This window comes from Drosophila pseudoobscura, chromosome X, assembly GCF_009870125.1.
Source record: "Drosophila pseudoobscura strain MV-25-SWS-2005 chromosome X, UCI_Dpse_MV25, whole genome shotgun sequence".
NCBI classification, from domain to species: domain Eukaryota; kingdom Metazoa; phylum Arthropoda; class Insecta; order Diptera; family Drosophilidae; genus Drosophila; species Drosophila pseudoobscura.
The window spans coordinates 45,588,491-45,651,026 of NC_046683.1; the positions used below are offsets into that span (position 1 = coordinate 45,588,491).

At 45.8% G+C, this 62,536-nt stretch overlaps 5 protein-coding genes and 1 long non-coding RNA gene across 11 annotated transcripts; 4 read left to right on the forward strand and 2 right to left on the reverse strand.

Moving 5' to 3' along the window:
* The first annotated feature begins 1,087 nt into the window (after window positions 1-1,087).
* Window positions 1,088-1,543, forward strand: LOC117184709 (uncharacterized). The gene has a single exon (XM_033383400.1). The coding sequence runs from the start codon at window positions 1,114-1,116 to the stop codon at window positions 1,498-1,500; it is 387 nt and encodes a 128-aa protein (XP_033239291.1). The 5' UTR covers window positions 1,088-1,113; the 3' UTR covers window positions 1,501-1,543.
* Window positions 1,544-2,986: 1,443 nt separating this feature from the next.
* LOC117184710 (uncharacterized) lies at window positions 2,987-6,111 on the forward strand. 2 transcript variants are annotated; one of them, XR_004470138.1, is made up of 2 exons: window positions 2,987-3,821; window positions 5,164-6,111. It is a non-coding gene; the product is annotated as an uncharacterized lncRNA (long non-coding RNA). The 2 variants fall into 2 exon arrangements; XR_004470139.1 differs by having other exon boundaries at window positions 2,988-3,123.
* Window positions 6,112-6,335: 224 nt separating this feature from the next.
* Window positions 6,336-27,241, forward strand: jim (zinc finger protein jim). 5 transcript variants are annotated; one of them, XM_033385462.1, is made up of 6 exons: window positions 6,336-7,371; window positions 21,169-22,208; window positions 22,290-23,046; window positions 23,674-23,871; window positions 23,923-24,326; window positions 24,422-27,241. In XM_033385462.1, the coding sequence occupies exons 2-6, from the start codon at window positions 21,723-21,725 to the stop codon at window positions 25,007-25,009; spliced, it is 2,433 nt and encodes an 810-aa protein (XP_033241353.1). In that variant the 5' UTR covers window positions 6,336-7,371; window positions 21,169-21,722; the 3' UTR covers window positions 25,010-27,241. The 5 variants fall into 5 exon arrangements, with proteins under 5 accessions (XP_033241353.1, XP_033241355.1, XP_033241351.1 ...); XM_033385464.1 differs by having other exon boundaries at window positions 23,935-24,323; XM_033385460.1 differs by having other exon boundaries at window positions 6,337-7,371; window positions 22,290-23,130.
* Window positions 27,242-35,326: 8,085 nt separating this feature from the next.
* On the reverse strand, window positions 35,327-36,162 carry LOC4813659 (uncharacterized). Its single transcript, XM_001353349.4, has one exon. It carries the CDS (start codon window positions 36,058-36,060, stop codon window positions 35,434-35,436), a length of 627 nt encoding a protein of 208 aa, XP_001353385.2. The 5' UTR covers window positions 36,061-36,162; the 3' UTR covers window positions 35,327-35,433.
* Window positions 36,163-39,014: 2,852 nt separating this feature from the next.
* Window positions 39,015-39,785, forward strand: LOC4813061 (U6 snRNA-associated Sm-like protein LSm2). Its single transcript, XM_001353350.3, has 3 exons — window positions 39,015-39,166; window positions 39,228-39,295; window positions 39,385-39,785. The coding sequence occupies exons 1-3, from the start codon at window positions 39,164-39,166 to the stop codon at window positions 39,599-39,601; spliced, it is 288 nt and encodes a 95-aa protein (XP_001353386.1). The 5' UTR covers window positions 39,015-39,163; the 3' UTR covers window positions 39,602-39,785.
* Window positions 39,786-41,356: 1,571 nt separating this feature from the next.
* CrzR (corazonin receptor) lies at window positions 41,357-52,164 on the reverse strand. Its single transcript, XM_033385465.1, has 6 exons — window positions 51,981-52,164; window positions 48,444-49,399; window positions 44,535-44,718; window positions 44,265-44,470; window positions 43,224-43,372; window positions 41,357-43,121 (listed from the first exon to the last, which is right to left on the reverse strand). Exons 2-6 carry the CDS (start codon window positions 49,215-49,217, stop codon window positions 42,659-42,661), a joined length of 1,776 nt encoding a protein of 591 aa, XP_033241356.1. The 5' UTR covers window positions 49,218-49,399; window positions 51,981-52,164; the 3' UTR covers window positions 41,357-42,658.
* Window positions 52,165-62,536: the final 10,372 nt, after the last annotated feature.

Sequence of the window (62,536 nt, forward strand, 5' to 3'; positions counted from 1 at the left end):
TATTTGCATTATTCATGTACCATGTGTGATGCTGGTGTCTGCTGCGTGGGTGATGATGTACTATACTGGAGAGCGAGCGAGCGAGAGAGAGAGAGAAGGTCGCTCGCGCGCGTTGAGTTGGGTTTTGGGAGAGTGGAAGCTTTCAGAGGGGGCCGCTTGTCGTCTACTTTTTGCACCGGCAAAAAAACTAAACACCCGGCAAATGTTGTTGCTGTTGCTGTTGCTGTTGCTGCCAGTCAGTGCCTCTCCGATTCCGATTCCGATTTCGGTTCTCTCCTCTCTTTGTGAAGTGTGCTCTGGCGCTTTTTATACATTGTTGTGTTTTCGTGTTGGCGCCAAACGAGAGTTTCTATTGTTTTTGGAGCAACGTTGCCACGTTTCACGTTGCTTAGATTGTGCCGTTGTCACGTTGCACGTTGTTTAGATGGTGACATTGTGCTGTACAGTGTCTCCGGGATCGTCGTCGTATGGCACAGCATCAGTCTTCAGATCCTCTTTCAACAACTCCAGATCCTCCTTGAACTGCTCCAGATCGTAGTTGTCAGGTTTGTATAGGGCCTCTAGCGAGATATCCTCGTAAAAGAACTCCTCGTCGCTGTCGTTCTGCTCTTCCAAGCTCGTTGAAAAGCTATCTTCCCCCAGAAGGTCCAGCATCCGGATCTGGCGGATGACAGCCTTCAGGGCCGGGTCGGTGCGACCACGGATCGTCTGGCTTCTCTTCGAAAAGTAGTCCACCAACTTAGTCTGGCACAGCTTCATGTGCTTCATGGCCACCTCCAGGCTGGCGCTGATCTCCGTCTGGCGGTCTACAACGCCCATCAGTTTGGCCCGAATTTCGTGTATCTTCCGCACCTTCTCGAGGTTCAGGCGATCGGACATGGCGAAATTTTTATTAAATCGGAAAATTTATGTTTCGTTAAGCCGACAGAAATTTCCAAGGATAATTTGGCAATTCAGAAAATGGTTCAACACTCGTACCTTGTGTCTTGTAAACAGACCCGACCGATAGACAGGCCTAGCTGTCAAACCTAGCTGTCATTCAAATGAAATTTCAATTGTAAAATCCGTTCAGAAAACAGTTCCAGGAATATACAAAAATTATTGCTCTGCAAAATGGATCAGTCAAACATGGTGGAGAATTCTCTCTCGAAATCTCTGACAAAGATCTCAGGGCCAAAGGGGCAGTCAGGCGTTCCTGAGAAGGAGTCCCCGAAAGATCCGAAAGGAGATGCCTTCAGCCTCTGCGGAAAGCCCAGTTTCATCATTTGCAAGGGCAGGAGGATTCCAGATCTGATCGAAGTGCCCAGTCCCCCGGATCTCCGGCAGATGCAGGTCGGCGAGGGGGCCATACTGAAGATCCAAAGCATAGTGAAGCGTCAAAGTCGCATCATGTCATTGGTGGACTGGATACTCTTCCGCAAGAAGGAAGTCTCCCATGGCGAGGGGGAGGATCTGGAAACAGACGATTCCACTGGCAATGATGAGATCTCAAATTTGTAATGTTAAAGAAAGATCCCGAGTACACGAGAGCAATTCCTTAAAAGTCTCAAGATCTTTTGTACTTCTACGTCGGTTCATCTATGTATTTCCTAAAGACCTTAAGATCTTTCATACATACATACATATGTATGTATGTATGCATGTATGCATGTCTTCTATAGTCTTTCCCTTTTGTTTGAGTCAGCTGTTCAGTCAGCGTTCAGCGACTTTTGCTGTTTTGCTTCGATTCGATTCGCTTTATCATTTTGTTTTTCATAAATATTTATAAGTGAGCACTTTTGTTATTCTACTGATAGGAGGACGGATAGGAGGACGCAGCATATAGAATGGGTATGCCGCTGTCTTCCCCCTGGGACCCTATCCACCACAACAGCAACAACAGCAACAGAAACGGGGGGAACTGATTAAGGCTCTGAAGCTGATAGAGATAAGTCTATACATAGAAATGGGTTATACGATTCCATTGAGGAACAGAAGTACCCCTAGATACCCTTTAGATACGATTATGGGGGGAATTCCATGGAATCTAGCTAAATTTTCAGCGTTTTGGCGCGTGAAAAAGCTCGAATCTAAGCTCTCGTGCCTCCCCTTGGGGCAGGGACTGATTTACCTAGTTCTAAGCTCTGGCGGTTTCGAATCGTAACACTTTCACGCGCCGTCCGCCAAAAGGAACCACAGGGCCAGACACTGGGAAGGATGGCAGGAGGGGCTGGGTGCTGGCCAGACCTGTCGCAGCTCCTCCTCCTCTCTCCGTCACACACACAGAAAGACACTCATTCCCACAGAGATACAGAGAGCGTTGCATGCCAATGTTTAACCCTTCACTGCCTGATGGAGCCACCCAAAGCAGGCAACAAAACTTCAACTGCAAAGGCACGCGACGCTGATGGCTCTGTCGACGCACGCGTCGCAGCCGACTGCGGGCCCCATGTGAGTCGCGCGACAAGCACGCACAGATACACACTCAGGCACACACATGTAGCCTGTGCACAGATACACCGACACAGTAGATACACCACATGCTTGCACGCCTCCTCCGCCGCCGCCACCGCCTCCACTGTCAAGCTACTTTTTTTTGCAAACTTTTTGCCGACGCTTTTTGTTTGCTTTACTTGTCGTTGCTTGCTCTCTCTCTCTCTCTCTCTCTCTCTCTGTGTCTCTGTCTCTTTGCCACCAACTCTGTCGCTCTCGCACACAAACAAATTCTTGAGTGGCGGCCTCTCTCTTTCTCTCGCTGTGCTTGTGTTGGAGCTGCAGTGGGGGAACGGTTGGAGAGGGGAGCGAGCGGAGCGCATTCGTCGTGGTCGCCGTCGCCTTTTTGTGCTCGCTTCGTTTCATTTTCGCTTCGTTTTTGTTGTCTGAGCGCGAGCGTCTGTAAAAGCTTTGTGCACCCTCCCTCCCACACTCCCTCCGCCCACCAACCACTCATCACGACCACGACGACGACGACGACGACTTTTTTCAATTTCTTTTCTGTTCTCTCGCAGCGAAGAGTGCCGCTCCATTCTCCGCTGCCAAAGCCGGCCGCGACAGCGACGCGACTGCGAGCTCTGCCGCCTTCCATGGGGTTCTTGAGCGTATGCAAAAGATTTTTGCACATATTCATCTTTTTGGCCGTTTTCGGTGCGTTTCGTGGAGCTCGCTGGCTCCTGACGGGTTCCCGCAACAATTTTGTGCGGCATCTGAGTTTTGAGTTTTTTGCGCGCTCTAAAGAAATTCTGTTCCCGTGTTTTTGGAGTCTGGTTCTGGTTCCACGTCTCCGTCTTGCATCTTTCCAGCAGATTCCGATACTTCCTACATCTGCGTCACGATATTCTTGCTATTTTTCGATCCAGAGTGTATTTTTTTTCTCGAGACGAGTGTGTGTCTGTGCAAATGTATCTGTAACTGTAATTGTATCTGTGCGATGTCTTGGGGAATAAGTTCGCCCAAAAATTTCAGCATCATTCAGTTTCTGTCAAGACAGAAAAATATTTTTTATGTGTGCGTTTTTTTTCTGGAGAGTTGTGCGCCAAATGGCCTTGTGAATTGGGGGGTTTAAAGGGTATTTGCATGTGAAACAGATGTGCAGATTAGTTGGAGTCGAAACAGATGGATCCATCTATGAACAACACCATTTTTTTTTGGGATCAACGATCAACGGTTGCTCCATGTGAATACTGTGGAAATGTTGTGCGAATCCCGAGTGCAAAGAACAGACTTCCAAGACCGTGAGATGAACAGGAAGTGCAGGACTCACTACACCCCACACATCTGGTGAATGTGTGGCCGTCGCTGTAGACCCGTTACCATCGCCGTGTACCCATGGGGTACAGAGCGAGGTATCTGCGAGTACTATCTATTGACTCTCCCCGATGCGGTTCAACAATTTTTGCTCAACTAATCGGAACTTTGTGCTTTTGTGCCGGGTGGATGTGTCTCTGTCTGTCTGTCTGTCCGTCTGTCCGTCTATCTGTCTGTCTGTCTGTCTGTCTGTTGTTGCCCCTTTGTGCCATTGTGCCCCATGTGTCTGTGTCTGTGTCTGTGCCTGTGTCTGCCTCTGCTTCTGTCTGTATTAAGATCTGTCTAACTGTGTCTGTGTATCGCTATCCGGGAATCTGTGTACACCCTGCACCCCGCGCATAGTGCAGTCGCCGACGGTTAACTTTTATTTCGTTGACTTTGCCGCCGCGGCAGCTTTTTTCACCGTTGTTTTCTGCATTTGATCGTATCGCAGGGGGTTTGTTTTTACACTGTTCACCCCTCACACGTTGTTGTTTTCGTGCTTAGTTCTGGTTTTGTTGCGCCACACCCCTTCAATGCCACCCCCCACCCCCCAGTGACGCCCCCTTGCCCCCTTATCGAAAGCCTCGTTTTATCTTCTGGCGGCGTTTTGAACTTGAAAATTTTGTTGTTCGCTTAGTTTCCTCCCCTCCCATGCATGTCCATTGTCCTCTCGTCCTTCCTATACACACACACACTCACACACACACACACACAGTCTCTCGTTCCATGGCTCTCTTTGCGTGGCGCTTTTCCTCTCTCTGTTGTGAAGCGGGGGCTTTCGCTGCTGTTTAGACAATATGCGTGTCTCCATAGAGGAAAAGCACGCGTGTCTGGGGTTAGGAATAGAAGAGCGAAAGGGGTGTGTGTTCGATGTCGAGGTGTAGCGGGTGGGGGTTGGGGGTTGGGGGGTGTCTGTCTGCGGTTGTTTGTCTGCAGTATCTGTGCGTTTGCCGTGCGTGCGTGTGTTAGTGTGTGTGTGTGTGTGCGTTTGTGCCATGTGTTGAATTTATTTTGGCAACAGGAAGCCAGACAAGGCTGCCATGATAACGATGAGGCATGAACCCAGAATCGAAAACCCAGAACCGAGAAACACGTTGAACTCATTTCTCAAAAGCCCATCCACATCCTCCCATCCTATAACTGTCTTAACTTTTACCCCAATTCTTATGCGTCGGTAGCTTTTGGTGGCAAGGATAATCGGATCTTAAAATATACATAATATCTGTCCAAACATTAAATATTTGTATATTTTCTTGTCCTCGTTGTACCCTTCGGCTAAACTGATATCAAGAGCCAACTGGCGACGACGACCTTGCCCCTGCTACAAATGTTGCAACCAGCTTTGTGGAACCCAGATACTAATAATGATGATATCTTCTTTGTTTCTTCCATCTTTAGGTGCTTTTTGACTGTTTGGAACATTTTTAAAGATTACGTTAAAACGTTGTTGATACTTATTGAAATATTGTTTTATTTAATTGAATAATAATAATAATAATAATAATAATAATAATAATAACACATATAATACTATTTATATAATACCAAAACGAAAACGAAGACGATAGAAGATCCGTCAACATAATACAAATGTAATAATAATAGCAGCGATAACGATAACGATAACAACTTATGTGCAATCATTTAAACTTATTATTTTGAAACCTTCTTATCACTAAATAACTGAATAATTTGTATATAATTTCCATCAATCAATTCTACGACAAAACAAAAAAAACAACAACAACAAAGATCTAACAACAACAACATCAACAGCAACAACAACAACATCAAGAGGAAATAGTACAACAAATTAAAGTTAATCTTCAGTTGTATGGAAAAACAAAAAGTGATTTTCAGTTAGTTTCTCAAAATTTAACAAACAAAATTCACAACAAAATTTGGAATACAACAAACAACAACTACAACAAACACAGCAACAGCAACAACTACAACTACAACAACAGCAACTACAACTACAACAAACAACAACTACAACAACAGCAACAAGAAAATAATAACAAATAATAGAGTAGATAAAGGAATAATAAAAGAGAAAACTGTAACCATAATACGAGAACCCCAATAAAAGGACAACCACAGATATCGAAGGATAATAACAAATCAGAGCGCAACAAACCAAGAAACCAGCAAACAAACAGAAGAAACAGAAGAACAGAACACACAACCAAAAGCAAACAGCCAATAAACCAGACCACAAAGCAGACAGCAGATCAAACAAACCGGAAATAGAAACCAAACGAAGGAGCCAACACACAGCACACGAAAACGGAAATAGAAATAGCAACAGAAAACGAAATCGAAACAGAAACAGAAAACCGGAAAACCGGAAAGAGTAACAGAACAAAAATCAAAAGAAATAGCCCCACAGCCAGCCTCCAGCCCCCCCCCAAAAACCGCAGCCCAGAAAAGCGATAATCGTTAACAGGAAAAATAGAAAATATATCAACGAAACAGCCAACAGCAACAGAAAACAGAAAAGCAACAGCAAAACAGCAAAACAGCAGAAGTGAAAACTGAAATTCAAAAACAAAATCCAAAAAAAAAAAAACAAAAAAACGGAATACAAAAAAAAGGAAATAGCCAAAATTTGTTAAATTTTTTTTGTGTCTTTAAAACAAAAAAAAAACAAAAACAACAACGGAAAAACAGCCACGAAAAGCTTAACGGAAATCCATTGAAAAGCAGCAGCAGCACAATTTTGTCGTTTATAAAATTGAAAACTTTGTCTTAGGATTTGAATTTTCGTCTTAGTATTTTGAATTTTTACGTTCGTCAACGCGGTCGAGAAAATGTTCTGAAAAAGTCTTGAATGAAAAAACTTTGAGAGGTGAAGCCATCGACAAAAACAAGGGAGGAGAAAGGAGAAGAAACATTAAGCATTAAACATTAAACATTTCGCGAGTGAATACTAGGAAACGGGGGAGAAGGACAGTTTTGTGCCAAAGTTGCGCAACGAGAACTGTACATTTGTGTATGTGTGTGTGCGGTGCGTATCTGTGTGCGGCCATCGTTGGCTAAGCAGCACACAGGAGACCCGGAAACGCGGAGACCCGGAGACCCGGAGCAGAGAAGGAGTCTTCGCAGAAGCGAGAGATCGAAAGAGAGAGAGAACGATAGAGGATCAGATCGAAGAACATCACAATATCACAATATATATCCATATAAAAATTATCTCAAATTATTCATATCGTGGCAAAAGCAAAAGCAAACCAAAAGCAAAAGCAAAACTATGATCTAAAACATGTAAAAACAGTTTTCGAAAGCATTTCGTACGTATACAAAAACAAATTAAAGCTAATATTAGTAGTGTGAAAAAAAAATACAAAACAAAAACAAAAACCAAACAAAAATCCATTCAGATAAGCGGAGCGTTCTAAGCTAAACATCAAATTATATTAACATTTATGATAACACGAGTATTCGAGCATCTTAAAACTATACACAGGAGAGGAGAGGAGCAAACGAAATAGAGAGAGAAGGAGAAGGAGAGTTTTTCTGGCATAAATCAACATTCCCCGAAATCCCATTTGGTACACAACTTTGGCTAAGGAAAACAAGCCATCACTATTGGCTGCTGAATTGGTGAGTACTTTTGCTTATTGTCTGAGTATACGTAATCTTAATGGGCATAGACTTGGAGTAGATAGGGGGATACGGTGGGGTGGGATTGCTCCAAGTTCCAGGTGTTCGTATACGCAATGTTTGATCTGTGGCAGAGTACAGTGCAGAAAAAGAGTAAAGTCCGAGCGTAGATAAGCCCCATGCATGTGGGAAAGAGATAAGGACAGGAGGCGTGCGCGCCAAAAAGTATGCAACAAAAACGTATGCACTGTCAGAAGCCAGAATACAGAACACAGAACACAGAACACAGAAACCATTTACTTGCCCAAGCGAGAGAGACCGTGACCATCCGTCCATCCATCCATCCATATAGCCATACATTATATAACAGCCTCCCAGAGATACACACACGTATGTGCATGTGCATTTGTATATACTTGTATCCTCATCTACATGCAAATTTCATTTACGCGCAAAAAATTAATTATTGAAAAAATGCGCGACGGACACCCAAAGAGCGCGCGAACCACATATCCTTTAGCCTCCATTCTCCACATCCTTCTTCGACCCCTTTTGCTGGCCATTAAAACTGATGGTGTATGGTGGGTGGTGGGTAGTGGGTGGTGGGTGGTGGGTGGGTTGTGTGCTGTGTCCATCGACAATCGAAACACAAAAGTCGAAAGGATGAGCGCCGGCAGCAGAGCAGGGGAGACGGAGGAGAGTGTCAGAGCAGCGGCATCTATAGCCGCAGTGGCTGCGTCAGTGGCAGTGGCAGCGTGAGCGGCAGCGGCAGAAAAAAAAGGAAGCATTACACATATTTTTTAAATGAATTGAAATAAAATTCGTATATAAAAATGCCCCCTGTCTGTGTGAGTGTGTATGTGTGTGTGTGTGCATGCGTGAGTGTGTGAGCGTAAAAGTACAGTTGACTCCACACATTTTTAACGGCAAATGGCAGCAGTGGCAGTGGCAGCGACAGTGGCAGTGGCAGTGGCAGCGACTGCGGCAGCGGAAGAGGCGTGGGCAGTGGCGTAGTTGTCCAGGGAAAAGGGGTGGTCTCCCACCGAAGGGGCAGCTGCCGAGCACCCTGGTCAGCCAGGCCAGCAGAGGCTGTGCGGCGGCAGAGACTGTCTGCCCGCTCCACCCCCTGGCCAGAAAGTAGCTGCAATTTTTAATGGGTTTGAAGCCAGCGACGCGTTGCCCAAAAGAGCGCAATTATATGTTCTCTCTCCCTCTCACACACCCACACACACACCTATTCTCTTTCTCTCTCTCTCTGCATCTGTATCTACATCTGTAAATGTATCTGCATCTATGCGGGGCGTACGTGTGGGCCATGTCATTAATGACAACTTTAATTTACATTCGTTAAACTTTTTTCTCTCTTTTAATTTTTCGCTACGCTTGCACTTGGCAACAGTGGCAGCCGCAGAAGCCAACCCAACCACCCAACCACCCACTCAGCCGCCCAGCCCCAGCCCCACTCTACCGAGAATCTACTAAAAAACCCACCGAACCGCACGGAAATTGCATTTTTTCGGTCGCATTCCCTTTCCCCCATTGCCCCTCCATTTTGTCTCATTTTATTGCAGCTGCCGCGGAAAAAATTCTCATTCTTTGCTGATTTTTTCGCCCCGTCATTGAATGTGTAGTTTTTGTGGAGTCTAGAGCGAACGTGACATATGATGAGTAGAGGAGTAGAGGGGCAGAATGGGTCTCGTTTTGGGTGTAGAACATCGGAATTAATTGTAAGCTGGTGTTCTTTTGTGCCGCCCAAGGTTTGGCCTCTTTGCGGCGAGGTGACTACAGGTCTAGAGAGGATGAAGAGGGTGGATAGGGCTCCATGATGGATTCAATCCTAATCCTAAGAGCAAGCCCTTTGCAGAACTCTTGCATTGGTCTCCCCTTAATTATCCTCTCAAATTATTCAAAGCTCTATTTAGAAATATTCACAACATATTTGTAAACATTCCTCGCTGCTGCTGCTGCCGCTGCTGCTGCAAGTGAAAGTCCTGAGAGACAGCAGATGGCATGAGCGTGGCATGCCACGTGATAGAGAATGGAGAGCCCTCTGGCCTCAAGTGGATGGCTGGCCACCCAACAATTCTGGTGGATGGCTGCTTTCGCTGGCCTTGGTGGCATCGCTGGCTGTGGCTGCCACTTGACAACGTTGCGTATGGGCCAGATACGTGCTAGTTAGAGGGATGCTTGCCTAGATAGATGACAGATAAATAGTAGATGGCAAGATAGATGGATGGAAATATGAATACAGACTCGAGCCAGAGGCAGTGGCAGCGGCACCGGCACAGGCACAGGCATGCCGGAAGCTTAGGTTCAACATCAGGCATGGGAGGAGAGCCACGGAGGTGGGGCGGCAGGGACACGGCAGGGCCCGCACATGTGTGTTGGAAGGGCAGAAATGTTAGCTGAAATGCTTTTGAAGTTGTCAAAAGTCAGCGAAACGGGTTCACCCACATGCCGCAGGGCCACAAAAGTTGGGGCTCCGATGAAAAGGTTTTTTTTTAACGCTTGCCTGGTCTCGTAATTAGCCAGGATAGACATTAAAGGGACATAGAGGGAGGAGAGCAGGAGGGAAATGGGAGCCTGGAATGTGCTTTACCAAAAGTTCACCCATTGATTGCAGAGCACAGCTGCAGAGATCAGTCAACGGCGGAGCGTGAAGAGTGAGTGAAGGCTCGTATGTAGGGGCCTCCTCCTTTAGTCACGCCCACTTGCATCTGCAGATGTCAAAAATAAAAACAGAAGAAATGCCTGTATTTTATTTAAAATAAACAACAATCTACGGAGGGGTCCAGAAGGGTTGCAGGAGGGCTGGCCGATGCATGTCAACAGCCTATCGCGAGGCAGCACGGGGCGTATGCGTAACATTTTCATACGCCCCGTTCTGAGATCGCTCGCTCGTCTTGCCACCGAATGGTGGGTGGAAGGATTGTGCAGGATGGTGGCAGACCTGCAGGCGAGGGAGGGGGGGGGGAGTTGTTTTCCACATGACGACGACAACGTTACCATGCAATAAACATTTTACCGAGCCAAAAGGATGAATCGAGAAAGGGGGCTTGTGTGGCTGGGTGGCCGTACGGAAGGGTGGCTGGCTGGAGGGGTGAAGGGTGGAATAGGTAAACAGCAGACGAACAAATAAGGCCATTAAAATATTTCCAACTGTTTTTTTCGGCTGTAGCGGCAGCACCCCGCCCCGTTCTTTGATATCAGCCTGAAACGTGAAGCAAAAATTAGATCAAAGAGAAGAGGCTGCTGGGAAATCCGATTAGCCGACGGTACTCCGAGATGGTAGCGAGAGAAAAAAAGGTATAAATATTTAAAAGAAAAACAGCAGCAGCAGCATGGGGGCCGGGGCATGGGGCAGGAAACAATTGGGGAACCTTTTCATTAATGCATGCATATCCCTCATCCACAATACTCGCACTCGCACTCGGTCTCGTGCTCTTACGAGCTGGAACAAAAAGCCCACATTTATTTAGCATTTGCACACAGATGAATGTACAGTTCTCCACTTGCCACGTACCCCTACCGCCGCACCCCACCCCACCCCACCGCACTCTGTCTTTCCTTTCAGGCCACACTTTTGTTCTGCTGCGTTTTTCTGGCTCTAAAAACTGCGAATGTTCGTACAAGTGCACTTTTTGTCTGCAGCCAAATAGAAACAGCATAAAAATGCTCAGTGCTGGGGGCACAATGCAGCCAGACACACACACACACACATACGCATACACACAGAGCTTGCCACTAGCCTGCCACCAAACCCCCAACAGACTGCTTCACGAGGAGGGGTTCCCGGGGGCGTCTCGGGGGGCGTTGGCAAGGCAGCTATAAAATTGTAAACCTGCAACTGCATTTAACTGCAGTGGAAACTTTGTAAGCGCCCCATGGCCGATGGCCCATGCCCCATGCCCCATGCCTCATGTTCATGGCTCGTTCTCTCCTTTGTTGCCACAAATTTGCCTCATTTGATTTACGGCCTGTCAGGGGGGAGGGGACAAGTGAAAAAGGGGAGTGAGAAAGAGACAGCCTCATTACAATTGCTCAGCTGGTGTTCAAGCTGGGTTCCCCCCCTCCTCTCAGGGTGAACAGGGTAATCCGGGGTTCCGAGTTTCCGAGTTTCGACGGTTTCGGAGACCTTGCAGCGAAGGATCCGTCGTTAAGTTCACGTCAGTTAATTAAAGCACAAGTCCTCGCTCCTCGAATGTGGAACACCAAAGACTTTCACCCACATTCGGGTCTCCCGATGTTCTCCTGTTGTCCTCCTGTTGTTCTTCTGTTGTTGCATCTCAGATGTTTGCCCCCCTTTGCTGGTAACTATCTCTTTTCGTCTGGCGGCTGGCTGCTGTCTGATGTCTGATGTCTGCTGTCTGCGCTAAAACTTTTCTGCCCATAAAACTTGCTGTGAGCGAAGGGGGAAAATTAAACGAAGGAGAGCCTTCAACGACGCATCTCTCTGGGTTTTCACTTTCATGCAAAGCAAACAAAGCGAACAAAACGCGATAAAGTTTATTAGCGGCTCTGGCAAGACGACAAACGGAAGTGCCACCGACCAGAAGAAGCGGCAAATACTCGCACATGAAGCATAAAAATGTGTATGTACGAGTATTTTTCTTTTTGGGGAGAAGCGCTTTCACGTGCAAATAATAGGAATCCCCCTTCCGGGGAAACGCCACACCTTCTCGTCCCCAAACTATTTAACGAGTGCTGCCTGCCAATTTGAATTTGAATTTGAATTTGACACACTCCCCGGAGGGCCCTCGAAAAGTTGCTAGACGCAAAAACGCGCATACGCCTCGGTGGCCGGACCGGTGGCTGGAATGGGATGGGATGGGGATGGGGACGGGAGATTCGGTTCTCGGTTCGTTTCGGGTTCTCTTCTAGCCAACTCCTCGAGGGAAAACTATGTCAAAACTCATTTAGTTCTCGAGGAAATGTTTGGCAGAACATCTGCAAGTGCTTCCGGTGTCGGAGTGGGCCACAGAGTGCCGGAGTGGCAGAGTGGTAGAGTGGTGCGGAGTGCCAGAGTCTGCCATGTCTGGCAGCTACTTAGGTCGGTTCGGTGCAAAAGGTGTCCGACCCATGGTCCCCACTAATCCTATTACTTACATAAATGCCATTAAACGAAAAGACCCACGTGGTACTGGAGATGGGGCGGAGCGAGAGGTGGGTCTTTGTGCCACAAGCGACAAGGTTGGCCAATGCTATGTGCGTTGCGAGGCTTTCCCTGCAACATTCTCCCGTTTCCCGTTTCCCTCTCCCTCTCTCATCAGAGGGTTGGGTGCGTGCGGATTTTCACACTTAACGCATCGCCGGATTGGAAAACCCACAGACAACAAAGTAGCAAACGAAAGGGGGGTGGAGGGGGAGGGGGGAATATTACGCACGGCTGCATTTTTGTCACCTGAAAACGAGGCACTTGCCACTGTTGTCCGTTCTGTTGTTAAATACTTGTGGCACCTAAGCTGTTGGCCATTCCATTCCATGCCACTCTCAGACCCCAAAGATTTGAACATATTTCGCTAAATTGCATTTCTGCAGTCATTTAAGGTAATTGCATTAGACTCGTTCGACATGTTGCATTAGGTCGGGATGGAAGAGAGCGTACCCCTAGGTACGTGCCCCCAGGTCTTGCAAGCTCTTTTGTTATCAGGGAATAGGTTTGTTTTCTAAGAATATATTGAATCGAATCAATAAATCAGTGGAGTGGGTGAGTGCCTATTCTGTATGGCAATCTCCTCTACGGATATGGTTCCGTTCCCTATTCATTCATTCATTCATTCATACGAATGTCATGCATGTCATAATATTTGCGAATCGCTTTGCTTTGCTTTCTCCGACATTTCATTTTATCAAGTCGGGAAGGTAAACAAAATCAAATCGATAGGTTACTGAACCAAAAGCCAAGGCGCAATCACATCCACACACAAACACACACACACACACACACACAGGCGGATACGAGCACAGAGGTACAGATATACACGGAGATACACGGGGTGCAAAAACAGCTGAATGCATTGGTAAACAACACACAGGAACGGCTAGTAGAGGAGCAGCCAAGATTCTTGGCAACAATGCAATAAAAGAAATTCTAAAATTAAACTACAAACTGCACAAAAGATGCCCCAGAGAGGAGTTGAGGCAAAAGAGAGAGAGAGAGAGAGAGAGATACACACACTGCGAGATAGAATTGTATCTCTGAGTACTGCACCACCAAATGCCAATTCGTTTAATTTCAACTCAAGGGAAGATGTTCGTTTCGTTTTGGCCTCTCTTTCGAAATGGCATTTAAAATGCATTTTTATTTTTACCATAAAAAAATAACTTGTAATTTTTCGTGTTTTTCCGCCAGTTTTTGCAGCACTGCAGAAGCCCCAAAACAAAGCAGAATCCGTCGAAAGTAAAAATATCGGGCAAAAACGCCACAAAAGACACGATGTCAGCAAATGTACGATATATAGTCGTACAGCATGTGTAGCATTGTACTGTTGCACAGACAGATGTACGCTTGCGGGACGGGCTCGGGCGTTACGAGTATTTTTAGGTAGTACTACCCGTACGAGGGTCGCTTTTTGCATCTGCTGTTTATAAAGAAAATACAAATAGTGATAAAAAAAAGCGCCTTGTTTATTTATACAATAATGCTGCATACACATCATACAATGATTTACTTAATATTTGTACACGCTTTCGGCCCCCACTCGCTCCTCTGTCCGTCCCTCGGCACCTGTCAGTCCCACTGCCGGCCCTATCCGCCACCCCCCTCCCACTGCCCACTGCCCACTGTCCGCTGGCCACCCCTTCCAGCAATCAACCCGGAAAGCAACGAAATCAAATGAACAATTTGCAAATTTTCTGGCACGATAAAAGCAGAGCTCTTTGTGGGACGCTCGCTACAATCGTCAATGGGTGGGGGGACGGGGGGGAGCGGTCATGGCCGAGAGGGATGAGAGTGGGGGTGGGAGTGGCAAATCGTAATTGACTTAACGGTTTGGGTATTTGGTCAGCAGGTCCAAAGGTTGAGCTGATTAAGCGATGAGACGCTGTCGAGACACAGCTGAGCTGGCACTGATGTGGCATGGAGTAGATTCAGTTCAGGGCTCCATCGAGTCTCCCCCCTTTCCCGCCTCTTGCAATCTTTTTTGGCCCAATCTGCAAATTAAACCGAAATAAAAAACAGATTATACACAAAATAAAACGAAGCGAACGAAAGCGCTCCCGAAGTGCAGGCCGCGCCAAAAGCTGCGGGGCACAGGACAGAGCACAGCAGAGCAGAGCAGAGCAGAGCAGAGAGGAGCAAAGCAGAGAGCTGCTGCCCCAATATTAGAAGAGTCTGCTGCGAGCAGAGCGTCAGAGCGGCAGAGCGGGAGAGCGAGTGAGCTTTGAGAGCGCCACTGCACCACTACAGAGACGCTTGTGTAAGACGCAAGAGTGGCGCTCACACTCACACCAATGCAGGCTCCTCGCCGGCAAAAAGTGGAAAAAATTTTGCAAATGTTTTGACTAAAAAAGCTTAGAGGCTACGCTCTGTTCCGCGATGGGGCTCTCGCGCTCGCTCTCTCTCTGTGTGTCGCTCTGTGTCTCTCTGTTTCGAGAATCTGAGTTCAAGCAAAAGTTGGCGCGCTCCGCTCCCAGACACAGATACAGGCGCAGGCACAGATACAGATACAGATACAGACACTGGGACGGGGCAAAGGCAAAGGCAAAGGCAAGGCACCGACCGAAACAGAAGCAGAAGCAGAAACAGACGACGACGACATCGCTGAGTGTTGAGTTGAGTCTCGGTTCGGATTCGGATTCGGAATCTCTTTCGGTTTGTTATTTTTTGGCATTTTGTTCGATTTTTCATGCCCGACGACGTCGACGACATCTAATAAAAAAAGCTGCTGTACACAGTCCGCACACACATGTGTGGAGCGCTCTCCCATCGGGAACTTCTCGGGCAGGCAGGCAGTCAGGCAGGCAGGCAGCCATCAAAAATAACCAAAAATGTAGTGAACTGAAATAAAACGCAAAAAGTGCACCAAAAAAAGCAGTCGAGAATAGAGGAAAACGAGGCAAAAAGTGTCGCGAATCAACAATAGATAATTTACATGTGTGCCGCACGACGCGGCGTATACGCAACGCTGCCAAAACAGAAACAGAGGCAGCGGCAGAGGCAGAGTGGCAGTGGCAGTAGCAGAGACGGAGGAGGGGCTGAGGCAGGGCAGAGGCTGAAGGAAGGGAAGGAACCGCCAAATGAAAAGTGAACTTTTCCAAAACTTATGTATTGAAAATAATCAAAGACGGAAAACCGAAAATCGAAAACCGAAAACAGAAAACAACGAAAACAGTTTCTGTGATCGTCGACAGTTTTTCCCTTTTGCAACATTGCAACTGCAGACAGAGTTCGTGAATCTCGTCGTGTGTGTCTGTTTGTCTGTGTGTGTGTGTGTATCTGCCACTGCAACGTGCATTGGTAGAAGTATCTGTGCAGTCGCCAGCTACGAATTTCGGTTCATTTCGGGGGTGTCTGTGTGAGCACGTGTGCATCTGTGTGCGCGCAGCGCCTGTGTTCGTATTCGTGGCCGTTGCAATTTGCAATTTTTTTTGTATCTAAGAGTATGCACCACCACCACCCCCAACCTCTCACCCTCCCACCCGTCGCCGAGTCATGCCATCGCCTGCCGCAATCAACTTTTTGAGGTTAGTGTATTTTGCAGCATGTCAAAGAACTGCTCGGTGATGTCTTGGCTGAGATACAGATACAGAATCAGTGGGCTACCGCCTCAAGGAGGATCTCTTCTTTGCGAGCCAGCCCCCAAGAGTCAGTACTGCATGGATCAATATTATCATCTGAATCAAGGCCATTTCGAATGGAGGTGTCACCACAAAACACCGAGCCAATAACTGGGCGTGAGTGCCGCAAATTTCAGGGAAATCTGACATATTTCGAACCCAATCAATTGAACATTGAACGGTTCGAATTTATCCATTTGGAGACAGAGAGAGAAAGAGATAGAGAGAGAGCCAGGAAAATTGAATGTAAATCCACTAAAAATAAAAATAAAAAAATAAAAAGATACACAACTTGAAAATGTTTGCGCGTAAATCAAGTTGACAAAATGCAAAAGAGATTCGCCTCGGGGGCGATACAGCACACACACATGTGGAGGGGTGGTAGGGAGTGATGGATGGATGGACTGAGGGGCAGGGGGGCAGGGGGCAGGGGGGGCACGGCACTCCACACACACAAAACGGCACTAATGAGCAGAGAAGCAGAAGGGGCACACAAAAACTAAAAGCAAAAGCAAAAGCAGCAGCAACAACAGCAAAATTTCTGCCACAAATCATTTGCAATTTTTATTTGCTCTCCCAATTTTCTGCGATTTTTTCTGTTTTCTGTTTTTTTTTTTGCGAAATTCTCCCTGGGGCTAAATTCATTTATATTTTTGGGGTCTGAAAGAGTAGGGCACATCGGTGTGCGTGTGTGTGTGTGCGTCTGTGTGAGTGTGCGTTCGAGTATCTACGAATTTTGTGTGCGAATGTCAGCCCATAAAGGAATATGATGAATTATAAGCAAAAAAAAAAAAATGCTTTTTGCACAAAAAACTAAAATCCACAAAATGTTCAACAATAAAACAAGCGAAATCACTTAATTGTGTGTGCGTGTGTATCTGTGTGCTGTGGATCTCTGCCGTAGGTTAGCTGGCGTTTTCCGCTGATGTGGGTTTTTTTTTGTTTTGCTGCTGTTTTGGCGCTATGTATCTAACAGATACATCTCCAACTCCACTCCTAATGCATGTGTGGCGTGCTGGCGTCCGTCCGTCCACCCGTACATCTGCCTGCCTGCCTGCCCCACAGCACTGGGCAGGCAAAGGGGGAGGGGGTTCTTGTTGTTTTTTTGCCGGTAGAAAAATGTTGTTTGTCACACGACAGCGACGCCAGCGTCGAATGGAGCGTTAATTAAATGTACAGATATTTGCCAAAAAAAAACGAGGGAAGAAAAGAAATGAAAGAAAAGCCCAACACAGTCGAAGCGGGGAATACCCTTATCGAGTGGGGGTGTTTGTGGATGGGCGCAAAACTAATATATCCGGATTTTTCTCTATTCAATTACTGCCCTAAGTGATCCGAGTAATTGGGTTAAAAATCACTAATTTCTATGAGGATAAAGTGACAATGGTAGATGTTGGGCAGGCCCTATAGATAATCTGAAGGCTGTCCGGGTTGAACAACCCCCCACATAAGCGAGTAAAAATGTCAGGTACCACCCAAAGGGGGAGGGTAAGCAGTAGGGCAGGTGCTCCTACCTCCTCCGAACCGACAATGACAGCTATCTGAATTCCTTTATTCAATTACTGACGAAAAGCGCTCTGAAAAATCGCCTAAAAAGTGCCCAGCCCAGCCCTACAGATAAACCCTTTGGCTGCTCTCTGCCCCTCCCCCCGCCTCAACCCGATTAAATAGAAACCCAAAAGGTAACCAGATTTTGGGCAAAATACTCGTAAAATGCTGAAAAATTGCCCATTTGGCTCTTTTTTGTGAGTCACTTTTTGCCTTATTTTTGTATTTTTGTGGCGCAAATTGTTTTTATACGCTCGGAGCGCTCGCAGCACTCGCAGCTCTCGTGCGAGCGGGAGCGGGAGTACGAGTATCTCTATCTATCGGTACACCCGTACCGTACCTGTCGCTATAGTTTATGTGTGCTCTCTCTCTCTCTCTCTCCGGAGTGCTCTCTCTCTCTCTATCTATCTGTTCGGGTCTATGGCTCTCCCTCTCCGTGTTTGGCAAAGCTTTTGTGTATTGAATTAGATTGCTGCACAAATTACGTTAAAATGTTTTTGGCGCTCGTTTTTTGTTGTCGTTGTCGAGCAACAAGCGCAAAAAACTTTTTGGCAATTTGTATATATTTTGTTGTTGTTCTCAGTTTCGCTGCCTTAACCTTGAGAATCGTTCTTTTTTGGCTGGGAAGGGAATGGGGCTGGCGAGGGGGCCAGCTATGAGTACTCGTATGTTAGATAAAACCAATGGACGGACACGCAGCGACAGCTCCATAGATACTCGTTGTGCTCGTAGATAGTTCCGTAAATTAAGGAATTCGGAGGAACCTGTATCGGACATTGAGGACATGGGGTCCGAGATCGTCCGGTGCGTCGATGGGGGCGGGTAATCGTACACCCGATACGCAGCAGAGCCGAACGAGGCGCAGCTTAAACGGGAAATGGGAGCAAGAGTTGGGCGGGCGGTCTGGCAAACTCCACCTACTTCACACCTGACAGCCCCGACACCGGCACAACACAACATACCACAAGACACGAGCCACACCAAGAGATACAAGACACAAGATACAAGAAACAAGACACCAGATACAAGTGCACCGGCACGAGATACGAATGGTGCAAGATAAATGTATATTAATGGCAATGAGCGACGGCGTCATTGGCTGACTCGCTGCTGCTGCTGCTGCTGCTGGCTGGCCGCCATTTAAATAGAAATAGAAACTGAAATATCATTCTCCCCTTAAGTGGACCACGACTTGGTTGTGGGTGGGGCGGTGGCGGTGGCGGCGGCAGGGGCTATCACTGGAGCTGGAGCTGGAGCTGGGGGGTACATTGACAACTTTCACTGGCAGCGGAGCGTGAGCCAGAAATTGGCAACTCGAATTTGCTCGACGATAAGCGCAAAGACCAAAAACTGGAGCATATGCATACTGCAGATGCGAATACGACTTGAAGTACGAGTACGAGTACGAGTATGTGTTTAGAAATGATTGCGGATGTGCGCGGAAAAAGAGATTGAATGGCATTGCGAAATGATGTAAATAATGATCAATGGGGAGATCTTTTTAAAGACCATATTAGGAGTCGCACATCTCGGCTTTGGGTAAATGCTTGGGTATCAGATCTATGACCCCTTTCTTAGGCTTGTTTGTGGAGCATCTTCTCCTAGAATCTAGACTGATGCAAAGTGCTTCTCAAAATTGTTATACCCGCAGCGGATTTGGGTACTCATTACACGCTGTGAAAGGGCGAGGGGAGTACGCCGTGCTCCTCAGATAGTGGCACTCGGAATCGGAATGGGATTCGTTTGGACTGGAAGGCGACGGCAGCAACGGCGACGGCGATGGCGACCTGCGACGACAACGAACGCATAAATTGCAAATGCTGTCGCTCTGCCAATGGAGCGCAATAATTCACAAATAGCAAAGGCAACAGCAACAGCAACGGCAAAGGCAACGGCAACGACGGCGGCACTGCATTTGACACGAAGTGCAGTGCAGTCGTTGGGAGAGCACACAGCCAGCCCCCTCTCGGCCGCCGTCGTCCCAGTCCGAGTGCATGTTCCGGACCCGCCAGCTCTCTCCAGTGTTGAGGTATCTCACAGTTCGACGCTGCAGCGGCGCGTTCACTCGCGGGTTCAAGGTAGTTTGCTTCGCCGTTCTCTCGCGAACAGCCGGCTCTCGATAGCCGATTGACGACTGCCCATTGACCGTGCCGATTCCCCGGCTCAACAACTTCTTGTAATCGCTGTTGAACCGATGTCGATGTCGATGTCGACACGCAAAGCGATTCCAGCCCCAGCCCCAGCCCCAGTCGATTCGATTCATTTGATAGGCTCACAATTTGCGAATAAGTAAGCGTACGAGTGTGTATATCCAGAGATTGTTCCGGGCACATGCTCCGACTCTGCCTCTGACCCCTTTGAAGACAAGTCAATCATCACTGGGGATGGCTCTGTTATCACATCATAGTCGGGATCACAACATTTGCCTGATCGGCGGAGTCTCTACCGCGTCCCGTCCCCATCGAAGACTTTTAATGGATATTGCCGTTCAAGCAGCCTGCCTTGTGGCACTACTCCGCGGGCCGGCCGCGGCCTGGAGATATCTTTCTGCGATCGTGTGTATCTGTGTGCCTTTCCTCGTCCGTGTGTCGTCTGTGTCCCTGGCTGTGTCTGTGGCTCTCCGAGACCTTGATCCCGCATTAAAAAGTTGGCACGTCGTCGTCATCGCCGCGGCGTCGTTGTCGTGGGACAACAAAAAGAACACGGCACAGAGATAAAACCAAAACCAAAACCAAAAAAGAAAAAAACAAAGAGCGAAAAGCGAAAAGCAAAAAATACAAAACAGTAAAGAAAAGGCTAGTTTTTGGCAGGTCGCAGCCTTAAATACCCTAGCATATCCCTGGCAGTTATATGTGGGTATTATGGAACAAAGTTATGCGATTTTGACAGATTTTGGATGCAACTGGGAAGAAGAAAGAAGATGAAACTTCGGCCGCCTTTCGAAAGTATTCAAATCTCTTTCGTATCAGAAGTACTTCGTTTTCTGTGTGGGGAAAACCTCTGCCCAAAGCTGTAATACCCTCTAACGAAGGGTAGAAAGTACAGAAAGTGAGTCAAGTCGCGGCATGGAGCGGGGGCGGGTGCCGGGTGGCGGCACTCGGTCGCTCATGACAACAAAGGAGGAGGAGGCATGTGGACAACCAACCATTTTGTGGGTTCAGGGGCAGGGGCTGGGGCAGGGGCAGGGGCGGTGGCAAGGAAGGGGGCCGAGCAGGCTGCTTGGCATGCGGTGTCCATTGGTGCGCCACTCCTTCCAATCAGCCGCTGATGATCTTCATTGTTTTTAATTTGCCAGCCATTTCTGCTAATGTCTCTCGGCCTTTTCATTTTCACTTTTGAAAAAGCGGCAGCTCTGGCTCTGGCTCTGGCTCTGCTGCCACCGCCTGGAAATTGAGAGTCGAAGGCGTTTTGCATGCCAACACAGAAAGTATCTGCTTTCGTCACTAATCCTTTCAATTCTTCCACTTTCAGTTCAACCAAAAACAAGGATTGACGATTGCCAGCCCAGAAATATCTTTGGAACCAATTTGAAATCATCGAGAAAACGCGACCAGGAGGGAGATACAATTTCATTTCAAACTAAAAAGAAAAGCAAAAGCAACAGCTTCCTGGGAGGAGCAGATACGCAAAAACAAAAACAAGTTTATTATAAACGAAGGAATAAATAAATGTGACACTTAAGAAGAAAGGAATTTTAAATTTGGACAAAATGAAGAGAAACAAATGAAGAGAGTGGCAGAAACCCAAACAGCAGCAGCAGCAGCAGCCAACTAAAGCAGCAGCTAAGTGGCTAAGTGGCTAAGTTGCTAAGCGGCTAAGAAAGAGAAACAGAAACTGCAGAAATGTGCATCAAAAGTCAATAGAGAAGGAGTCCCAACAGAGACAAAAGCCACACGAGAGAGAGAGAGAGAGAGGAGAGGCACAGCAACTCTCCGGGTGTCCAGTCAAAGGACACACAGAGAGGACAAGCAGCAGCAACCAATAGGATATACAAGGCTCCCATCGAGAGCATAGGGGAGAGCACAATGGCCATCAACTTTTCGGCCTCGTTTGCGGCCTGCATAGCGGCAGGCCTGAAGGTGCCCCGCCAGATCATGTACTGCATTACCCAGGACTCGGGCCAGCCTTACGTCCTCTACAAGGACTCGCAGGACGCGGAGCGCAACCCGGGCGCCCTCGGGGCGAGCGCCGCCCAGTGGGGCAGCGACATGTACCCCAACATCCAGCAGCAGGCCCAGCAGCACCTCAACGCCCAGCAGCAGCAACAGCAGCAGCAAGCGCAACAGCAACAGAATGCGGCACAGGCTGCCGCCCAGGCCGCCGCAGCGGCTGCAGCAGCGGGCCAGCCACAGAGTCCTCCGGGCGGGGGCCAGGAGCCCCGCGATAACGGCAGCGGCGACGGCCGCCAGCAGCAGGTGTCGCCCTCGTCCAGTCCGTATCCCTCGGTCCAGCAGCAGCAGCAGCAGCAGCAGCGGGCGAATGCCGGCGGCGAGGAGGATGCCATGAACCAGGTGAGTCCCGATTCCCACATTCCGATCCCGATCCCGATCCAGATCCACAGCAGCAGATTAACGTTTGCCTTCTCGTTGCAGCTTCAGCAGAACTCCGCGCCAAACCAAAACCAAAGCAGCAACGACCCCCAACACTCCGGCTCGAATCCAGGGGAGGCGGGCAACCCGCACGTGCAGCAGAACGGGGGTGGCGGCGGCGGACCACAGGGCGATCCCAGCAATGGCTTCCAGACGCCCGACTACTATGCACCACGACACGCGGCGCCGCAGGGCGGGATGCTGGCTCCACCCGGCTTCCCGCCGCTCCACTATCTAAACAAGAGCGTCCTGCCGATGGAGCAGAGCGGGGCAGGGGGCGGAGGAGGCGGTGGCGGCGAGGCCTACTCGCTGCCGGAGCTGCTGCCGGGCCAGCAGAATGGCCAGCAGAACGGTAACGGCGGACCGTCGAACGCGAATGCCAATGAAGGCGCCGCGGCGGCCAACGGAGGGGCGACGGGTGCCGGTGTGGGGGCGGTTAGCGGAGTGACAACGGGCGGGCGGACGGGCAACGGTCCGGGGCGTCCGCACAAGAACAAGCCACACAGCGACCTGCGGCTGTTCAAGTGCCTCACCTGCGGCAAGGACTTCAAGCAGAAGAGCACACTGCTGCAGCACGACCGGATCCACACGGACGCGCGCCCCTTCCCGTGCTCGGAGTGCGGCAAGCGCTTCCGCCAGCAGTCGCACCTCACACAGCACCTGCGCATCCACGCCAACGAAAAGCCCTTCACCTGCCCGTACTGCTCGCGCAGCTTCCGCCAGCGCGCCATTCTCAACCAGCACATACGCATCCATTCGGGTGAGAAGCCCTTCGCCTGCCCCGAGTGCGGCAAGCACTTTCGCCAGAAGGCCATCCTCAATCAGCATGTGCGCACCCACCAAGGCGAGCGACAGATAACTCCTTCCTTACCGATACTACAGATAGAGATACAGTTAGAGATACAGTTAGAGCTACAGATACAGTTTGAGTGGGGTCGGAAGGCTACACAGAAAACTGACCCTGACGCACCTTTTGGCAACAAACCATTTCCCTTGCAAAATTCAATGCTTTTTTGGCCCAAAATCAAAATTCATGCTCCTACGCTAAGACGATTCTCGTGTTGGCGTGTCGATTCGTTGAGAGTGCAGCAGATACTCGTATATCTATATCTATCTACATCTATCCATCGATCGATCTTCGATCTTCCTGCCCAGCAGCTCGACCAATCGGCAAGCCAACTGCAAAAAGATCATCAAAAACTGTCTCTAGTTTAGCGAAAGATGTTAGATGCTATTCTCTCTTCAAGATTTGTATCTCGGCTATGAGCCAAGCCTAAGCGCTGCTAACATTTGCTCTCTCCCTCTCTCTCTCTTTCTCTATCGATTAACTACTTCCGTGTTGAACCGATTGGTGCGGCGGATGCGGATCAAAACGTCCCCCCAACAGATGTCTCGCCACACCTCATCTTCAAGAACGGGCCGCACCCGACGCTGTGGCCCTCGGACGTGCCCTTTCCGGGAGAGGAGAACGATACGAAGGGAGACATTGCCGGTGCCGGCGGCGGATACCATGACGACGACTCCCAGGGCACGCCAGACGGCAGCGGGGGCATGCATTATCCCTCGTACTTCAAGGACGGCAAGGGTGAGTGATCCGCAGTGGCAAGGGCATTCGAACGATCAATCCTCTAATTAGATCATTCCGCAGGTCAAAAGATACTGCCCGAGGTGCTGCAGCACATCGGTGTCCGTCCGGCGAACATGCCGCTCTACGTCCGGTGCCCCATCTGCGACAAGGAGTTCAAGCAGAAGACCACCCTGCTGCAGCACGGCTGCATCCACATCGAGTCGCGGCCGTATCCCTGCCCGGAGTGCGGCAAGCGCTTCCGCCAGCAGTCGCACCTCACGCAGCACCTGAGGATCCACACCAACGAGAAGCCCTTCGGCTGCATGTACTGTCCGCGCTTCTTCCGCCAGAGGACCATCCTCAACCAGCACTTGCGCATCCACACCGGCGAGAAGCCCTACAAGTGCACCCAGTGCGGCAAGGACTTCCGACAGAAGGCCATTCTGGACCAGCACACGCGCACCCACCAGGTAGTTGTAGCCTGGCCTCAGTCTTCGCCACTCTCCCCCAAATCGACGATGCCTAACCCCAGCGATCTTTCTGTTCTTCTGTTTCGTTTCTGATACAGGGGGATCGACCCTTCTGCTGCCCGATGCCCAACTGCCGGCGACGCTTCGCCACCGAGAACGAGGTGACCAAGCACATCGACAACCACATGAATCCCAACACCACCAAGGTGCGACGCCAGCAGCAGCAGCACCAGCAGCAACAGCAGCAGCAACAGCAGCAGCAGCAACAGGTGCAGCAGCAACAGCAGCAGCAGCAGCAGGGCAACAGCAACGCGGTGGCACAGGTTGCCTCCGTGGCCAATCACCTGATGAACGACGCCAAGAGCCTGGCGGCCCAGCAGTTCCTCAACAACAACAACCCGACGGCGGTGGACAACAAGGCCAACATCCTGCCGGTGCGGAGCATAGCGGCCAATGCCGCGGCCGCAGCCGTCGTCCAGCAGTCGGTGGTGAAGAACGAGCTGTACTTCCCTCAGTGCTATGGGCCGCCCTTCCAGCACCCCTTCCAGACGCAGCAGCCACAGCAGCCCAGCGTGGCACACGCGAACGGGGGGCCCACGACGCCGGTGACCGTCACGGTGGCCAATTCGGTGGCGCCCGGCGTGGTGGTGCAGCAGAACCCGTCCGCCTCCGTTGTGGCCCAGTGACATCCCACCACTGGAGCACCTGGAGCCCAGCAGCAGCAGCAACAACAACAGCAGCAGCAGCAACAGCAACCAACGGCGCCCCAACAGCAACACCATCCGCCACCCCCACCGCCGCCCACATCGTCCGCACATCATATCACAGCAGCAGCTGCGGCGGCGGCAGCAGCAGCAGCGGCCTCGCCCACCTCCACGCACGCCTCATCGGTGGCGGCACCGCAGACGGTGACGCTTTCGATCACATTGCCGCCACCGCCGACGTCCCACCCGCCCCATCCGGGGCATCCGGGACACCCGGGAGTGCCCAACGGGGGTGCGCCCCCACCGCCGCCCACTCTAACACATGCGATACCCATCCATCCCCACATACACTCGATATTCGGATCTCTATGATGTCATCAGTAGGAAGCGCGAGAGAGAGAGAGAAAAGAGGAGCAGGAGCAGAAGCAGTAGAAGTAGCAGGAGAGAGGAGAGGAAATCAAAATTGAGGAACACACTATTCACAATATTCGATAGGTTCGATAGGTTCGATAAGTTCTCTAGTTATAGACGCATACAAATTCTCTTAGTTTTTAAAACTAATCTTTAATCTTAAAACCACAAAACACAGTTTTGGTAACAGAAAAACGGGAACGGGACAGAGCAGAGCCGAGTAGAGCGGACGAAGAGTAAGAAAAGATGATCGGGAGAAGAGGAGCTGAACCAGGAAAAACAGGAAAACAGGACGAGTACTAGTCTTTTCGAAAAGGACTCTAAACTCCTTTGATTACAACCATTAACATCAAATGCAAATGGTTAACGATTGAGAGCTACAGCGCTACAAAGAGAAGAGCGAGAATGAGAACCAAAACACAACGTTATACGATTCCTTTTTGATAATTTCGTTTAAGGACCCTAACACCTCTTAAGACTACCAATACATCAAATATTTATACACACAGACACACACACACACAAACACAAGTTCGTCAGACATGAAGCTGAGGATGATGATAGGGACGATGATTACTGAAACAATCGACAAGAGTTATACGATTTTAGGCGTAAACTTAGGATAACTCAGATATAGAGAGAGCGAGAGCAAGAGAGAGATGGGGAATGAATGGATAGACAGATATGGAGTATGGAGTATGGAGTGATACGAGCGATAGGAGCGATAGATAGGGCAGCTATAGGGGAGAGAAAGAGAGGCGCCACAGACGCTGGCTGGCGCTGAGCAATTTGTTTTTCGATGACACAGCAGCTAAGTTTTGATTTCGTTCTCCAGATATGTTGAAGTATTCGAATTTTTGTTGAATGAATATGGATAACCCTTATTAGAGCCTTCTAATTTTTTTTTTTTTTTTTCAATTGATATGTGATTTTTGTATGTGTATAAAATAACACTAAAACGCAATCTATAATTATACAACGAGCAGAATAAGTTGTAGAAACCTTAGTACATTGAACTAGGCTTCATTTGTTGTCTTCCCCAACTAATTGTGTGTAATTTATGTTGAGTTTTTATTTAGTACGAGTAATTAGGCATACGTTTAACCCAAATATGTCCACACAAGTGCACGCACAACCAACCCATAGGCAGACACAAGATAGAGAGAGAGAGAGGAAGAGAGAGAGAGAGTGAGAAGGCGAACGGGCGGGAATAGAATCGATCTACTATATAGCGAACGCAATTCAAATGTGACTCTTCAGGTGCCATACAATCGAACAATAGTCAAAAAGTTATCTGAATCACCCCACCACCCAATACTTTTCCCTTTCCCCTTGCCTCGAATCCGAATCCGAATCGGAATCCAAATCCAAGTCCAAAAACCAAACCACTGTGTGGATATAGATGACAAATTTAGTTTCATATCAAATTTTCCAATGTACCGTCAAAGCATTTATGATTGTTATTAATCTTATAGCGTATGCTTCCTACGTAATACGTATTGATGGGATCGCAGATGGGATCGCAGATGGAAGAGCGAGAGTAAGAGCGGGAGAGAGACAGAGAGAGAGAGAGAGAGCAGAAATTAACTCTAGTTTAGTCGTTTCACCTTTGCAAGTACTATCTACTCATTATTTAATACATTTAGTGTCTAGCCAATTAAGTTTCGATGGAAGTAAATCGGAGAAAGTGCTCGGAATACGATTTGTTTTCGCTGTTTTTTAGGCATACAGATTATCAATTATGTTTGCATATATTATTTAATGATTTCAAATAAAACAAAAACACAATTATTTTATTTCCGATTTTTCCGTTTTCCTCTTCTGTTTATTCTGTTTATTCATCGTTTCATCCCAGCCCAGTTTTTAGACCCTACCCCATATAATTTCCCCAACTATCGGGGCAAACGAACGACATTTTTGGCATTGAACACAACATTTTTCGGCTTGGACAGGCGTCTGGTTTTTGTGATACGAGTGGGGCTCAGTTATGGCAAATGTTTCGGCAACCAACCAGTGAACGGGTTGACCATTGAAAATTGTACATAGAACGTTTCGAAAATACAAAGTGAAAAAATTACGCACAAAAGTTTTATAAATAGTTTGAGCAAATTTTTTTGGCATTGTAAGAGTTTTATTAACACCTACGGTTACGGTAAAGTTAGTCCAAATTTTAGAACACTCTTTAGGCACATTGAAAACTCGAAATCTAAATCAAAATTGAAATTGAAATTGACAAAAAATGGAAAACACTATCCACGAACAATTTGCATGTTTTGGCACAAAGGCAAAAAACAACATCCAAAAATTTATACGGTAACCGAGATATGGCGGCTTTTATTGGAATTACGATTAGACCAAAGGGACTTGGATCCGCCTGATCGGATCGGATCGGAGCGATCAGCATGATTTGCTATAAGGAATACTTATGAAAACTAAAACAAAACAAATTTAACACTAAGCTAATGCTCTACTCTAGCATACTTTTAGGCCTTTTTAGACAAAATTTTAACAATTCTTTCGGCTTTAAACGAAAATCGGAAAATCGAAAAATCGAAAATGGAAAATCGAAAAACGAACGAACACACACACACATACACAAAAACCTTTTGGCTTTAAATCAAAATTATGTTTAGTTTTAGTTAAAGAAACTAAATGGAATGGAAAAATTGATGGGAATGTTTATATCAAAGTAAATTATGGCAAATTATGCTATAATTCCAATAAAAGCAAAATTTAGACTGAATGTCGCTGTGATAAATGCAAAGTAAAAACAAAATGAAACGAAACGAAAACGAAAACAAAACCAAAACTAAAACATAAAACTTTTGTACATTTTTAGGCATAAAACAAAATTTAAAGCATACACTTAATCAAAAAAACAAAAAAAAAAAAACAAAACAAAAACATACCTTAGGCGCTATAAATTCTAGCATAAAGACTAACAACAAAATTTTGAAACGCTCCACAAAAGATTTGCAGGCCTCCAATGGAGTCCAGTGTCCTGGAACTGTCTGCAAATCGAAAATACTTTCCACCTTATTTACCATTTTCGTATGATTTGGGTTTCAGTTGTTTTTCTTTTTATATATGTACCTATCTTCTGTTTTCACGTTTTATTGAAGGATCGGATCGTTTTCGTAGTTGCAAACAAAATTCAAAGCGAAGAGAGAAGAGTACGAAGAAAGCTCCAAAAATGTGTAAGCCAGATGCTTCAGTGGAACCCAGGGAGAAGGGAGGAATACAGACCCAAGAGCACACCGGCCATGACAAACGACAAAATACCAGTATACATACCCACGAGTGTTTACTGTACTGATATACTGATCACGAATCGGAGAGACACGTCTCCCGATCGATGACTCAAAGCCTAGACAGACAAAGGGGCTACCACCTGACGAATAACCTAATATAACATAATAGAACAGCACAGAACAGAGCAGAGCAGAAACATACCATAGAAGAGCCTCGACAGATAGTTGAAGGAGAGACACATAAATACATAAATACATAGATACATAGATACATACATATAGAAAACGAGTGGCAGCAGGGGCCAGCAGATACCCCTGCTCGGCGCGACAAGAGAGACAAGTGAGAGAGAGAGACAGAAACAAAGTTACAAGCATACCTAACAACCAAACAATAGCCCAATTTAAATAACCAAGAGTACAAATACAAGTAATTTTTATAGCAGAAATTTTAATTGCAGTCTCAAAAAGCCATAATAATTAAACATAAGCAACAACGTGTACTATAAAGCGAACAGCCCAAAGACAAAACCACACCACACACCACACAACACGACACGACACAAGAAGCAAGCAAGCAAAGGCATGAATATGAACTATGAACTATGACAAACTTTGAACTTTGATCAAAATCAAGAAGGAGACAAAATCAGAGAGGAAAACGCGAAAGAAATTCGGAGCTCGAAAGCTGCTTTTCGACGACACACAACTCGACAAACCAGAAAGCAAAAACTCAAAAGAACAAACAAAACGACAAAAAGAAAAATCCTTTCTTCTTAAAAATTAATATAGTGAAAAATTATAATACCACAAGCAAAAGATAATGAACGAATGTCATGATAAAGAGATTAAGAAAATGAACACATGTTTCAGTATAATATTTGAGAGAAATGCTATCAAATTATTACCATTCCGGCTTACACTTCAGACTCAGACTCAGACTCATATTCAGATCCAGAGACAAACCAAAAATTCATAGTAAATGCCGAACAAACATACAAACAACAATGAATCAAACTCCAAAGGGGAAAGGTGTGGCATGGTGCATACCTCCATGCCGCACCGGATCCTGCCTGGGGGGGAATGCATTATAATTGAGTACAGCCGCTTTCTGCAATAGTGATAATAGTTTTTAAGTCAACCACCAAGCGTCAAAGCAACCATCAAACAAAAAACAACACAACAAACAAACAAGCAACAATTCAAATGAATCAGCAAACAGTAAGGGAACGAAACGATAGGAAATACATACACTTTCAAATAGAAACGGTAAGCATAATACTAATGATAACGATAATGATAATGATAATGATAATGATAATGATAATGATAATGACAATGATAATACTGAATTATAATAATACGATGCGATGCGATAATATTACGAAGCGATGAATGCCCATTGAACAGCTGTTTGATTTGATTTCAAATTGGAAAACAGAGACGGAGACGCAGACAGATGCATTTAACTCAAGTCTCCAAACGATTTTTAGTTAAATTCTCAAATATCACAAAGAAAATGGAGTTATAGAACGAACCCCAAGGGAGGGAAACAAAAATATTTGAATGGAATATTTGAATCGCTCCAAAATACACTCTAAATAAAGCAAAAGCAAAAGCAAAACCCAAATGTAAACCAAAAGCAAAGCAAAGAAATATAGCATATAGTGCATATGGAAAACCCTAAACTCTTATATTATATGTATGGTGTATTATATTTTTTAACGTATTTAATGCATACTCTCTATATATACGATATATCTACTTATATTTGAAGTAACCTTAAACAGTTTGTGCGAGCAGCCAGCCGAGGGAATAGGAAGAATTACATACACAGACCCGCAGACTATCCATATTACTGAATACTGAATTACTGAATATCAGTTGTAAAATAGCCCGAAGATAGAATAATCTCTGTTCCCCTCTTCAAAAGATGGAGGGAATCCGAAACAACAATAGCCTCGTTAGTTTATAATCAGATGATCAAGTTGATGAAATATCAGTGAAATATCTCTATACAAAATATTGCAAAAACGTCGAACATCTTGGTCCAAGCCAGGGTCCAGGCTCCAGGCTCCCGAGATTATTGAGGTTAACCACTAATTCATTTGGTTTCTCCTCAAATGGTTCTTCAATAATATCAATATAAATGGCACAGATTTAAAACATTAATGGAAGCCATGGCTGGCCAACAAATATCATTGATTTATCGTTCCCAGACAAGGCCAGACTCAGTCGGAGTCGGAACCGGAACCGGAACCCAGACACTGGCTGGACCAAAGGAATAGACTTTTTGCAGTACACACAATGTGCCCATAGAACAAGTAATTTATAACAGACAGAAATCAAACGATTTATTTATATGTATTATTATATATGTACGAACTGTTGTTTTTGCAACAGTAACAAGCCACAAACCACGAACCACAAACAAACATGAAATAGTACCGAAAATATTTTACAGAATTTTTACAATCAACAATAGTTACAGTACTTCGAAGAATTCAATCCAGCGAGCGGTTCGCAAACGAATGGAAAAATCAGCTAAACTAAACAGAAACAAAAAAATAGTAAAAGTCGATTTCCGAAAAGGATCGACGCAAAAGCCGAAAAAAATAAACCAAAACTGAGAAAATATAGTAACATTTTTTTTTTCAAAACGACATAAAAAAGGTACGCGTACGAGTACGAGTACGAGTACTAGTACTAGTATATTCGATTAAGTGTTAAGTGAAGTATGGAAATGCAAACAAATATTTTTAAAACTTGCGCTCGCCTAAGTGTAAAGCAGATTGGAGAAGAACCGAAGAAATGAAATCAATCGTCAGATACAGATACGATACGATACGATAAATTACGTAAATAAGTTCTGATTAGATCAGATACGATCAGATCAGATGAGAGAACGAACCGAACACAATTTGTTGTTATGTTGACATTTATTTGATGGGAATATGTATACGTTTGTAATTATTATGAACAATTGACAGGGACTACCATATAATAACTACCATAGAAATAATACTGAGCAGAGGCAATAGAAACAAATTTTATTTATGCAACAATCAGCGTCGCCGCCGACCCTGACCCTGATATGCACTTATTATTAATTATATACTCAACTAAAACTGAAACTGAAACTGAAACTGTACATAAACCAAAACCAAAAGCAAAACCAAAACCAAAATCACAAACTGCAAACTGCAACTGCAATAGTACCGACATAAGTAAATCAATTATTTTCCTCATTTTGCTAATGAATAGCTAATGCAACAGGAGGTACGTACTTAGGAGCGCAAAGAATCAGCAATCAGCAGAGGAGTTCAAGAGCAGTGTTCAAGTGCGATTAGAGTAACAGGAGCCGAGCGAGTCCCAGGAGTTCTTACTTTCAGTTGAACGCGACATATCCACAGACGAGTGAGAATATGATCCATATTCCAGCCCCACCATCCATCACCATCCCCACAACAACAACAACAACAACAACAAACACACAACCACCACGACACAAACACACACAACCTTAAATTTGAACCTTTTTATCAGAAAGTGAGAATGAGAATCGAATCGAAGACTTACACACACATTTGTTTGTTGAGCAGAAAGTTAATCAAAACCAAACCACAAATCAAACCACAAATCAAACCAAAACCAAACCAAAACCAAAACAGAAACAGAATCAAATCAAATAGAATCAAACAAGACAAAGCAATAGTGATACTAAACTGCCAGGATCAGGAGACGGAACACGTACCTGGCCTGGGTCAGCCATAAGCCATTAATTAACCAATAGCCTGATGCGAATGAGCAACAATAAACCGAACGAATCTCTTCATTTACAACAAATGCCACGGATACCGCGGGCAGCAACAGCAACCATAGTACAATAAAAATACATTTTTCTTATTGAGCGACTTTTATACAGCAAAACCAACCGCAACAGAAGCAGAAACAGAAACAGAAACCGAAACCGAAGCAGAAAACAATTGAATGAACAAGCAATAGAAGACAATGATGATTAGGGGATCCTGCAGGATGCAGTGCAGTGCAGGTCGAATGCGAATCAAAACGGGGATTACCCGACTAATACAAAGGCAATTTTAAGTATACATACAACAAACAGAGAGCAGGAGGAAGCAGTGTAGAGCAGAGCAGAGCAGAGCAGAGCAGCAACTATATACATATATTTTTTAAAGATGCAGCACTAACAATAGCTAAAAGATTGTTAAACATTTTTATATTTCAATTGTATGATTTCCCATTTATGTAATTGAGTGTAAAAAGAGAATTATACATACTATATAGATGAAGAAATACCAAAAACCAAAACCAAAACCAAAACAGAATCAGTGAAAAAACCAAACCAAAAAACCAAAAAATAATGAAAAAAATATATAGAAAACCTTTTTTTTTATATTACAAGAGACATAAAAAACAGAGGAGGATCAGAAACAAACGACAAACAGAACTACATAAATCTCACTTTCCTGGTAAAAAATCTAATCAATTGGTACAACAACTACAATTACAAATACAATTACAACAGCAGATTGCACGTGAATTAAACAATAAAACTGGCTACACAACAACAGCAACAGCATACGATGTTTATTCGAATTTTTGTTCGCATTTCGTTCGAATTTCTCCAATCATTTCACAATCTAAACCAATCTTTCGTTAATTGTCAAGTTTTCCAATCCTTTTTTTGTTTTGTTTTGCACACATCAACAAGAACAACAACAACAAGAACAACAACAACAACAACCAGAAAAGGCAACAACAATTTCAAAAGCAAAAACAACAAAAAAATATAAAAAATATATATCAAACATCAGGAACACACTGGCATGCAAGTTTCGGGACTCAAGTTTAAAAAATATTTGTGGCTAATCAAACAAACAAAAAAAACCATATTTATTGAAAGCATCTTAGTTTGGCTGAATCAAATATGAGGTTCATAATAAAAGATAAAGTATTTGGATATAACAAGCGAAATGAATGAAAGAAAATTATTCGGAAAGGGTATTTCCAATCAAAACTAGAGGGAGAACGTTTAAGCGAACCTTTAACGAGTGCATAACATATGTTTGAATCCTTGCAGAGGATGATCGTCAAGGAACCTTTGGCATCTGAACGAAAAAAGAAACACTTTAGAGATCAAAATCTAAAATAAAAAATGATGACTTGTCCAGAGGCAATCGAAGAAAAGAAAACATAAAAGAAAACAATACAGAAAAAGTAAATCGTAATAAGTGGCAAAATATCTTGAGGATAGAGTTACAAAAAGCAAACAAAAACACTTCTCGGCCCATTCCAAAGTATATATTCTCGGCAATACAAAGAAACAACTCTCGGCCTTTCAAAAATCAATCGATTATCGATTGCACAGACCACACAGTGAACACTCGAGGCAACTACTTAAAGGCAGTTCAAAAATTCAAATTCACATTAAATTACATTTTTCGGAGCAACAAAAACAGAATGAAAATTTGAATTTAAATTTAAGCCAAATGTATAAGCATCATTTTTTACATACAAATTAAGTAATACTAAAACTAAATACTTTAGGTAATAAATGTAAGAGAACGCGAATTGGGAAATCGAAAGCAAAAACCAAAAAGCAAAACGCAAAAAGCAAAAAACAAAAACGAAAACCAAACACCAAACACCAAAAAACAAACATTGATCAATTTCGAAAGTAATGAAAAATCGAAAGCTCGAGTGGAGCGAAACTAAAATACAATACAAATACGCAACAAAATTGATATATCAAGAGAATACAAATTACTAAAAATTCAAAATTTTAATTGTTGTAAGCAAACTAAAGAAAACTATATATACGAGCATATAACCAGAACCTTTCTTAAACTACCCCCAACCACAAGCCCACAAACCCACACCACACACGAGCTACACCGAGCACCCCACAACCCGCAAACACTTACCCCACAGCCACTTGCCCCACCAAAAACACGATCCCGGTAAATCTCGGACCCCACCCACAAAAGTACACACCCACCCACCCAACACATACACCCCATAAAAACACACACACACAGACACACACACACCTCTTCTGACCCACACACCACCAACACCTTCCATTGGTTTAGATTTTAAGCATAATTTTTAACGTAATCGTCAGCCAAAAAGAAAAACAAAACAAAACAAAAATAAAAAGAAAAGGCAAAAACCTATTGAGGCAGTCCAAAATTAATCGAAAACGAAAATACGATTTTAAGGCAAGCAAATCTTAATGCATCAAAAGCAAAATATTTAAGCGAAAGTCGTCGTCTAGTTTAATGTCGTCAAATTTTACTTTTTGTAATAATTAACATTAAATTAAAGTATATATTCTATAACACAAGAAAAAAGCAAAAGTACGAGTATTGTAAACGTCTATCGACCTACTAATTTCAAAAAACCAAAACCAAAAACAAAAACAACAAAAAAACAAGAATCCAAGCAAAATAACTCTGCAAACTAAAAAACAAAAAAAAAGCGAAAGCAAAAAGCATCCAATGCCACGGCATGTGCAACCAAAAAAAATAAAACCACAATGAATTTCCGGCATCAAAAATATAGAAACTACTTAAAATACGAACCTATATTATTATACAAGAAAATGATTTGAAATAAATTGAATCTTGTAATATAGCTTTCGTAGTTTTATTTAAACACCTGTAATTTTGGAAAAGATCTGGGCAACTGGTCAACACTGATCCGAACTGAGAGCTAGCCGGCTACCTAGCAGGTCAAATCGAACTTGACAACCCCGTCGTAATCCGGGCCAAACTCCATGATGGGCTCGCTTTTTAACGCCCGGTTGTAGGAGGATCTATATGTGGTCTGTGCCTTGCCGGCGAGATGGGCCAGTAGCTTCTCGCACTTGAAGAGCTTTTTATAGTTGTAGGTCCTGGTCAGATTGCCGAATGATTGCAGCATGTCAAGCTCGGGCTGGCGCTGAGGAGGGCCGCAGTTTCCGCTATCCAACTGCTTTTTCTTGAGGAACCGCTGGGGAAGCACTTCGTAGGTCAGGGTGGTGGTGGTGGTAAAATTCCGCGTCAGGGAGATGTGGTCCACTAAACTCAGGCTTGATGTCGAGTTTTTCCTTAAGTTCTGAAAGGCCTCCTGGCGCTGATCCGAGTAATTCTGGACCGTGTCTATCCCTGTGAAGGGCGCATTCGTGTAGGTCCGTTGGCTGACGGTCTGGTACTTCTCGCAGCCCTCCGGTGCTCTCACCCCTGGCACGGCGGCGTTGCTCTTCTCATCGATCTCATAGCGGCGCTCGGCCCAGTTGCCTATCAGCACCTCCTTGCCATACGGCGATGAGGCCATGTTACGCAGCAAGGACTTCTGGCCTGTGCTATGCATTCTACTGTTTTAATTTATCTGCGAGTCCAACTGGATGAAAACTATGTATACAAGTAAAAAATTCAGAACTATCAAAAACACTGAGTATTAAAGAGTAAACTAAGATTAAAGATAAACAAGTGAACACCGACCTACTATACACCCCCCACCTACTTGAAAAACTAGACAAGCTGAATTCGGTTGGCCAAAGATTTGGATGTATGTTTTTAGGTATGGTATTATACATTCTAAATATGGTATATATTATGCGTACTTTGAGACTGCGGACTCAATTTTAAGGCTCATCAAGTCGTCGTGCATGTTACAATTCATGAAAATAAACTTGCCGCGATCCTTCGTCTTGGTGTCGTTATCAGCGGTCGTCCACTCTCCCAGCCCCTGCTCGACGGGCTTTATTTTGATTTTGAAGTCCGTCATGTAGCTGGTAGCTCCACGATTTGGGCGTTCGCTGAGCAGCTTGCATCGAATTTTATTGCGTAGTAAACTGTTGTTGCCGTAACATTGTGTGGCATCGAGCTGGCTGGGCTGGTACCTCAGACCTGTCTTTTCCATCTGTAGGCACTCGTCCAGTCGCATCTTGGGCAGCATGTTGAACATCAGGGTGTTCATGGAGGTGTAGTTATTGAGGTACCGATCGTCATGGTCCAGTGGCTGGCGCGAGTTCTGCGATTCTTTGATCCCCTCCATGAGGTGCTTGCTTTCGATGTGATCGTATAGTGTTTCCTTTCTAGTGAAGGGCGTATACGTGGCTTGGCTGCATGTCTTGTGCCGTTCGCAAGCTTCCTCCGCCGTCAGTCCGGGGAGTATGGTGTTCCCGTTCCGTAAGTCCTTCTGATAGCGCTGATTGAACCAATTTCCGACCAACACATTGCTGCTGTAGGTCAGAGGTTTCTCCTTAGTGTAGGAGTGACGTTCGTCCTTCTCCTTATCCTTCTTCGAAAAGGCGTCCAGATCCGGTAACATGTTTAAAGTGTTTATAATGATATGTATGCTGAACTAGCAAAGAGGCTTAAATGATAGGAAACTCTGTGACACGTTCCAAGATCAGAGAATCGAAAAGGTAAACTGATGAATAATATATAATACTCCTGGGATATAAAGTGCCTGGTGTTACTTTCATAATAAATTCAAATTCAAACTAGGCCGCCAAACTAAGGATCGAAAGGAGAATACACGAGAAAATATAAGTGTAGAAATTATAAACACTACATGTATAAATATAGTTAATATGTATATAACATACTAAGAACGCGGAGACCGCAACTCTTCATTTATACCCGATAGATATGGTCACTCTCTATGATTGTGTGTTTTTAGTTATTTCGTATCTTCAATATTGCCACAGATTTTCGCTCTTTGCGGGGGCGGAAGTAAGCGGTGAAGTCCTGATATGAAATGTCGTTACTCTAGCTCTTATAGTCTTTGGACACTAGGCGCTGATAGGGACGGACAGACAGGGCTCAATGGACTCGGCTATTGATGCTGATCAGGAATATATATACTTTATGGGGTCGGAAACTATTCCTTCTGGACGTTACACACATCCATTTTCACCACAAATCTAATATACCCCTATCCTCGTTTTGAGAATCGGGTACAGAAATCGAAAAAAAACAGTATAAAGAATGAACCAAAACAGAAAGACTCACCTGTTCCCATACTTCAATAGGTAAGCGTTGAATATTATTTGATGTTCCCTTTTGCTGCGTTGTTTTGTTCTTGATTTTGTTGACCGCTTTGAATGAGTGACCTTAGGGGAAGCTGTAAGCTGTGATAAGACGGCAAGGCTCCGCTTAGTAACCGGCCTTCGTTTCTGCTCGTAGATGGACAAACTGTTTGCCGCTCTCACTTTAAGCCTTTCACTAACTTTTTGGTCATTAAGCCTTGTACTGCTTTCCGCTCTTTATATTGTTCTTGCGGTTAATTTTTTTTCTTTCGCACTTTCACTCACTTTTCGACCATTTACGTTTGCACTGCTTATTTCCTTGCACTGCTTATCGCTTTGTACTCCTTACTGTCTTGCACTCTTGCTCAGTTGCTTTTGATCTGTCTCTCACTATTGTCCATTTAGCATTCTCCCGCTCATTATATTGTTCTTGCGGCACATATTTTCTTTTTCACTCGCACTTTCACACAGTATTTGCCGCATTTCGCCTTGCACTTTTCACTTGATTTGCATTTAGACTCGCGCGCACCTCTACGCGCGATTTTATTGACCGCTTTGAGTGAGGGAGGGGGAAAAATACAAGCTTCGATAAGAGGGCGGTGAGAGGAGTACAGCAGAGCTGCGTGGGAGTTATTTCTCTGATAGTTCCCGCTCGCTGTTAAAGTTTACATGCCTCTATAATAACACTTCTTTCTTTCTCTGTTAGCTCCTTGCCCAATCTGTGGAGAGGCCGGTCGAGGCCGATCGCGAGTTTATGTAAGCATAATCTAAAACACACCACTAGATTTTCATAGATATCCAGGTATTAAGCGGCTGACAACATTTTAAATTAGAATTTAAATGAGACCGCCAAATGTTGGTTCTCCAGTCGAAGGCTGCCAGACTACTAAAGAAAGGTTCACAGCTGCATCTCTGCTTCCGATATGTTCCGCCTATCACACAAAAATATCACCTACAAAAAATATATATCGATAAGTCAATTCAAGCATGTATGGAATTTTGTGTACGTTTCTATATATTTGGAATATCGAAATCGGAATATCAAAGACACTTCACGAATGTTATGAAACTGGAAGAAGTTTAGCGCAGTTCAGGTGAAAGTAAGTAGAGAAGATAGATCTACAAGAATAATTACAAACAGTATTATTTTCCAAGTTGTGCAGCTTTTTAAATAAAGCGGGGATTTTGTATCGGTATATATCGGACAACAACAGGCAAAAACAGCCAAGGCAACCTTGGTTTTATTTTTCTTCAAGGTATATTGAGCAAATGGGGTGGATTTTACCTTGCATGCGTTGCATTTTCAGTGCCGTTCAGCCTCTCTGCCCGTTCTGGCCATACCCTTTTTTTCCTTTCATTATGTAGCAAACGTGTAGAATATTTATTAGAATATTATCGATAAATCCATCAATCAATTTACAAGAAATAACAAAAACAATGGTGAGAAATCTGAAATAAATTTATATACAATGCTAATTGAACTTTTCCTCGTTGCCATCAGCTCTTCTACTCGTTCTTCAAATCTCTGGTGGGCAAGGAAGTCGTCGTCGAGCTGAAAAATGACCTCAGGTGAGTGTGGTTCCTGTGCATTTGTCGCGTGGAACCGGCCGCCGAAATCATGCATCTTCTTCTCCCTCCAATCAACAATCCATCCACAGTATATGCGGCACTCTGCACTCCGTGGACCAGTATCTGAATATAAAGCTAACGGACATCAGTGTGACGGATCCAGACAAATATCCGCACATGCTCAGCGTAAAGAACTGCTTCATCCGAGGCTCTGTCGTCCGCTACGTCCAGCTGCCCGGCGAGGAGGTAGACACCCAGCTGCTGCAAGACGCCGCGCGCAAAGAGGCCGTGGTTAGCACGCGGTAGAAACATCCCTTTGCGGCACGCTCACCTCAGTCCAGCTCCTCTGGGCGTTTTTTTTTTTTTGTTTGTGTACTTCAAGGCTTTTATTACATATATTCATGTGCTCCCGCCCTATACCTAAGTGAAACATTTGCCATAGCAAATGAAGAAATTTAATACAAAAATAATAGAACCACTCAACACGTAAGACACTGCATTTAGCTATACGCATTAGAAATTGTATTTTCCAAAATTTTCCAAATTGAGCAGGAGAAGATGCATTCAACGCAATAGAAAAACACTTAACGAAACCTAGGGCGCAGAGGAGTGCTTAAAGTACCACTAAATGTACATGCATACATATACATATACATATTTATGTTAACGATAGTGCTCGTGGGCAGCACAATGAATCCATTTATGTGAGTTATTTACGGCTCATCAATTTCTGATGAGTCAAGCCTGAGGTTTCGGGTAGACCACGGAAGTCTTTCGATTTTATGTTGATATGCCGCGAAGGCAATGGCGTTCCATGCTCGAATGGCGACCGTGGGTCGCAGCTCCTCCGCTCAGTTTGCGTCATGTTGATAATGGCCAAAGGAATGGCTCCATAAAATTGTATAATTGCTGTGACGATGTCCCGTCTACTCCCAGTAGGTCATGTATGAACACAGTAGAATGGTATCTACCGACAAAAAGACTCAAATGTCTCGATTAATGTATGTACGTATATTTCGCATTTTACGATTGGGCCTTTTGTATTGCTTTCAAACTGCTACCAAATGGCGGCTGTCACAGCCATGACTGTCCGTCCTCAGGCATTGGAATTGGCATTGGCATTGTCACTGTGATGCTTCGTCGAGTAGGACCCACTAGGACAGCAAAAACAGCAGTTTTTGGCTATGCCAATAAAATGGAGAGGAGCAGCGGAATGTTTTTAATTCCTGGGGACCCCCGCTCCACTCCCCTCCACTCCACCAATACTCGTACCTAATACGGGCCGTTAAGTGCGGTCCCTTTCCGCTATCCATCCGTTCCCAGAATTGCTTTGTTTGAAAGAATGCGTACTAAAAATGAAATACTCGTTCGTAAAACATTTCTGTGCACTCGATGCTTACGGCATTTACATTAAAGACTGCTGGACCCAGGCAATACACACTGGGTGAAAAATCGTGCAATCAAAAGTTGTACGAGGCAGAGAAGTCGCCGTCTGACTGCGCATAATTGACTTGGGAACGGGGCATGGGGTTTGCTTGGGCCTAGCTAGGGCCTTGCTTGGGCCAGGACGAGAAAAACATTTTCGGCCATCGCCCCGCTCCCTCACGGATTCTTTTGGACGCAGGACTTTCATTATTTGTGGTAATTCGGTTCCGGTTTCCGTCGTAGCGCAGCGGCAGAGCAAAAACTTCGTGCCGCAGATTGGGGAGCAGGCCCACGCCCCCCCATTGTTCAGCATTTGAACACGGACTGCGAGATAGATACAGCATCGGAGCAGTGGATTCCAACGTTTTTAAAATGTCCCCGCCTATGTTATGCTGTTGCCTATCATGATGAGCGGCCCATGTCTGTGCGTCCACGTCCGCGTCCGCCTGTGTCGCACATAAAATTTTGTAATATGCTAGGCGTGGAGGGTGGCGACCTATGAACGTGAGCCCGGTGGATTTATAGGCCCCCCCGCCAGCGCTAGTTCATCAACGTGTTGAGCTCTGCCTGTGCCTCTGCCTCTGCATCTGCCTCCGCCCCTGCCTCTGCGTGGGCGTAAAAAGTTGGCTCGTAAAGTCTCGGAAGGATCATTCGGTTTTTATTAAAAATAAACTATACAAATTTGACACAGATTATTTATACATAAGTACACACAACGTACGGTGCACATGAATATGCGAGCAGGATGCTGAATAGATGGGCATACACGTAATCCTGTAGAGTTGTCCTCCGGATCCGTGCACATTTTTCGGGGCAATCAGCTTACAAAGGGTACGGTACTCGTGCACCGCACTCCTCCAATCCAATCCAATCCAATATACATACAATACAAACTCCCTGGGATAACTTTTCGAACAAATTGAGCAGAGATTTGGCTTTCGTATGACATTCAAAAATCAAAACATTATTGTCTTCAAGTAAATACATTTTAAAACAATGCTACTCGTAAAAGGAAAACAGTAATAGGCTCTGAGTAAGTAATGAAGGCATTCCAAAACACTGGAAATTCGTTGGATAAATATGAATGTTTGTTCAACGATTCGGTTGGGGGCTGCTATATTGGGGGCTACTATATTGGGGGCTGCTATTGCTATTGCAGATGCTATTGGGGGAACTATTCGAGAGCGAAACGTGTCTCCCAAAAAATGCACATTGATATTTAAATGTATTAAATGTATTAAGTAATTATTACCCTGTTTGGTTTTTGGCTGCGTTAGACAATTGATTTTCAGAAAAGGACAACTGAGGGACGAATCTGACAGGATTCCGTCCGCTAACAAACTTTTCAACGTTGCACTGACATATGTAGAAGCAGACTGACTGATTTCAGAAAGTTTAATGTGTCTGCTCCCTGAAACGGACTAATGGCTAATTAAAATACTTATCGTTGGAGCTGCATCGCTGCCGCCACAAAGCGAGACGGCTCCCGCTGCTTATCGATGAGTAGTACCTCCCCACCCACATCTGCCAGGGATTGCCCCGGTGTGGGCGAGGAGACCGTACAAGCTAGAAATAAACACTCTACTCTAAGCACACCCATTGTGTTTGAAGACTTAACTCTCAATTGGTATTAACTACCCACACGTTCCTCGGCTCGGTGATCTGATCATCGACGCCTCAGCTCTCATGGTTAGCACATGGCTCATCCTGTTCCAGGTGCACCTCTCGCTCTCACTCTTACTCTTACTCTTACTCTTACTCTATGCGATTCTCTGATCCTCTAATCTTCTGACATCATCACTGCACTGGAATCTCTTGGAAACCTTGCTGCCGCCGCACCAGCTCCCTGCTCAGGCAATGGCAGCAGGAACACGCGTCCTCCGACCCATCCGTCGCCACATTTTCCACCGCCGCCGCCGCCGCCATCGCCAGCTCGTCTCACACGCTCGACACCCGCTCGTTGTTGTCCAGCAGCGCGGTGAGGTGCGCTCCACTGGCCACGCCCACGCCTACACCCCCGCGATGGGCGTCGTAGTTGAGAACGACAGTGGATGGGGTTGTCTGCAGCAGGAGGCGCTGCTGTTCCTGTTCGCGCAAGCAACTGGGGTGCCGGGCCAGGATCGCCAGGTGCGGATGTGGACTGCGCACCGACGAGCCCTTGCGCATCAGCTGCGGCGTTGCACTGTTGCTGCCGGACACAGAGCCGGGACCGGCACTGGAGGACCCTGGACCCACGTGCAGTAGACCAACTTGCTCCTTGAAGGGTGGTCCGGCACAGCCGTTGCTCGAGCTGCGGTAGTAGCTCTGCTGCCGGAAGGCACGCATCTGTCGGGAGCTTCCTCCGGTGCCGTCCACCTGCGTCACGGCTGTCAGCATGGATGGAGTGCGCTGAGAGTCGCCTCTGTGCAGATAGAGATAGAGAGAGAGAAGGAGCAATGGAGTTAACGGAGTTCCGTGTCAAAGGAGTGCCCATGTCGGGGTGGGGCACGGACTCACTACTCACCTGTTCAAGCTGTAGGCGTTGTTATTGCCGCCTCCACTGGACTTGCTACCTTTGCCCGGACACAGATGAAAGGCCCCGTAGATGAGAGGGTTGACGAGGCTGTTGGACATTCCGAAAAAGAAGATGGCGTCCTGCAGATCGTCGCCCAGCTGCAAACAAATGGGAAAATTCAAATTAATTTTCTTTGCAGTCCTTTTGTTGGGATTGTGTGTGTCTGAATGGGTCTGGTAGGCAGGCGGACGATTGTGGTCTCTTCCCTGTGGCCCTAAACAATGCCGGCTTGTTGGACCGGACCGTCTTAGCTACCTCCGAGTGTGCCCTTTATACGAGTATATGGACATTGGTAAAATCTAACGGCGCTTATCACAGGTACAAGTGCTCGGAGTGGTCACAGTCGAGTGCATGCGAATGCTCAATAAAAGGATTAGTCAGTCCCCTCTTTGATATTAAATGGTTTAAGTTTTATAGGGCACACAGGCGGTGGCAGCCCGAGACTGTGGAAAGGTAGCCATAATCCTGTACCTCTGGTACACGCTTTACGGGCAATCACAGGCAGTCATCAAAGTTGTCCTTCGTAGCCGTTAAGGAAAATTAATGACACGCCGGTCCGGGTCCGGGGGCCGCACGATTAATTAAAAATTGAGCATTAGAAATCATTTTTATGTGCTCCGGCCCGCCCCTTCTGCAGGTGGTGAAAGAATGGAAAGATTCCCTGAAACGGATCTAACATCTGCGACTTGGGCGTGTCGGGCTCGGGGCTGGGTCCTTCGTGCTTTACAACCGCCACAAGCCGTAATATTAGACAAGACAAGAAAAGGCTGGAAGCCTTCGGGGCCTGTGGATGCTGATGGCGCGGCTCGGGTTGAAGTGAAGCAAACTGACAAATCGACTTCTGATTGATGTGCCATCGAAATCAGCCGATACTAAAAATCGTTTTTTCGGCCTGTCAGTCAGTCAGCAGCCGGAAATTTCTGAAGTGCCCTTGGACCCAATTGAAATGGCGATTCTTTGAAAGGGAAGCGACGCCTACGTTATACTCACCCTTTTGTCGGGATTCAGGAACATGAACATAATCATCATCACGTAGTAGGGCGTCCAGCAGATGAGGAACGCTATGATGATCACCACGGAGATGCGCAGCGACTTCATTTTCGCCTTGTGTATTAGCCGCTGCCGATTCGTCTGGGTGGGAAGCTTGTTCGTGGAGTAGTTAGCCAGCTTGGAGCCCTGGAACATCTTCTCGCTGCCTGGTTGGGGCGCACCAGAGAGAGGAAATCAGTAGGATACATATGTGAGCTGTCCGAAACTTACTTGATATTGTGCGGAAGGTCGACATGTACGTTCCAAACAGTATGCACAGCGGCAGTAGAAAGGTGAAGACCAGAGTGAAGGTGGCATACATCTGCTCCTGCCAGTCTGCCGTGTAGAAGCCATGGGTGACACACTGGTAGAACTCCTCCACGAAGGGACCTCGCGCCACGTGGAATATGAAGAACTTGAGTGAGAAAGAAATTATGCACTGGTTACTTATCAATGAGTAGAAGCGGCGAAATGAGTTGTGTGGATGCGAGATGGACATATAAGTGTTTGCTTAACCTTTTCCCACATTGGCCAATATGGAGGCCAGGAGACGGAGGTGGAGGTGGATGCGGAGGCTGCCAGGCCTCAGCTAAGCCAAAGTTAAAAATTGCTGACTGAAGAAACTGTGCTGCTTTCATTTGTGAATTTGCGAATGCCAGCACATTTTGATGCCTTCCTAGACTCCCTCGGGTTTTCCCATTGTTGGACGTGAATAGGCCTGTAATTGAAGGCACACTTCCATGCTTTTGGCAGCTCAAGTTCGAGTTCGAATGGCACACACCGCATTCCATTATTAACCCTCATAAGAGCCCACCTGTGTCTTAGAAAAAAGACGATGTCTCTGCCTCTGGTTACACACAGGATCTAATGCACTGGTCGTATCAAGTCTGGCCAACGCTGATAAAACGGAAGTCGAGACTTACTGGGTGGACTCCTGGGGACAGATGGGTCGGCGCTTAGCCAATACGCTAAGACGCATTTTATTTGCACAGTTTATGGGTTTCTTGACGCCGCTCAACCGTTGCCAGTTGTCGCCTGCTGTTGCTGCTGTGCCAGCAGCTGACCCAAATGGTGAAACTTGCCACGCACCACTAAGCGGTGCAGTAAAACTATATAAGACATAAGACCTAAGACACTTGGGGACTAGAGCTAGGACTAGGCGAAAGAAAGCGCATAATCGTATAATGGTTGATTTTTTATTAATTTCGCACATTTATAACTTCCGAGCCATTGACTCGACTAAAGCAGCCGGACAGAGCGAACAGAGCGGTGCTCAAAATGGGTTTAAGAGATATGGATCGATACGATACTTGGACAGTCCAAGTCTTTAATCCAGAAGAGTGACAGGAGTGCAATATCTTGCTGTAAGCCAATGCACAAACACATTTGATTGATTATTTGATTCAGTTCTTTGTGGTTTTTGATATGGTTGGGTTGATATGGGCAGCCTGCCCAACAAATTAACAAATTTAAAAATGGTTTTAAATCATGAAATTTAATTTTTCATCAGCCATATTCATTTCCCTATCCACTTAGTTTGGATTTATTTATAATTCTGTGCAGGTACCCTATGTCAACTATGAAAGTCTATTATGGAGACCACCAAATAAGTAGGCAACAAAATATTCCGGCGAAAATGAGAGGCCTGACATTTATTGCGGCACGGAAAGAGACTTATTCCAGGAACTTGTTCTGCCACAAGAGTAATGAAAATATTATTTTCGTATATACGAGTAGAATATCAAAGGCAGAAGGCCGCATCTTGACTTCACCCACGTGTCGCGACGCGTCGCCTACGTCACCCAAGCGGTTATCCAAAATCGAACGAGTATCAAGCCACTCGAATAATCGTGGTGAGTCGCTGAAAACTCAAAGTTAGATGGGAGTAGCGTGCTTCTCTCACAGATGTTCCGAAAGAACTCCATACTGTCAGCATTCTTTTGTGGTCGCTGTGCGAACTCCGTATCGTTCGTATCTTCCGTATCGACCATTTTTTGTGGAATGTGCATTGGGGGGAAACCAATGCGCGAATTTATTTTTCAGCATTTGTTGTTTATTGACAGTCAAGGGAGTTTTCATGTTGGTTTTTTGAGGCAACGAGTTCAGCGGTGCGTCTCATATTGAATTCGGTGTGATTGCTCATCAACATGTGTGGGTGACACCTCGGATGGGTGACAGAACGTGTGTGGCAGTGGAGAGACGTCCGGAAAATTATTTAAAGCAATTCCATTTGGACGCTGGGTGTTTTTCGGCCGTCACGTCTGTTTGGCGCATAAATTTTATGTGGCGTGTTCAATAAAACGAAATGAAAAAAGTTTGCTCAGGCGCCGGCTCCCAGCGAAAGTGCACCATAAAATGAGACATAATGATTGCAAAGTTTCTTTTAATTGGGTGACAGTGGCCTTATAATTATGTCACTATATCGGGGTGCGTTCCAGAAATAGCAGAGCCGCCCCATGAGCTCCAGAGAACACCGTAATTAATATTTGAGATTAACTTGTTCGGAGCGCTCCGAGAATCAGTCGCCTGAGACATAGGGTCGTGACATGTCAGGGAGTCAGGGAGAAAGAGAGGGAGACAGAGCGAAAGAGTCGAAAACAATGACTTGGGCTACTGACGACCGCCAGCGGAGCCCTCTACTCCAAAAGCTGCCAAAAAAGCGGCTTAATGCCTCTCTGGAACGCCCTTGGGGTGGAATGAGTAGGTGGATAACATAAAAATGTAATTAGACTTAACATTTTTTGCGGCATTTAAACAAGTCAGACACTTTGACAAGCCGGCACGCACAGCAGGCAGGCACGCCCACACGCACAAATCACTCATACGACGAGTATACATACCCGTATGCCCTATGCCCTAGTATACACACACACACACAAACACAATAATACTGTGGCATAATCCTGCCTCCTAGTGGCTGTAGGCCCGCAATTTCCATTCGAGGCAATATTTTACACTGATAAAAGATAGCAGAACCGCAGGCGGGAATCATGTATTGGTCCATTCCCACATAACCTGGGCCTGCACGCGCATGTGCGTGTACTAGGGAGTCCCCTAATTAAATGCAGCTCCCGCTTAGGCCAGTATGCATAGATTACTGGGAAGTGCCGCACCTGCATAACAAGAATGGGATAAACATTATACACTGGGTCTTTCCGTCCGTTTGTATTTCCTTCGAATTGGATTTCAATCGAACTTAATTAGTTCCTCGCTCCATGGCAACATTTCCGAAAATCCTTACCGATTAATTGCTTATCTGACTGCGCGTATTCTACTGTTGAGCACCCAAACATACTGCTCTCGAGCCACACTGATAGATGGACTGTGGGCAAGCAGCTCGTTCCACGGTCCATAAATCAGGAGCAGGCAACAGAGCTGGATTTGTTGTATGTTATCGGGCGACACAATACATACCCGCGGCGCACATTATGCAATCAATGAGAGAAGGGCAATCCGAGAACAAGCTATTAATGCAGTCCCTGTCGGGCTTATCGTCCAGCTGCCAGAGAAAGGAATATATCTCAGGCCATCTTCGTGTGGAAGGGCGTCGTCAAAGGGCGCTCCGCACAATGAGAAAGGAGAATATGAATAATGCCAGCAGTTTTTTGTTTGGGTAAAAATGGTAAAAACCCTTTGCGCTGACGGCTTGCCGACCCTCAGCGACTCCCAGCTACCCCCGTTCTTCGATTGGCAGCAGAGGCAGACTGTCCCCGCGACGAGCACGTGTGTGGGCGTGTCACCGCTCAAAGCCACATTTAGTGCACACTTATGGGGGGGAAAGAGAAGGCGGAAGGAGACGGCGAAGGCAATCATTTTTAATGTCTGCACACATTCTGGCGCCTACTCAAGACTATTTGCGCCTTGCCACGGGGCGTATGCGTGTTATAAAGTAAACATATTACTTCAACTTCATCAGAAGGCTGTCGGAGGTATGCGGTACGCTAAATCCGCAACTTATCCTAATGGAACGCCCACCCCCACAAGATACTATAACGGCGCAGATTACTTAAGACAGTTCTCAAACATTTCAACCATTTTTTGAGCCATTTCTGACAGACAGCAGAAGGATATTAGCGTGAGTGCATACGCAGCACGTCTCGCTGGTACGAGTATGAATGGAATTGAAGGGACAGCACTTACCTGTGGCAGGCTGAGCACCAGCGAGAGGATGTATGTGCCCCCGAGCAGGCGATGACAACGTTTGGCCATGTTGAGGGACTTCATGGGGTACTTGACTGCAATCCAACGGTCCACGCCGATGAGGACGAGAACGTACGTGGACAGGTAAAGGCTGAACATCTGGAAGAGCTTCACCAGCTTGCAGGTGAGCTCGTTGGCCAGCCACTGGACCGTGTAGCACCAAGCGGCCTCGCCGATGATGCAGAACCAGGTGACCAGGACGTCGGCGATCGACAGGTGGAACATCAGCGAGTAGATGGCGCTCCACGTGTGCCGGGAGTTGCGACGCGAGATGCGCGTCTTGTAGATATTCCAGATGGTCAGCAGGTTGCCGAGAAGCGAAAAGAGCGCCATCACCGCCAGAACGTAGACCTTCAGCAGTCCCGAACGAGACAGCTGTGGCGCATGGTCCATCATGTGCTCCGGCACCTGCTCCGCCATCGGGGAGCCTGACTCGTGTAGGCCGTCGGTGTGGGCCATCGAGGAGCTGTTCGTGATGGCGTAGGCGGGCACTGGCGTGGTGGAAGAGACGCTCACATTAGCGACCTCCGTGGCCATGGACACACTCATGTCGAGCATGTTGAGCGTGTAGTTGACAAGGTCGGGGGCGGCGGCGTTGAAGAGGCGTGTGAAGTTCGATAGAGTCGACCAATTGCTTGCCAGATCGTTTTCGGCACCGCTGGCGGCATCGGAGGGAATGGGCAGACGGGCATCCGTGTCCCAACCGATCTCCATGACTCCGGGGACGGCTAAATTTGGTTCTCAATTTGGTTTTTTCGCTGGCGCTTGCGCTGGCGAATGACGGTGGTTCAAGGGCAGGCGATGGTCCGTACAGGACGCAGTGTAAGCATCTTTACTTCGTTATACTCTGAATGAGTTGTGAAAGGAGCATACTTTCTCGGAAAATTTGATTAAATCTGCAAATATAAAATATGTATAGAAAACAAAAAGATGTCATGGAAAGTCAAATAAATAGAATGTATAATTTCATCACATGTATTGCAAATTAATTAGTGCCATGTCATGGCCTTTAATCTGTTTGTACATGAAGCTTATGGTTTTTTTTGCTTGTAAAATCGTTGGCAACAATATTGGGGGAATTTCTTTGAAGAGTTAAATGGAATTTGCTGAAATTTGCGTCCCCCAATGAGAGGCTGACAGACGGGACAGACGGGACAGTCGAGCTGCATTTAGTCTTACGGGAATAGCAGCTTTCGCTGCTGACCCGACCTTGAACTCAGGTGAACACTTTGCGGACTGCGGATACGATTTCAAACGCTGCAGCGCCGTGGAAATCACATGTCGTTGGGGTCAACGACGGGGTCGGCAATTATCAGACGCAATTATCGAATCGTAATTAGAGATAGAGCCATGCCCTCGCCGGGGGCTGGCTGCCTTGGGCTATTAAGTTCTCCGGATCAGAGCGAGCTGCAGCGCTGCAGTGCTGCGAATTAACTTTAATAGATTCCGCTGCGATTGTCTGTTCCGTGGCTGATGTTGTCGTAGTCGACTTTGGTCCGGCTTTCAGGAACATCGAGCGTCGTTATGCAGTGGGGGGTTCAAAGTGAAATTCCATAAAATTTCATTTTCCAAATTAATTTATGAACATAAATTAAATTGGCCGCTTGGCTGGGCCTTTGTTATTGCGTTCGTTGCTTTCTGCCTAACGCGAAAACAATAAACCCAATTCAAGGCACTCGAGCAGCAGAAAAGCGCGTGTCCGCGGCATTGTCAACGCCCGCGGCAGCAATCGGCAGGCAACGGACCAGGCAACATTCAAGCAAGTATTCCTCCTCCTAAATTGATACACATCAATTGAAGGCAATCGGTTGGTGAGTGCCCAAGAGCCCGGCAAACGAGATCGAGAGTAATTGGTTGTGTGAAGCATTTCATTTCAAAACTGGAACCTGCTAACTATTGTACATGATAATTGCACTTTATCGCAAATTAACCGCATAAGCCCGCTGCAGCTGAGAGCACTGGGAGCTGGCTGTATCGACTATCGACTAATGGCCTGTTCTGTGCTCGTTGTGCTCTGGGTCAACGAGAGTTGTCTCTCTGCCTCCGAGAGTTCCGTTCCACACCTCGTCGCTCGTCACCCGCTCAGAGGGCGTTTAATCAACGCGATTAATATACAAATGCGCATTTGATGGATCGGTGGGCGGCCGGGGCCAGTGGCCGGGCCGGAACGGGCTTTGGCACATCTGCTCCCCGTAAATGGGATATGGGATATCTGAGCAATAATCCGTGTGTGGCGACAGCCAAGATGTTGAGAGAACTTTGGCGTGAACTTTTCAGCCAATTTCGCTCACAATTTTTGATTGATTTGCATTCCTCCCGCACACAACACACACACAACCCGGAGTAATCCCTGTCCAAACAGTCTAGACGGTTGTTTTTCGGAATCGACATAGTGCATATATGTATGTATGTATGTATGGGCATGCAATCAGACCGACACTTGACGCTTTTCCGACAAAGATCAAGGCGATTCCATCTTCAATCCTCAATTTATTTTCGAAATATTGGATGCGATCATTTGACATGCGTTGGTAGAGAGCGACTCTACAATTGAATTGAGTTCCAGTTGAATGAACTCTTTATACATAAATATTTCCTATTGAATTTATTTGTTTCAATATCGAGCAATTTGCATGTGTGGCAGGAATTTATTCTGACAGCAACGCCAATTGCTTTCTAAGGTTCACTTGTTTGGAACCAGAATCAGAATGCAGGCCATTTTACTTTCTTTGTTTATTTATTATTCATTTAAATACTGTGTACTATCAATATGTCAATGCCACAGCAATCTCTAATTGATATGCACTGAAAAGGCATCGGATGAATGGATGCACTGCTTCGCCGGAACAAAACAAGAGAATATTCAAATACCAAATGCCACCAGATAGAAATGTGAACACATAAAGGACAGGCAAGGATGTTCCTGCACTAGAATATGCGCAATTGGCCTCTGTACACTCGCCTGCCAACTCGTAACCCACAGTCCCCCATCTATTTGGCGTTGATGGGGAACTGTTTGTCAGGATGATGGCAACAATCCAATTGTCTTATTGTTGCACACAAAAGTATCTTTAGCAGTATCTTTAGGCCATTACTACTTGCTCTTTCCAGAGATATTATTTGAATTGTTAATTTTTGATGTTAATGCTTACTGCAAATATTATGTGCCACAGGGCTGTCTTAATAAGGATTCTGGTTGTTGTGTTTAGTACTTTGAATGTTGGGTCGCTTTCGGTTATTACTCTTGTAACGAGGAAAAGTTTTTACAAGTGCCAAAAATTTCAAGTGCAATTTGCTTTTAGTTTTCGCAGCTTTCCAAGTTCCATGAAACTTTCCCCATTCGTCAGGAAATCCAAGGAATTTATTTGTAAAGCTGTTTGTTATTATAAATATTGGTGCTGCGCTACTTTGTAATTAGTTGGCAAGTTCATAAGGAGCTGCCCTGATGGCAGGAAGACTGTGACTCAACCCACTCACAGCTAAAAGACGGACCCGAGCTCCATGTTTTCCACGGAAACAGTGTCCAGAGGGCGTCCGTTGAAGGGACGAACTGCCTGGTTGTAGGTTTAATTGGGGGGCAAGGCAGGCAGGTAACAACACTTTGACACAATAGAATACAATACAACACAGCACAACACTTTCCACTTGCTCTGATATTAGCCGGGTTTTTGGGTAATATTCGGGTATTTGGCTATTCGGGCTGGCGTTCGTTCGTGCTCTTATTTGTACTCACATTCACATTCACGTTTATGTATTGGGAACCTTTGGGTTTTGTCTAAGCCGAAACTGCGGCTATTTACACAGCTGGACCGCCCGCTTCTCTAAACACTGAAGCACTGAAAGCCACAACAGCTGGTATTTTCAGGTTAAATATTATCATGTCATTAAAATTTCGGCAGCTGCACCCCTACCAGATCTCGATCTCTGGCTGTCTATCGCCGCATGTATCTATCCCAATGGGCTTCTTTACTCGCATGTATCCGTATCTTAATATGGGCGCAATTCACTGTTTGCCTCATGCCACATATGTAGCTGCGATGCCAATTTGATTAATACTCTGGATTCAATAGACACAAAACAAAAACAAACAAAATGGGAATATTCGTACATGTCGATCAAATGAACACACCGATTCGAAACAGCTTTCACAGTCTTTCAAAGATTATTGTGTTACTCTATTTTATTTTAAGATCATATGATTTGGAACATCTGTATCTAGGTACAAAAACTTGCCTTGGTAACTTGTTAGATTTTTCGATTTTTTTTTATTGACTTCGTTGCTTGCAGAACTTGATATTTTTCTGTTTATATCTTTGTACAGATATCTTAATATTTATACCATTTAAATGCGTTCACATAAAATTAACTAAAAAAATACTCATTTTTTCTTTAGGTTTTCTACTCTATCTTTTCACTCGTTTATTTCACTTCCACTTGTTATTCCAAGAGCTAGCTGTAACAGAGAGTTCATTCTCTAGAATCCTGCTCCAAGCTGTGTCTCCACAAAGCGCTCTTTCAACCGTTGCCGCGCGTCGAGTTCTGACAAATGATATCTGGCGAGCGCCAAAGAAATCTCCAAGTTTTTCAGGCCCCAAGTGGCGTTGGTTTGAAGCCAGCTCGAACATGTTCGTCCCGGCCGCGAACGTGTTGCGTGCATATTCATTCATAAAACCTTTGGCAACCTTGGCGTATGAAAACCTTGCAGACATTGCTAATACGCAGAGTGTGCCGTCGCACATTTTAGGTTGCTTCATTAATAGCTTCTGAACGAAAAAAGATATTTCTATGAAACAAACTGTGTTTGAATGGAACCTTTTCAACTTTGTTGGGTACATGGGTACATGGTGCTGCGATGTCTAGATGTCAAAAGATATTGTGAAATTTTGACTTTGTTTCCGGTGCATATGCACGTTCTAATTTAAAATGCTCCATATAAAATGTAGCGTTGGTATTAATAGAGTTTGAAAAACATAAAGTTAATTAAAAGTTAAAAAATACCCCAAAAAAATAGTTAAACAATTAAATTTTTCTACAAAACATACCAGTCCTTTTAATAAATATTATAATACAAAAATGAATATAATGCAAGAGGTAAATTTACTTTTTATTCCACCTGAAAGCGGCAGTGTGTTAGTAAAAATGTAACAAATTGTTGCTAACAGAAAACATGGCCAACTTTTGCGCTCATATTTCCTCATTTCCTAATTTAATCCAATTATTTTGAAGTTTGCAATACTGAAAGCTCTGGCAAATCATGTTAGCCAGAGTGCACTCATTACGGCTGAGGACCCACCAGTGCTGCCGTTGTGCGGTTGTTGTTGGTTTGTAATCCTTCCCCAAGGCCAGCGCACTATTGCACTGCCATCATCATACATACATCATAAATGTTCACTCCCCAATTCGAAAATTTAGCATAGAGCATATGAAGTATGCAGTGATAAGGCTGATAATGCAACAGTTTGGTAACCGCGGAGACGTGGCTGCAAGAAAGCTGTATGCTGCTTAACGAAGGTTGTGCAACTGCCGCCCCAACCCCCACCTTAAAAGCCCCATTAATGAGTGAAAATTAGAACAGAATGGAAACAGATCCCACTCCTTCGTGTGCGTCGTTTTTTTTTGTGCTATCGCGAGGTTTTGAGAATGGAAAGAATGTCTTTGTTACCTCTCATTATTGATTTGAATGCCAGACAGCACCTACCACAGAGAGCCCGCATAGAACAAACCAGATTGGGCTGGGGGGGAGACGATGCTAAATAGAAAAACAATTCATTTTCGGCGATGAGAACCAGAGCAAGATGTGCACATGCCACAGGGTACGTATGTAGGAGATGGGAGACAGGAAGCAAAAACCACGAGCCGCATGACAAATGACGCCAAGAGTGGCAGCGCAGTCACGTGTGATGAACCAGCAACAATGTCAGCTAATGTGCCGCATCTCCACCCGCCCGGAGTCCGCTTATTTTCGGTTTTTCGAACCGCCGCCTGGCATTGTTTCCTAGACGCTTACGCAGGATGCGGAAATCGCTGCCAGCACTGGCCGTTGAAGCTGTCAATGTTGATGTTGGTTGACGGCATTTCACGATCTCATCCAATGAACAGATGAGCATACGAGCACGAGCAGGAGCACCGTGTATCTTTGACAACTGATGACTAAATAAATTTACATTGTGTGTCTAGAGCGATATTGTAAAAAAGGTGGCAGGCGTATCGCATAAAGTGATTTATGCACAACGAGCACTTGGTGCTTGCTATAGAGATTAATATATTTTAAAAAAATTGCAGAAAGAACGATTCCCTTCTTAGCTCGGGCACTGGAATGATCAAGCAAGGTAATTGAATAGCATGACGCATTAAATCTCAAGCAGACAGTGGGAACTATACTATATTGATGCATTTTGAGCAAAAGAAATTACAAATTACAAATTGCAGAGGATCATTTCATCCAAACTGGCAGATTAATCACCGCGTAATTCGGCATGGAATAACAATTGAAAATCACCCATGCCGGCACGCGTTTCAAGTAATTCTCCGCACATTTTTTGGGCCCCGAGCAACCAAAACGTCTGAGAAAAGACTAACTTTTCAACAAACGCAGAGTATAATTGAATTATAAAAAAAACTCGTACTAACTATCATGCACGTGTGCCTCTGGAAAGAAACCCGTGCGGTATCTGCTCCGTTCTCAACTTTAAGACCGATCCGGGACCGTCATACCGTGCTCCCAGTTTCGTTTTGTAATCCCCGCCAAATGCATAATTTGGTACATAAAATTAGGGCGTTGGGCTTGGGACTACGGCTTCCTGCTTCTCTCGTGATTTATCTTCATTCTGCGCAATATTGTCACAGCACTTGACTCGGTTGCTGGGATGCTGGTATGCCGGGATGGTTGCTACATGTGTGCCAGGAAACCGCCGCGTACATGTATGCATGGCATGTAGGGATGGAACCGAGGACCGAGGACCGAGTGTCTTCCGACTGGCAAAAGTTTGCCACTGTTGCGCAATCGTTCAAGCCGTATGTAAAGTATCTCTGTCCCAAAACTCGACACAATAAAGGTCGAAAACGTAAAAATGAATGTCGTGTCGCATGGATACAGTGCGGTTACTTCAAACTTAAAAGTGGGACTGGGGCTGGGGCTGCGGCTAGAGTAGCAGGTGACACCAAGGGAGAAGAGCCCCGTCCCGGCATCGGCATCAGCATCCCCGGCCATCATTAGCTTCGGATGCTCCGCTGATTACACACAGCCGCCCAGTAAAAATAAACAAGCGCTCCCCAATATTGGCACTCGTCCACGTCCTACACGTGCCAGCGACTAATGTGCTGCTAGAGTGTGCCGCATAAATAATGGAGTTTATGGGCAGCAGCAGGAGCAACAGCAACGGTGGCGGTGGCGGTGGCGGCCAAGACCCAAATCCCTATCCCAGATTGGACCACGCCTTGGGCATGGGCACGGGCAAGGGGCAGGGGCACAGGCACTCACTGCTACGAGTACGAGTATGTGACGGGGGGAAGATGAGAAGGCTGATAACTGACAGTAAAGTCCATTGACCCAAATCAAAATTTTGCATTGCGAAAATTAAGTTTTCCAATAGCATTCCAATAAGAAAGTTTAGGCCTCCACACACGATACAAATCTTAATATACAAGTTGGCATTTTTGTGAAAACCTTTCTGTCATTTATTGTTTCCTACCACTCGTATTCCCTACACTTCATTGCGTTCAATGCTTCGATCCACTGTGCACGATGCCGGAAAAAATGTCGAACAAATTGATTTTCAGCCAGCTTTAGGGTCCGGCTCTCGGCTACTGCGGCTTTGGCGGTGGCTGAGTCCAATTGAAACTGTCGCCCCAAGAGCGGAGAGGCTTTTCGCTTTGCAGCAGCTATGATTTTCGTTTACTTTCTCCTGTGTTTGTGCCGATGCTGGTGCCTATAGCTATGGCTGCCACTCCGGGGCTTTTCCCGGACTCTCTCTCATTGGCATTGGCATTCTGGCGTACGGCGATGTTCATTTTCTAAAGTATTTGAACACATTTTTTATGTTGCTCAGACGTGGGCCAATGCCGGCTCCTGTTGCCGGCACTCGAGGCCTGCCTGTCCTCTGTTGGGCTCTGCCGGGCTCTGTTGGCCTCTTTGGCATCTTTCCCTCAGTTTTCCCCTTCAAACTACATACTTTATTTGGACATCTGTTTGTTTGAAGTGCCTGCCTGGTGTCTGGTGGCCTTGGTGCTTTGGAGAGGCTTTAAACCAGAGCGATTGAAGCGTTGCCGGGAATGAATCGGGAATGGAATCATAAATTCTCTTTTCTGGCATTCCCCGCGGATGTAAAATGTAAATACATTCAACGTAATCAGTATCTTACAATAGGAGAACAGTTTTCCATCAAACGAAATTAAGAAATTCTTCTAGTTTAAGTGTGAATTCATTAGCAAAAGTGTTGTTATTTCAGGTAATCGCCACAATCTTCAGCTACATTGTATCAATCAAGCCCGACGTCATTAATAATTCAATATCTGTTAGTAGACAAAAATTACTCGCTCCTGCACCAGTCACCTCAAAGCTGTTTACTCTTGCCAATTTATTTTGCCCTAATACCCAACCATTACGGAGAAAATGAGATGATTTAGTGATTCGTGTATGAAGATTAAGTGCGGATGTGGACAGAATACCATCCATTTCATATACAAATACGATCAGGACACTGAACTTGAACACAAGTTGGAAGGTTGCAGACCTAACTATTCAATCTTCGAGAACATTTTTCTATGCCTTGGTGATTCCCTGGAAGCCCAAACTCAACCAGCAACCTACATCCCTTGGGAACTACGTCCTTATCAATTCTATATCATTCTGCGTACAGCAATTACAGGCAAATCATTGTATTGTCAATCAAATTCCTTTTCCTGCATCGGCGTCCCCCTTGGGACTTGCAGTCCAATCAGAAGGGACACGGCATTGTATACACGGTACGGAGTAGCACACAGGTATCGGAAATGACGCAGCGTTGTTACTCACATGCTTACGATGACCAATTTGTACAAGCAACAACAGACGGTATTGAACCTTTTGGCAGTTGGTTGGCTCCATATTTTTCCAGGAATTGTTTTGCAACTGCTGAGATGCTGAGCTGCTGAGCAGGAAAAGTATTTTATTTAAATTTTTTTAAGTGCCGAAACTCCTGAAGTTCCTCTTCAAGTTGTGCTCTCAAAATCTGCAGCTAAGCTCCAGTTCTGCCTGAAAATCGCACAAATTCCTATCCAATTTGAGCTCCGGAAACATGAGAGCACAGGTTAGCATAAATAAACATGCTCCTAAGGGCTTCAAATATTCCAATTAAAATGTACAATTCTACTGTGCTCGTATCCGTGTCCCCACAATTGAGTGGAAACGGGGGCAAACGACGTGTGGAGCTCATGAAAAAATTGGCCGGAATGACTTGCGAAGCGCTAATTAAACATTTTAATGGCCGTCAAATAAAAGACCCGTAAACGCATGCAAATATATTCGTGCCCCGGGTAACAGATGGAAATACAGCCCAACAGCCAAAGTCGTGCCAAGAATCCAAGTGTTTAATTGTGGCCTGATAAGGATGGGTATATCTGGCCCATCTGTGGCTGTGACTGCGGATTCGGATTGGGATTTGGATGGTGGCTGGTGGCCAGTGAACTCTGGACGGTCTCACGTCTCGGCCATTGAAAATCTGGAAACCATAATTTCTGTCTGGGCTTGCCCATGTCCCGCTGACCTTTTGCACTTGCATAAAACAAAGCAAAAGGGTTCCGATTGTCCAGGCCTAAGCATCACTTCGGCTACCAAGCAACTACATAGGTCTGGCTCCTTCTTGCCCTCTCCGGCACTTGGCACAAGTACAGAAGGATGTACTTGTAAAGTATTTTATATCACAATAACCTTGACAGCAGGACTTTTGAGTCGGGGGCGTATCCCGTGGGTACTTTCATGACCTTCAATTGAATACTGCCGCCGATGTGGGCTTAACACTTTACTATTTTCTTCACTCTTTCTGCGATTTTTAACAATAGATATTAAAATAAAATTCAAATGCTTGCAATAATAACGGCATAATACCATGGATTCCAATATTTAGATGGTGTCCAGGAGCCAACTCCAGCAAATCAAGGAAATATGTGTGTCGGGAGTCAGGGCTCTTCCTCGCGCCCCTTGGCCCAGCGAGGCCTTCAGATATTTGAACTGCTTTCGACGACTGGTGCGTTGATATCCATTTAATAAAATTAACAGGTGGCAACCGACATGGGGTGAGGGAAGGAGGAAGGAAAGGAGCAGTCGAATTGATCTCCGATGCCTATCAGGGCCGCCTGTTTACGTGCCAACCAGCAGGGGCTCAATGTTGGCGAACCACGGAGGCCGGCCTGCAAATGAACATCCCCTGCTGCCATTCATGGGGCCCTTTGTTCTATTCTCGGTAGGCAGTGCTGGCTGCCACAGGTACAAGTGGCAGTGAAACGTAAGAGTGGCATATCCAACAATGCTCCAGCTCACTCTACGGGTGGCGTGTCAAAAGTCATGCAAACAAGGAACGGTATAAGCGCCTGTTTGTTTGTTTGTTTATTTATTTTATTTATTTTCTTCGACTTTCAAAAGAGCAGAGAAGAAAGAAAAAATTGATTAAAAAATTCGCAGAATCCATGTTTTTACTACGCCACATGCCTGATATTGAAAACGTTGATCCATAACAAGATGATTTCACTTGAGAAATAATAACTTTATCATGAAAATTGAAGTGAAAGACAAAAGAACTGAATCCATGACTTCAGCTTGTGGGTCTCCTTTGGTTTCATCAGTAAGTATCGCTGAGTCGTTTAAGCTTTATAAACCAATTTGATGCAAAAACCATAAGTCAACAGAGCTATGAAGAGGGTCAAAACTATTTAAGCGTGTTTGCCAAACACTCCAGCCCTCCGACGTTCGCATAATTTCCGCTCAGGGACCTTAATGGATCTTAGAGAATGAGTTAATCCGCATAGCAGCTCGCAGATCTTTCATGATTTCAATTTGCTATTGAGAAATTGTACCAATGGCAAGGGCAGGGGCAGTTGCAGCAGGTAGCTTCATATCAGATCCAGTATATCAATCATCTAGTCATAAAGACCCACCTGTCGTGCAGGTACACGGGGTTATTTTCGTGGCCCGATGACTCACTGAGAGAAAACTGAGAACCGACACATTCGAAGGAAATCGGACCTTTAGGTGTAGGTGTAGGAGTGGGGTGACGATTCGAGGGTTTCTCCAATTAGGCAAAATGAATGAGCGGCCCTAGTCATGTGCTTTAATTAAGGTTAAACGAAGTGTACGTCCGTCTCTGGTTGCCGTGTTTGTGGATGCCCCAACATAATTGTCTGCGTGCCACAGCCATACAAATCTGTCAGATACACATACTACTAGTTCGCTTAGCAGTTGTGGGCAAGCACGAACGGCATAAATGAAGCGGCTAATAGGCCACCCAACATCGCACCAGCGCGTCGTCACACCCTCTCGATGTATGGAAGAGCGGAGTGAATACACAATTATTCCGGCTGCTCCCAGGACCCAACCAATGTCCTCCTGGTGCGTGGAACACAGGCGGCACGCTTGAGGCGGAATCGGAATATGTTTGGCTGCGGCTGAGATGACAGTCCGATTATGCATCAGGGGCTGCCCAATGTGGCGTGAACCAGTCGCAAACTTGGACTATGGCCTACTACCCATCGATTCTTTCAAAGGGAATTGGGCGCAAAATGGGCCGCAACCAAATGGCGGCAGAGGCACGGAATCCACGGGAAACTGACAGCTGGCGGATCGATCCGGCAAACTAAAACTGTCGACGGATAGACCCACAATTGCATATAAAATTTTATCTCCGCAAAAATAACAAAAGAACAAGAACAATTGGAGTCAAGAGGCATTGACTGTGCGCTTAGTACCCAACGTCTTCCACAGATGCTGACTTTCGCAGCAGAGAGGATGGGGTTTGGTCAGCTAGATCTGCTCTAGTTTCCAAGAAGAAGCCCTAATGCGCTTAACAATGAGGAGTAGGAGGAGGAGGAGCGGCAGAAGCAGCAGTCCATCCAAGCAAACATTAAAAGAAATCATCAGTAGCATCACCTTTTGTCGGGGGTCCTGAACCGGGCTAAGCCCATCATGGGATCTCTAATGCTGGAATCGCAGCATGCTGTCGCAGGTGTTGGACCTGAGAACTGATATACAAATATTTGCGAATACAATCCTAATCGGATTACCCTTTAAACAAATCAAGGGGCTGGAAACTTGGGTTCTTCTGCTATTGACTCATATCCTGGTACAACGTAATCCCTGGCAGTCAATGAGCTCAATCCGAACCCGCTGCGACAGCACGTTCCTATCGTTTTGACGCTTTAAACCAGCCCCGACAGCCAAGGGCAGGCGTTCTCGTGGACTATCACGGATCAGCAAATAACTCAATTTGGGGAACACTTAACTTTTACCATCGTGAACAAACTCAAACAAATGTCAAAATCAAAACGAGAGTGGATTGCGTAGAAAATTAATGGCGGATGGGGCGGGGAACGGGAGTCCAATCAAAATCAATACAAAACTCAGGTAGAGCAAATTGCTAATACATTAAGTATACGCCGTGCGGCCACGTCCATTACACACAGTCAATTGGCCGACGCCCACGCCCACGCCCCCGTATTTTTGGGCCAAACTTCATGGTCAGAGTCCTAGTTCTCTCAATGTCTTTAACCGCTTAATCAACTGGCATAGTCAACCAGAGCCAGAGCCGGAGCCAAACCAAATTGAACGGCTGGCGAGCCCAGAAATCTAGATTTACCCAGCTAAAATGGGAGGGCGTACAGCTCATGGAGCTGGAGCAGCTTGTGCGTGTAGTACACTACACATTGATTAGGTAGGAAAAGGGGAAATCACGCGCTGTCGATTCCGTCTTTATGCCCAGGTATGGCAACATCATTAAAATTATAAATCACCAAAGCAGGGAAAATTCCCGGATTAAATGACTGACCAGTAGGTGGGAATAGAGGGCGAAGGCCAAGTAAAGCCGAGCGAGGAAGGCGCCATCGATGGGGGCCAATGTGCGGAGCATGCTCAATCAAAGCACCTGGTAAGGCGTTAAATCAAAACACAGAGAATTTATAGGTACAATAATAAAGCGTTTTTCGCCCAGACCCTGGTGGTCTAGGTAGGGGTAGGGGTAGGGGCTTAGGGCACAGAACGTCCATTTAGGACAAGAATTGAAGGCCCACGCTCCACCTAATGGCGTTTGGGCGAGTGAGTGGCGAAGCTTCTGCTTGAACAGGGGATAGGATATTTATTGAGTTTGCCGCCTACACCTATTTAGTCCTGTCCCTCAAGGGTTTTGTTCTCCTTTCTTTAGCGAAACAAATAGGAACTAGTTCTCCCAGGCGAACAGGAGCCCGCAGTCCTCTTGGGCGCGTGCACAAGTGTTTAGCTGTCCATTAATGTTGCCTGGCCTGCGCTCTAAATGCAAAGCAAATAGTCTGACAACAGGTCGTCCCGGACTATTCGGGGTAAACACAGACAGTGGTAGACCGTTGGTGTACGCCCGAAGTCCCAGGGTCCTGGTTTCCCGGTGTGCCGCTGTCCGGGCATTGACAAGGTCTGACAGTGCCAATAGCCCGACGGAGAGTCGAGGCATTTCGAACACAATGAAATACAGCAATAAAGGCGTACGTGAAAATCAAACAAATGTTCGTTCTGGCATTCATTCAATCCTACACGTATGCAGACGGACCGACCGGCCAACCGGCCAACCGGCCAACCGACCCCCACATGCCCATGAAAATGCCAAATGTCAGACGGCCATAAGATGTGGCAGGGATTTGTTTTCAACTCGACTTTTTTCACTTTGCAGGCCATCAGAGCCGGTGCAAGGAACTCGAGTTCAAGCTCGAACTTCGATGGCCAGGATGTGGGAGTGTGACTAAACCTATTCTTCACTAAATAACTAATCAAGGGACGCGATAAGGTGAGTGGAAATGTCTTATCCAGTCTGAAGGAATCG

Bases quoted from the DNA above. Each gene is read 5' to 3' on its own strand.
- LOC4813061 (XM_001353350.3), top strand. The intron at 39,296-39,384 runs GTGAGTGTGGTT...ATCCATCCACAG, and splicing joins GAGCTGAAAAATGACCTCAG to TATATGCGGCACTCTGCACT.
- jim (XM_033385460.1), top strand. From the start codon at position 21,723: ATGGCCATCAACTTTTCGGCCTCGTTTGCGGCCTGCATAGCGGCAGGC. The intron at 23,131-23,673 runs GCGAGCGACAGA...TCCCCCCAACAG, and splicing joins GCATGTGCGCACCCACCAAG to ATGTCTCGCCACACCTCATC. The intron at 24,327-24,421 runs GTTGTAGCCTGG...TTTCTGATACAG, and splicing joins ACACGCGCACCCACCAGGTA to GGGGATCGACCCTTCTGCTG.
- LOC4813659 (XM_001353349.4), bottom strand. From the start codon at position 36,060: ATGCATAGCACAGGCCAGAAGTCCTTGCTGCGTAACATGGCCTCATCG.
- LOC117184709 (XM_033383400.1), top strand. From the start codon at position 1,114: ATGGATCAGTCAAACATGGTGGAGAATTCTCTCTCGAAATCTCTGACA.
- CrzR (XM_033385465.1), bottom strand. From the start codon at position 49,217: ATGGAGATCGGTTGGGACACGGATGCCCGTCTGCCCATTCCCTCCGAT. The intron at 44,719-48,443 runs GTAAGTGCTGTC...TTCTCACTCAAG, and splicing joins TGGTGCTCAGCCTGCCACAG to TTCTTCATATTCCACGTGGC. The intron at 43,122-43,223 runs GTGAGTAGTGAG...CTATCTGCACAG, and splicing joins AACGCCTACAGCTTGAACAG to AGGCGACTCTCAGCGCACTC.